Source organism: Nelumbo lutea, chromosome 3 (genome assembly GCF_056320005.1).
Source record: "Nelumbo lutea isolate HS-2025 chromosome 3, American lotus-T2T, whole genome shotgun sequence".
NCBI classification, from domain to species: Eukaryota; Viridiplantae; Streptophyta; class Magnoliopsida; order Proteales; family Nelumbonaceae; genus Nelumbo; species Nelumbo lutea.
Window position 1 is genome coordinate 106854432 of NC_142686.1, and position 72089 is coordinate 106926520.

At 37.9% G+C, this 72089-nt stretch overlaps 4 protein-coding genes and 1 pseudogene across 5 annotated transcripts; 3 read left to right on the forward strand and 2 right to left on the reverse strand.

Annotated features, from left to right (window-relative positions):
- Positions 1–1162: 1162 nt before the first annotated feature.
- LOC148867427 (zinc finger CCCH domain-containing protein 32-like) lies at positions 1163–23054 on the forward strand. Its single transcript, XM_088980742.1, has 7 exons — positions 1163–1747; positions 1882–2024; positions 2404–2469; positions 2541–2660; positions 2789–3076; positions 3157–3474; positions 21818–23054. The coding sequence occupies exons 1-7, from the start codon at positions 1654–1656 to the stop codon at positions 22202–22204; spliced, it is 1416 nt and encodes a 471-aa protein (XP_088836868.1). The 5' UTR covers positions 1163–1653; the 3' UTR covers positions 22205–23054.
- A 3922-nt stretch (positions 23055–26976) lies between these two features.
- PUCHI (Integrase-type DNA-binding superfamily protein) lies at positions 26977–28739 on the reverse strand. The gene is made up of 2 exons (XM_088974776.1): positions 27281–28739; positions 26977–27113 (listed from the first exon to the last, which is right to left on the reverse strand). Exon 1 carries the CDS (start codon positions 28371–28373, stop codon positions 27312–27314), a length of 1062 nt encoding a protein of 353 aa, XP_088830902.1. The 5' UTR covers positions 28374–28739; the 3' UTR covers positions 26977–27113; positions 27281–27311.
- A 19367-nt stretch (positions 28740–48106) lies between these two features.
- On the forward strand, positions 48107–52669 carry LOC148867429 (BTB/POZ domain-containing protein At1g03010-like). 2 transcript variants are annotated; one of them, XM_088979932.1, is made up of 4 exons: positions 48107–48651; positions 50365–50431; positions 50677–51867; positions 51959–52669. In XM_088979932.1, exons 1-4 carry the CDS (start codon positions 48560–48562, stop codon positions 52496–52498), a joined length of 1890 nt encoding a protein of 629 aa, XP_088836058.1. In that variant the 5' UTR covers positions 48107–48559; the 3' UTR covers positions 52499–52669. The 2 variants fall into 2 exon arrangements, with proteins under 2 accessions (XP_088836058.1, XP_088836059.1); XM_088979933.1 differs by lacking the exon at positions 48107–48651 and adding an exon at positions 49813–50265.
- A 2138-nt stretch (positions 52670–54807) lies between these two features.
- LOC148867430 (uncharacterized) lies at positions 54808–59277 on the reverse strand (annotated as a pseudogene).
- A 5711-nt stretch (positions 59278–64988) lies between these two features.
- Positions 64989–66688, forward strand: LOC148867431 (pectinesterase PPME1-like). The gene is made up of 4 exons (XM_088977917.1): positions 64989–65551; positions 65678–65890; positions 66004–66236; positions 66361–66688. Exons 1-4 carry the CDS (start codon positions 65132–65134, stop codon positions 66521–66523), a joined length of 1029 nt encoding a protein of 342 aa, XP_088834043.1. The 5' UTR covers positions 64989–65131; the 3' UTR covers positions 66524–66688.
- Positions 66689–72089: the final 5401 nt, after the last annotated feature.

A 72089-nucleotide genomic window follows, 5' to 3' on the forward strand; every position in this document is an offset into this window, starting at 1 on the left:
AGGAAGTGCCTACCCAAAATCTAGAAGCATACAAGCAATGCTGGTCGAAAGGATTCTAGAACCAAATTTGGGCATCGTACAGTCACAGACACTTCACATCTGCTGCAGCGCTCTCCTGCAACTCTTTAATACGGTGCTGAAGAGGCCAACTGCCAACGAGTTTGCAATAAATTCAAGACATCATGTCATTTTTTTTTTGAATGCTGACGTGTCTCCATTTCATTGGGAAGTGCAATAGTTTTATGACCATGGTTGCAATATATGGATTCACCCATTTTGATGGTTCTCCAAACAAACCTCTTTATAATTTATAAGGGTCTAGAATCTGAATGGAGTCAATGGACATGGATCAACCGTTTAGTGGGATTGAATCAAAATCTCATTTCATTTCCCAGTGGAATGATATCTCCCATTTGAGAAAATGACCATTTTCTTCTCTTTTTTGAGAATGAAATCTCATTTCAGCTCATTCTGATTCTGAAATTGATCTATGTTTGAATCAAACAGATTATATGGAAATATTTTGATTCTGATTCCAATTCCGAGTACAAACGAAATGGATCCTAAACTTTCCATCATGGTACATGGTATCAACATGTATTATATGTTATGTATCAATTTCCAGGGTGATCATAAATGTTAAATATAGAAGTTTAGAGGATTTTATAGATGATTTTAGATGCTTGATACTGAAAAAGATTTAGTGTTGTGTATGAATACTATGAACCCTGTCTCTTCAAAATTTGGAGTTCAACTTCGATGCATTCACTAATATTGACTACTTTAAATCCCAATCAATCATGTTACTGTTTAATTTACATTTCACAAAACTATACTTTTGCGTATAACAAAAGATATCATATTCAACCAATCACGTTTTGAATGCATATCATAGATTTTGCCTTAATTTTAAATAAAATCAAAGCATTTTGGACAATATTAATGGGAGACCCATATTCCTGGTTTTCCTCCATTGAAGCTGTGTACCTTGGTAGTCAGATAATTATTAAGTCTTAAGAATGCAAATGTTCTAAGGTGAAAGTCAGGTAGAACAAGAAGAGGAGAGTGCAGAACTAACATATTAGTGTGTAAAGACAGTGTGGTGTTTGTAATGTAATGGATGGAGAAGGACAAATTTGTCCTATTGAGTTCAAAAATGTAAGGGCATGGGAGTTATTCCAAACAAAACGAGTGTCGGTTGCGTACTGTGAATTGCTCCAGAGTCCAGACCCCCCCCCCCCCCCTTTATTTCAAAGCTTTTCTGCGAAATTACTATACCAGGTGCTTTTGCAGCGAGGAAAAGGAAAATAAAAAAACTATACCAGGTGCTTATTTAATGCAATCTTTTCCTTGCGTTTGGCGGGTATAGAAACGAACTGACGAAAAGAGCCCCAAATAGAGATCAAACGCTTTGAAAACGGGAGGAGAGAGAGAGCAGAACCGAACCAGAGATACAAGGCAGAGGACTAGAGGAGGCATGCAAGAAGCAATTATCTCATTGCTCATGTTCCTCTCTCTCTGACCAAATCGGTTGGGCATTGCAGAGCTTTGTTGAATATTCCAGCGGCGTCAAGAAGAGAGGGCTGCTCGCCTGTCCCCCATTTTTTCCTCCCTGTAAATTTTGTAAGGTATACTTATACACCGTCTGTACCAATGGAGATGTACGGTCGGAGCCCAGCACTGGAAGGGTCGCAATCGGATCCGCCGGTGGGCTGGAACTCTCCGGGAGCTGAAACGGGGCTCGAAGGTCAGTCGTTTGTCGTGGCATTTGGGTTTCGTTTTCTTTTCGGTTGAATTTCGCGTTTAGCGATATCAGTTATTAGGGTTCACAGAATGTAGGGGGTTTCTCAATTGGTTTTGGCCTTGATTTTGCAAATGCAGAACCCATGTGGCAATTTGGATTGGGCAGCAGGGATTCGTACCCGGAGCGGCCCAACGAGCCCGACTGTGTCTACTTCATGCGTACTGGGTTCTGTGGTTATGGTGCCAGATGCCGTTTCAATCATCCCCGCGATCGCAGTGCGGTAACCTTTTAATCACTTTTGATTTGGTTTGAATTCTTACAAACTTAGGGCTTAAAGGAAGGCTTTTTGATGTCAATTATCGGTTTTGTCGGTCAAACTCAGTTTGATCTTATAATGTGTGCACTTTTGAGTACTCTTGTGCTTAGATTCGACATTGATTTTTAATAATTGGAGCTCTTTGTTGTCCTTAGATTGCTGGTAAAGTTGTGGGAAGATCATCTCTCTTCTTCCCCCTCCCCTTCCCCTTCTCCTTTCTTCTTCTTCTTCTTCTTCTTCTTCTTCTTCTTCTTCTCCTCCTCCTCCTCCTCGAATTAGGAAACAAGATCTATGTACTGGAAATTGAGCAATTCTCAATTAATTTATGCTATAACACTGCTAGGTTCTGGGATCTGCAAGGCCCGGAGCAGGGGAGTATCCAGAGCGAGTGGGCCAACCTGTATGCCAGGTACTTTTCTGTCTGGTTTGTTGTTCTATTGTGGTACAAATTCAAACGAGTAATTGTCTTTTTCCATGCAGTATTTTTTGAAGACCGGCACTTGCAAATTTGGTGCCTCCTGCAAGTATCACCATCCAAGACATGGAGGTGGATCGGCAATCCCTGTTTCACTAAATTATCATGGATATCCATTGCGACCGGTTTGAACTGCTTCAATTTTAAACCTTTTTCGGTTTTATGTTTTACTCACAATCATGTTTTACATTTATTGAATTGATTCTGAGACATTCGTAGTTAGATTACTCCAAAATGAGATTAACTGCAACAGGGGGAGAAAGAATGCGCCTACTATGTGAAAACGGGGCATTGCAAGTTTGGTGTGACCTGTAAATTTCATCATCCACAACCAGCTGGTGTGTCAGTGCCAGCTCCTGCACCACAGTTTTATCCAACGGTGCAGTCTCCTTCGGTTCCTTCTCAACAATATGGGGGAATGTCAGCGAGTTGGCAAGTTGCGAGGTCTCCACTCTTACCTGGTTCATATGTACAAGGTACTTATGGTCCTGTGCTGCTTTCCCCAGGGGTGGTTCCGATTCCGGGTTGGAGCCCTTATCCTGTATGTCTACAAAAAACTCCTTTCTGTTGATTTGGAAATTTGTCAAACATTATCTACGTTTCTTATTAGTCCACCTGCAGGCACCTGTTAGCCCAGTTGCATCTCCTGGTGCTCAGCCCACCGTTGGAGGGGGTCCTATTTATGGCGTAACACAACTATCACCTTCTACACCTGCATATGCAGGTCCTTATCCACCCTTACCTTCTTCTGCTGGTCCTTCAGGCAGCAGTCAGAAGGAACATGTATATCCAGAGAGACCTGGCCAACCTGAATGCCAGTACTACATGAGGACGGGGGAATGCAAGTTTGGATCCTCGTGTAAATATCATCACCCCCTAGAATGGATTGCACCAAAAACAAATTGTGTCCTCAGTCCAATGGGCCTCCCTTTGCGTCCGGTATGTGTTCCTTTTGATCTTCATCTTATTCATTTCTTTAATGCAATGCTAGAATTGTTGATGTACTTGGCATTGAAAGGAAGTTTCAATAAAAATGTACAATTGTTTTCTTTCTTAGCAAAAGTAATGCTTACACAGAAAAAGCTTTGGAATGTTACTTTGATATTGCACTGCTACATGGTTTTAATTCTTATATTCCTGATCCCGTTTTCATAGTTAAAAAATATTTATCACCAAAATGCAGCAACTGCAAACTGATTTTTTTTTTGTATTTTTTTTTCTAAGTTTCATTTGCATTTCTGTACTAGAATATCCATGTGATAAATGGCCTCGTCCCTTGAAAGGAATTGGTTTTTTATTTTTCTTTGGGGGCTTTTATCTATATCATTTGTTTTGTTTTCAACGTTGAGAACTTGATGAGCTTCTTATGCAAACACTCTAAATGCAGAGTTTTTGGTTAAGTAGTCTGCAGCATACAGACTTAAAGAACAACAATTGAAAGTTTCCATTTGCAGCTGAAGTGAGTTAAATGGAGGATTGATGAGCTTCTTATGCAAACACTCTAAATTGAAAGTTTCCATAGGCAACTATTGCCTTTGTTTTATAAAAGAGGATTGATGCCTATGAGATGATATTGCTGATAAAAAAAAGCCTATGAGATGGTATTGAATTTGTGCATCAATAGTGTGGGTTCTAGGAAAAAGTTGTGATGAAGACTGGAAGTTCTTTTTGAAAGGTTCTTTCTAGAGTTTGATAGTTATATATGGATGTTCAACCCAAGAGGAAGTTTCTTGGTTAAATCCTTATTATCTAGTCCATCTCCATCCTAGTTCTTATTCTGTCTGATATTTCTTTTATTCTATCTTTGGTTAGAAAATAAGAGAGAAATAAAGTTGAGAGAAATTCCTATGGAATATCCTGTCTTTGGTTTGGTAGAAAATAAGAGAGATTGAGAGAAATAGAAAGTTGAGGAAAAGTTTTTTCTTTTTTTGGTAAGTAAGTTGAGGGAAAGTTCTTAACAAAATTTGTAAAATTCCTTAAGAATTTTTGCTGAACTTTCTATTTCTCTCTTGTTTTCTATCAAACCAAGCATAGCCTCAAAATGTGGAAACTTCAGGGGCAAATGCGGAAAGCTTGGGGCAAAATTCAGAGAAAGAAGATATGAAAAAATTGTTTAGTAAAATAAGTTGTCTGCCACACCTGCTTACCAGGTCTAGGCAGGTAGTTGGGTACAAACTCAACAAAAAAACCGGCCTATCAACTTACAACAGAAACACACTTCATCTTCATATGTATCATCATTAACATCTAAGCCTTCTCCCAACTATATGGGATCAGCTACATGAATCTGGTTCGCCATTTCATTCTGCTTAGTGCCATATCCGTTGTTAAATTATGAGTAGCTTAAATATTTTCTTACTACAGCCCATGTTTTTCTGGTCATATGTATGTGTGTATGCATGTATTTATATCCACCTTTATATTCTTCATGTGCTTTTTGCCCATTGTTTGGCTCTTTTGAAGCTTTTTGTGTTGGATTTCATTTTCTTGATAGAAGATTTTTTTTTTGAATGAGGTAAGTACATTTATTAGGAAAAAGAAAGACAGATTATATATAGAAGAAAATCATAACCTCAAAGATTATGTTAATGGTAGGAAAGAGTCTCAAATATGCACTACTCCTTGATAAGAAATGGGCTAAAAGGAAGGTAAAGTCCTAAGATGATGGGCCTCACAGTCCATGCTGCAGCAAACACACAAGCAAGGTTTAAAATGTCGATGTCGATGGAAATGTCGCTTACCAAAATATAGGACATATGTCGGAAATGTTGAGGGTAAATATTGTAAAAATTAGAGACGTTGTGGAAATATTATGAAATATGTGGAAATATGCAATGATATTTTGTAAAGTGATAAAAGAAGCATTAAAACATATTTCTAGACTATTATCTTATTCCCAACCATTATATAAAGCTAAGAAACTAAGATCAATAACAAATTAGTAAATGACGATTTACTGATTTATTATGCATTTTGATGTTTTTACAAGGTTATCTGATATTTTTTTTTCTTATTTTTAATTCTGATTTATTATAAATTCTAATATATTTATTTCACACTAGTAAATAGAAATACATTTATTCTGATTTTTTAAATATTAAAGTTATAATAATTATGTTTTACTATAAATTTAATAAACTGTTTCTCCTTTTTGTAGTATTAAGATTATGATAAATTCTGATTTCTTATAAAACTTAATGAATTTATTATGATTTTTAATACTAAAATTATAATAAATTATGATTTAGTATAAAATTTAATAAATTTATTCTGATTTTTATATTAAATGTAGAATATGATTTATTATAAAATTTAATAAACATTTTCTGATTTTAATAAATATTTTAAAAATACTAACTAGTTAATATTTTATTACTTGAAAAATATTTTAAGTTTTATATTATAAAGTAATTAATTTATTCTTTTGTTTTTATATTTTGTTAATTCTTTTTTGTAAATATTTTATTTGAAATATTAAATATAAATTATTAATGGAATAATTTATATTAATATACTGTATTATAATAATATAATATAATATACTAATATATTATATTATTAATGTACATTAGTCGGCATCTTGTCGACATAATAGGAAAAATGGTATTTTTTTTTGTTATTTGGACCGATTTGGTCAGCATTTCCAAAATATAGGAAATGTTGACTGAAATAATGTAATTTTTATATTACCATCCATTTTCATGTCGGTGAGCCTCAACATCAACATATGTTAGGTGACATTAGTGACATTTTGTGACATTTGAAACCATGATAGCAACAATACCCCTTTTGGTTCTGAGCATGCCCAAGAAACACACATTTCTTGGCCTTAGGATCCAATGTCTTGCGATGAGGGCCAAGAATGTGAACAAAGGAAACACAACCAAAAACCCTCAGAGGTATATGAAATATCTCACAATCTGGAAAAAGAAGACTAAATGGCACCTTAAACCACAAAGTCCATGAAGGAACACAGTTAATCAAATGCACGGCTGTAAGAACTACATCTCTCAAGAACTACACAGGAACTTAAGCACACACCATAAGACTCCTTGCCACTTCCACAATGTGTTTGTTTTTCCTCTCAGCAACTCCATTCTGTTGCGATGTATATGCACAATTACTCTGATGAACTACACCATGTTCTACGAGATATGTGGTCAGGTCCTTCTCAAAGTACCTCTGGCATTATCTGATCTAAAAACCTTAGTTCTCACTCCAAATTGTGTTAGAACCATCTGGTGGAACTGTCGTACCAAGTTAGGAACCTCATCACGTGATCTCATCAAATATATCCAAGAATATCGTGTATAATCATCCACAAACAAGAGAAAGTAACGGAATCCTCCCATGGAAGAGATATGATATGGCCCCCATGCATCAGTGTGAACAATATTAAAAGCAGAAGTACTTTTATTACTTGGTTTAAAAGACTGTCTACAATGCTTTCCTAACTGACAACTCTCGCACTCCAAAGTAGATAATTGAACAGACTCAAACATCTTTGGGAAAAGACATTTCAAAGAACTAAAAGAAAGATGTCCCAAGCGATTCAAAGCATAATCTGATTCACTGACTCTGACTCACTACTACGCTACTGCTAACATGATGGCCCTGATGTCTCGGAATTTCATCCAAAAGGTAGACTCCATTCGCCTCACAACCACTCCCAATCATCTTCTTTGACTCCTGATCTTGCAAAACACAATTACCAGGAAGAAAGGTCATGAAATAATTCAAAATTTTTGTCAAAGAACTAACAAACAGTAGATTGAGGGACATGTTAAACAAAAGACATAATTATATCATTGGTCACTCTAATTGTCCCATTCCCAGCAATGGGCATATGTGAACCATTTGCTGTAGAGACTCTATCTCCACCAGGGCACAACCGATAGGAATTGAAAAGGGTAGGAGCATTAGTCATGTGCTCAGATGCTCCTGAGTCTATAATCCAGGGAGGTCCCTCTTTACCTGAAGTGGATGCAAGATTTGCAATTGCATATGAACTACCTGTATGTGCAAAGGAAGTGGTGTAGTTGGCTCTTGCATTCTGCTCTCCATCTGGAAGGTTAGAGCTAGGTGAATCTTTTTTACTCATAAGCTGTCCAAACCTCTCCAATTTTGTTATCACTGCTGCTACTGTAATGGATTCCTAATCGGTTTGGGAAAGAGGGGTCGAAGAATCTCGTGTAGTGGTTACATTTGCATTTCCCTTCTTGTTCTTTATCCGAGAAAGCATAAGATTTGGATGAAGCTTCCAATAATCACACACCAAGTCCTTCTTGTCTTCCCTTCTAGTCTCACTACTCCCCCTATCTCAATTCAGCTTAGGTTTTGTTATACCAACCATAGCCGACTAGTCAATCGCAGGCTATCTCAGCATCACATTCCTCCTACTCTCCTCTCCAGAGATAAAGGCATGTGCCTGAGAGAGTGTCACACCCTCCTTAGAAAGAATATGCTGCCTAGCAATGTCAAATTCAGGGTTCAACCCTACCAAGAACTTAAAAACCCTATTCCTCTCTACCAGTCTATGATAAGTTGCTGCATTATTTGCACTTTCCCATACCACAATTTCCAAGTGATCTATTTCCTGTCATAGGGTTTTCAGCATGGAGAAATATATAGCAAGAGGTTTTTCTCCCTGTTTCATATTTATCACCTGATTTCTTAACTGATAGGCTCTGGCTTCATTTTGCTTTTGAGAGTAGGTTTCAGTCACTCCATCCCAAATCTCCTTAGCAGTATTAGCCCATAGGAAATTTTTTTGCAATGTGAGGTAACATAGAATTACACAACCAAGACATTCCCATGTAATTCTCCTGCACCCATCGGGAAGAGTTTGTATCAGGTTTCTTCTCCTCCCAGTGAGATACCCTAATTTTTCACAGACACCAATAGCCATCTTAGCTGATTGTGCCCACTCCAAATAATTTGTACCATCAAGTTTTACTATAATAATGATCCCAGACCAAAAAATATCACTACTACCTCCAACACCTAGTCCCACAGTACCAGTAGATTTCATCTCGGTATTCCAATTCTCCATCTTATTTCAAACAGTTCAATAGTAAGAAAAATTAGATTGGAGACCTTTAAAAAATAGTTTAATATCACACACACAGGAACCAACCTTTCTGGAAGAAGAAAGCCCTAGCTGGAGAGAAATCTCTCTCCTCCCCACGCCTCCCAAACATGGTTCAAAGTATCGATACGATATGCCCCGTATCGAGCGTATTGTATCGTATCTTTTGAAAACGATACGGCCTGAAACGCCTGTTTCCAAGTGTTTCGGACCCCCAATTTTTTTAATAATAAAAAGCATGCTAAAGGCTTCCCAAAAAACCAAAATAAAAAAAAAAAACTAAAAAAAAAAGAGTTTCGGCTGTTTCTAAGTGCCGATACGATACAACCGAAACTCATATCGTATCGATACTTTGAACCTTGGTCCCAACAGAGAGAAGAGTGAATCGATCACTCCAGGAGGCTCAGAAAATTCTAGAAACCAAACTGCCCTCTTCAGAAAATCAAAAGAAACTAACAATACCTGGGCGCCCAAGATCAGATAAAAAACAAAGAGTCCAACTTTTTTGGGACTCTTCCCCGTACTCCATTTCTTCCTAATTTTGATGCCAAACAGTAGATCACCTTCCTGATGACTCGATCAGCCCTTTGCTATTTCATGCAGTCGATTGATCTAGGGCTGCATGAGAATGCTTCAAGAAACCCTAGCCGGTGCTCTGATACCAAGTAGAAATCTGCTGAATTAAAAAATATGAAAGAAAAGTTATTTCTTGAAGAGAGAAGGAAGAGAGAAGGAGAGGAAGAGAAGAAGAGAAGTTGAAAAGAAAAAGAGCAATTATCTGGCTGCCCCCTTCACTTATTATTTATACTAAAAGTAATAGAACAGTACAAAGACACATATGCCCTTATAGGGTGGCAAAACATAAAACAACATATATAACACTCAAAAACATAATAAAATTTGGACTCACATAATTACTGTGGTCCCCACCTCCTATCTAACAACTAACATAAAACATCTACTCAGAAAAACATCATAAAACTGATTAATCTTCAACACCGTGACTAATATTAAAGCTTCCCCACATTATGGGCTTATAATAGGCATGTGGCCAGGGCTTTGAAGCTGAGTTTTTTCACATGAATGCTAGGAAAAATGAATGTGTTCTGATCTAAACAATATTGCCACCTGGAAGATTCCTATGTTTAAAGAACTCAACTATTCAACTATCAGAGGTTGCAAACTGTATGTTAGAAATCAGATTTTCTGGAGTGGTGAATTCAAGTAATGGTGGGATAACATGATTGTAAAACTGGAGCCTCTGGGTTAGGTAGCAGTATTGGCCTAGTTAATAAAATTTTGCTGTTAACTATCCAAAATAAGTGCTCATAAAAAGAAAAAAAAAGAAAAATCAACCATTATATACATACAATGTGACATATTCTTCAGACCAATGATGGGTCCCATCAAAGAGTGGACCTAATCCAAAAATCAGCATAATCAGTTGACTCTCTCTCTCTCTCTCCTCTTTTGAAGAAAGTCAAGTATTGTATTGATGTGACCATATCAAGCCAAAAAAAGGCATTCATAGATATTCAACTACGTAGCCTCAAAAATATAGTGAGAAAACTGTACAAAAATATGCAGAAACCCCCACCCTACACCAAACAGAAAGCAAGTTCTGGTGTACGTAGCTAAAGGAGAGAAAAAGCAAGTTATGGTGGAGCAAATCGAGGATTTGGACTTGAAGGAAGAGAGAGGCCCCTTTGGAGAGGAAGAAAGGAAGTTGAGATGGGTTTTAAGGAGGCAGATGGAGGACATCGTGATTAAGGAGGAAATCGGTTGGAGGCAAAATCTAGGTGTACGTGGCTAAAGGAGGGAGACAGAAACACAAGGTTTTTCCATTCAGTGGCAAACGGAAGGAGAAAGAAGAATTACATCTCTAATTTGGAAGTTGATGGAGTAGTTTTATCTCACCTGGTTGAAATTGCAAAGGCCCTAGTAAGCCACTTCAAATCTATTTTTAGAAGGCATATGAATGAGAGAGTGTGGTTGGAGGGTTTGGATAGGCCGACTCTAAGTGTAGAGAAGAGAGAGTGGTTAGAAAAAAGGTTCGATATGGAGGAGGTAAAGGAAGCAGTATTCTCTATGGATAGGACAAAAGCTCCGGGTCCAGATGGGTTCACAATGGCCTTTTACCAGGATTGCTGGGATATTTTGGAGAATGATCTTACATCGGTTTTTGAGGAGTTCCACTGGAGGGGTGTAATAAACCCGGGCTTGAACTCAACTTTCATTGCCTTAGTCCCAAAGAAGAAAGATGCTTCTTAACCAAAAGATTTTAGACCTATTAGTTTGGTGACTAGCTTGTACAAAATCATTGCAAATGTGCTGTCTCTCAGGATAAAGAAGGTGCTCCCCTCTATTATTGCACCCAACCAAAGTGCTTTTGTGGAGGGAAGACAAATCACCGATCAGATTCTCATTGCAAATGAGAGCTTGGAGAGCCTTAGAGAGTCAAAGAAGAAGGGAGTGGTTTGCAAATTGGATTTGGAGAAGGCTTTTGACTTGGTTGATTGGTCTTTCTTGATGGAGGTGTTGAGGAGTTTTGGTTTTGGTGACAGGTGGTGCAAGTGGATCTGGGGCTGTGTTAGGAGTTGCCATTATTCTATCCTGGTGAACGGGACTGTGGTTGACTTCTTTCTGGCGTTGAGAGGTCTAAGACAAGGAGATCCTCTTTCTCCTTTTCTTTTCACCCTTATTGTTGATGTGTTTGGGCGATTGATCCATAGAGCAGACTCAAGGAATTTGATAAGAGAGTGGAGAGTAGGAAGGGAGGAGGTTCCCTTAACTCTTCTACAGTTTGCAGATGATACTATCATTTTCTGTGAAGGAGGGAACCTCAGTTGGATCCGGAATCTAAAGTTGACAATACAACTTTTTGAGCAGATATCTAACCTCAAGGTAAACTTTGACAAGAGTTGTGTGGCGGGAGTGAATGTGAACGAAAGAGACCTAAGGGAATTTGTAGATGAGCTAGGTTGTGCTATTACGGACTGGCCCCTGACTTATTTGGGCCTCCCTTTAGGAGATAATCCTAAGAGTGTTTGCTTTTGGGCTCCGGTAGTGGAGAGGTTTGAGAAGAGGCTAGCGGCCTGGAAGAGGAATTATCTTTCTTTAGGTGGAAGAGTCTCTCTCATTAGATCTACCCTAGTTAACCTTCCTATTTACTTTCTGTCAGTGTTTAAGATCCTCTCAAAGGTTTCAAATCTTTTGGAAAAATTAATAAGGAACTTTCTCTAGGAGCCTGAAGAGGAGAAGAGAGATCATAGGGTGAGTTGGGAGGTGGTCTCTAGGTGCAAAAAACTAGGAGGTCTTGGGATTGGTAATTTCAAGAAAAGGAACATGGCTCTTCTGGGGAAGTGGTTGTGGAGGTTTTCTTTGGAAATGGATAAATTATGGACTAAGATTGTGGCTAGCATTCATGGGCTGGAATACAATGGCTGGGATCCTGGAATCTTGGCAAGGGCTTCAGCTACTTCTCCTTGGAAATTCATCCACAATCTGCTTCTAGTTTTCTCCCCTTGGATCAGGTATGGTCTAAACTCTGGTAACCGAATAAATTTATGGGAACATCTTTGGGTCGGAGATTTTCCTCTAAAAGACAAGTTTCCTTCCTTGTATGCTCTTTCAGACTTGAAAAATGAATCCATTTCTTCTTTCTTAGTCCCTTCAGCTTCCTCTTCGGGCTTTGGTTGGAACCTTGGCCTGCGTAGGGCAATTAGGGATACGGACTTGGATAGCTTGGTAGATCTGCTAGCCTCCCTTGAGGGTGTCTTCCTAAACCCTGCTAAGGAAGACACCAGATTTTGGACCCTTTCTAACTCTAGTACCTTTTCTTGTGCTTCTTTCTTTGAAACCTTAACTCAGTCTCCTACCCCCCTGGGGTTGTCCTTTCCAGTTAAGGAAATTTGGAGCAGACCTATTCCTCCTCGGGTGGGGTTTTTTTTGTTGGGAAATTTTCCTGGAAAGAATCAACACTTTAGACTTACTCCAAAGAAAGAGACCCAACTATTGTCTACTTCCTAATAGATGTGCTCTTTGTAAAGCTGATGGGGAATCTGGCTACCACCTTATGGTCTCTTGTAAGGTTGCTAAAACTGTTTGGGAGTGGGTTTTCTCCCGTTTTGGGTGTTCTTGGTATCCTCCGAAGACTGTCCAAGGTTTGTTTTCTCCTTTTTTCAGTTGGCCTAAGAAGCGAGGGAAGACTATGTGGAGGTGTATCAGGGCAGCGGTTTGCTGGTCTTTGTGGGAAGAAAGAAACTCATGCATATTTTCTGACAAGGAAAAAACACTGGAAGATTTGTTAGATTGAATCCTTTTAAGAGTGGTCCACTGGCTAAAATCTTTGGAGTTGTTTTCAGATTGTCCTATGGATGACTTGCTAAGAAACTGGAAAGAGATTGCTTCCACTGCTAGATGCAAGACGACTCTTTGTTCGTTCTGGTCCCCTCCCCCCTCGGGCTTTATAAAGCTGAATTTTGATGGCAGCAGTGCAAGGAATCCAGGGCCCTCTGGGATTGGAGGAGTCTTCAGGAATGAGGAAGGGATTGTTACCGCTTTATTCTCTAGCCCTATTGGAGAAGGTGACTCTCTTAGGGCTGAGATCCTTGCAGCGCTTGAAGGAATTCGAAGAGCAAAAGATTTAATTTTTAGCCGTTTGATTCTGGAAGGTGACTCGAAGGTGGTGGTTAATTGGTTGAAGACAGAGGACAGTGGTTTGTGGAACTTTAACAATGAGAAAAAAACAGTTCTTATGGCTGGGTAGGGATATTGAGATTCAGTACAGCTGGGTGAAGAGGAGTGCCAACTCATTAGCGGATGGGTTGGCCAAGCAAGGAGTGAATAGGGAGGCTGTTTTTTGGGCTAGTTTTTAATTTTCTTTGCATTCCCTTTGTTTTCTGTTTTTGGGAGATAAGTTATTTTATCTCCCTTTGTATTCTTTTCCCTCTCTTCTCTTAATTTAATGAAGTTGATGTTATTGATAAAAAAAAATGGTAACAGAGAGTTTATTGTTGCTATTGCTTTCATTGGCACCTCCTTTTGGGTCTAGTTGCCTTCCAAAATTTGAGCATTTCTCATAGTACCTAGGTCCAAACGAGTGAAAGCAACGTAGGACTCCATTGGAGAAGGGGCTTAGCTATCCCATACAGGAGACATTTGTGTGTACAGGAGGATAGCACCTTGTGCGAGAAATAGCAGATTGTTGAAGAGTTTAGCTACTTGAAGGACCTTATGATGAAAGCTTAATATATATATATATATATATATGTAAAGCAGAATTTCATTAAATAATTAATAAGAAAATTACACTAGAGAGGAGAGGTAACCTTTCTTAACTCTCCTCACTGAAAAACAAATTACATATTACAATTGTGCCCAAAACATTTGATTCCTTACTACCCGTTGTTTCGCTAGAACATCAGCAAAAACGTTGGCAGTTCTTTTAACCCAACGAACCTTCATCTCCATATTTTGAGTTAGCCACTTGAATTTCTTCTCACCGCTGAATATCCAGAAACCACTCCCCTCCTTTTGCTGCCAGTCCACTATCAGTTTTGAATAACCTTCTATAATCAGCCTTTTCACATTCATATCCTTTGTCTTTTGCACTCCTTCCATCACAGCCAGAATCTCAGCTCTTCATGGGTCTCCTACACTAATTGGACCTGAGAAAGCTTGGGATATATCCCGCAGCCATGTCCTTGCATCACTAGATCCTCAGACAGGGGTAGCTTTTATAAGTTCAATCATGTCATCTACTTCCTGGTCTTGAAGGTTTATCTTGAATCTGGAAGTCCACAGTCCACACTGTTTCATTTCCATATGCCTTGCCTTGAGGGGCGTGGCACAAAGGCGGCTCGTAGAATTAGGAATGTAATGTCACATTAGCTACTTGATGCAATTGAGAAAAAAAAAGAGATTGTGGGTTTTATATGTTTGAAAATGTTTTATATGTTTGATTTCATTTTTAAATTCTCATTTGAATATGCTTTACATATTATATTTATGTATTTTAATTTTAGATAATAGGTTTTTTAAAACATTTATTTTAAAACTTAAGTTTATATTTTTATTACTATTATGTTTTATAATTTTTTGATTTTTTTTGAATTTTTATCTTTTTTTTTAATTGTGTGCCTTGCCTCAAAAAGGCGTGTGCATTGCCTTGCGCCTTGCGCCTCAGGCGCAAAATGGCCCTTGTGCCTTTTTTGCGCCTTGCGCTTTTATAACACTGTACCAGCCAAATCTTTGCTTCAAAAACACGATTTTTTGATAAAATACCAGGCAGAATTTTGGGTCAATTAAACTTCAAAGTGGGACCTGTTAGATGTTTTGTCCTAATGATGTCAAGTAGTGTGAGCTTCTGTACATGACCTAGTCTTTTGTTTCCCCACATGGAAGGACAATGTGGCTGATCCAGAATGTTTGCTGAGTTGTCTCTTTTGAGTTGGCACGTTCAATGCTCCCCTGTTCACAATCCACATAAACCCATGTTCATCTTTAACTGACCTTTTCTGTCACTATTAGGCATCCATTGCTTCTGTTTCCAAATCTAAAACTTGCTAACATAAAGGGGTTTATTTCAGACATGCAGCTTGGTCTTCAAATCTGACATTTCTCACATGACTAGAGGTGTTATGAATTATGATGAATATGTTCTTTATGCTTGAGATAACTTTTCCACATAGAAAATTCCTAGGTCGTTTATTACTTGACTCGACTAGCAAAACCATTCCCATATACACATATATATGCATATTCTCAAATTTAGAATATCACAAAGGTCCTGTTCCTTGGTCTTGAAAAATTTTGGAATGACTTTATTGCAGAGCTTTGAACATATTTTAAATGGGTCCTGAGAGTCTGATGATTGTAAATGGGGTGGCAGATGTATTAGAGAAACAAGGGTCAACAGATCAGATTGTGTCCCCCAAGAAGGTCATGATGTATGTAAATGAATGGGGTGACCGGCTTGGGAATGGCCAAGTATGGGGCACTAGGCACTCAAATCATATCAATAAATTCAAATAATTACTGATTTAAAAAATTGGAAAGCCATTGATGCGCTCACATTTAGAATACCACAAACATTCTATTCCTTGGTCTTGAAAGTTTTTGTGCTGGATTATCCAGATTATAATGTGTATGGGGAATATAGGTATTTTAAAAGGAAAGATTATATTTAGGAACTTTAATGTAATATCATCCCTATTGGGTTTCTGTCTATTGTTTCTTCTACTGAAATTCTTGTTTATTTTTCCTGTCGTCTTCCACCAACTTAAATCTGCTTAGTTTGGTGTTTTGGGTTTCTGTCTATGGTTAACTAGTGGTTTGTCTTCTTTCTTCTGTTTCTGTTATTGATTTGTATTTGAACGGTTTTTTATATTATAATGCCACTACAAATTTCAGTCTGTCCTCTGATTTGTTCTTGTTATGAGGTCTGGTTGTTTGTGCTGTTTTTTTTTTTTTTTTTCCTATTATTTGTTAGCCTTGTGTTTGTTGGCAATAGAAATAGCACAGAAGATGGAAGCCACTTTTGAAGAAACATTGGCTTCTCATATCCACTTCATTGGGAATGAAAACACTGTTGGACCAATCAATGAACCTTACCAAGATTTGACAGAAAAGACACCACCCAGTCAGCTACTGCTATTCTTCAGATTAAAGATGATTCCTTTCTATGCTATATGCTGTTGGATAGGCTACCAGAGAAATATTTCAACCACCTTTCCACTTTTGGAAACTCCAATTATTGATGAAATACATGCCATACCCAGAGAAAACCCATTAACATGGGGTGGGATTGAAAACATTTACAAGAGGTCACATCATGATGGGAAGTAGATATTGCAATAGCGATCCAACCTCCAATAACTGAACTAAAGTGTTTCATAAAAAATGCTAAAAGACACTCTGTGAAGCAGATAGAATGAACATGGATGAAGGTGTTGAGATGGATGGGAGCCATGACTAAGAAGTATTCAGTGAAACTTTTCTTATCAGTCACATGCTAAAAGACCAGCTACTCTGCTTTTCAATGCCATAACAATAGTGGGCGGTAAAACATTACATGGGCATATGTAACCTTGACTGATGTAATCAGGTCAAGCCGTCAAGGTTTACTCTTGATTTCTGTATGTAGAAGAGGAATAACAACACGAGTTGTATGGGGTGTCTCTATATATCTGAGAATGACCCCGCCCCAAATGGACAAAAGTATTGTTAAGCCTGAGTTATGCATTATGCATGATTACAAGAAAGGGCCCTTCTAGGGTACTGAATGAGAAATATACGAAGTACAGGAATCAAAAGATAAACACAAAAGAAATGACAATTTAACATGTAAAACACCTATCAACATGGTCTCTCTTCAATCTTTTTACAGCATAATCAAATGCAGTGAAGAAACTGTAAAAAACTGACAACCAGCATATAGCTACCCAAAGCCCGATACTAGTGCTTTTACCTCTCTGATAAGAAATCAGAAATGTCCAGAGCCTTTCTCCATTGAATATATCCAGCCAGTAGTCCAGCCACTAGGCTGTGAACTTATATGACTAACTAAACCATTCCAACCAGACAAGGAAGCCAGAACAAGACCTTGAATAAGTGCCAGCAATTTGGTTTTAAGAGAAGGGGTTGTTACTTAGTGTAATGGTAAGATCTCAGGCTGGCAAGTGTGAGAATGCAGGTTCGAGCTTGAGGGCGGCCACTTTGTGTGAAAAAATGCCAAAGATTAGGACCTTACCCAGTCAACCCCTCCCAAGATTAGTGTTTTAAAAGTGCAAGGCGTAAAAAAAGCACAAGGGCTAATTTGTGCCTGAGGTGCAAGGTGAGGCACACACCTTTTTAAGCAAGACACAAAATTACAAAAAGAAAGGCTAAAAAATAAAGAAAGTCAGAAAATTCAAAAAAATGCAAAAAATATTAAACAAATTTAATAAAAAATATGAACTTAAATTTTAAAATAAATGTTTTAAAAACCTATGGAAGGACAATGTGGCTGATCCAGAATGTTTGCTGAGTTGTCTCTTTTGAGTTGGCACGTTCAATGCTCCCCTGTTCACAATCCACATAAACCCATGTTCATCTTTAACTGACCTTTTCTGTCACTATTAGGCATCCATTGCTTCTGTTTCCAAATCTAAAACTTGCTAACATAAAGGGGTTTATTTCAGACATGCAGCTTGGTCTTCAAATCTGACATTTCTCACATGACTAGAGGTGTTATGAATTATGATGAATATGTTCTTTATGCTTGAGATAACTTTTCCACATAGAAAATTCCTAGGTCGTTTATTACTTGACTCGACTAGCAAAACCATTCCCATATACACATATATATGCATATTCTCAAATTTAGAATATCACAAAGGTCCTGTTCCTTGGTCTTGAAAAATTTTGGAATGACTTTATTGCAGAGCTTTGAACATATTTTAAATGGGTCCTGAGAGTCTGATGATTGTAAATGGGGTGGCAGATGTATTAGAGAAACAAGGGTCAACAGATCAGATTGTGTCCCCCAAGAAGGTCATGATGTATGTAAATGAATGGGGTGACCGGCTTGGGAATGGCCAAGTATGGGGCACTAGGCACTCAAATCATATCAATAAATTCAAATAATTACTGATTTAAAAAATTGGAAAGCCATTGATGCGCTCACATTTAGAATACCACAAACATTCTATTCCTTGGTCTTGAAAGTTTTTGTGCTGGATTATCCAGATTATAATGTGTATGGGGAATATAGGTATTTTAAAAGGAAAGATTATATTTAGGAACTTTAATGTAATATCATCCCTATTGGGTTTCTGTCTATTGTTTCTTCTACTGAAATTCTTGTTTATTTTTCCTGTCGTCTTCCACCAACTTAAATCTGCTTAGTTTGGTGTTTTGGGTTTCTGTCTATGGTTAACTAGTGGTTTGTCTTCTTTCTTCTGTTTCTGTTATTGATTTGTATTTGAACGGTTTTTTATATTATAATGCCACTACAAATTTCAGTCTGTCCTCTGATTTGTTCTTGTTATGAGGTCTGGTTGTTTGTGCTGTTTTTTTTTTTTTTTTTTCCTATTATTTGTTAGCCTTGTGTTTGTTGGCAATAGAAATAGCACAGAAGATGGAAGCCACTTTTGAAGAAACATTGGCTTCTCATATCCACTTCATTGGGAATGAAAACACTGTTGGACCAATCAATGAACCTTACCAAGATTTGACAGAAAAGACACCACCCAGTCAGCTACTGCTATTCTTCAGATTAAAGATGATTCCTTTCTATGCTATATGCTGTTGGATAGGCTACCAGAGAAATATTTCAACCACCTTTCCACTTTTGGAAACTCCAATTATTGATGAAATACATGCCATACCCAGAGAAAACCCATTAACATGGGGTGGGATTGAAAACATTTACAAGAGGTCACATCATGATGGGAAGTAGATATTGCAATAGCGATCCAACCTCCAATAACTGAACTAAAGTGTTTCATAAAAAATGCTAAAAGACACTCTGTGAAGCAGATAGAATGAACATGGATGAAGGTGTTGAGATGGATGGGAGCCATGACTAAGAAGTATTCAGTGAAACTTTTCTTATCAGTCACATGCTAAAAGACCAGCTACTCTGCTTTTCAATGCCATAACAATAGTGGGCGGTAAAACATTACATGGGCATATGTAACCTTGACTGATGTAATCAGGTCAAGCCGTCAAGGTTTACTCTTGATTTCTGTATGTAGAAGAGGAATAACAACACGAGTTGTATGGGGTGTCTCTATATATCTGAGAATGACCCCGCCCCAAATGGACAAAAGTATTGTTAAGCCTGAGTTATGCATTATGCATGATTACAAGAAAGGGCCCTTCTAGGGTACTGAATGAGAAATATACGAAGTACAGGAATCAAAAGATAAACACAAAAGAAATGACAATTTAACATGTAAAACACCTATCAACATGGTCTCTCTTCAATCTTTTTACAGCATAATCAAATGCAGTGAAGAAACTGTAAAAAACTGACAACCAGCATATAGCTACCCAAAGCCCGATACTAGTGCTTTTACCTCTCTGATAAGAAATCAGAAATGTCCAGAGCCTTTCTCCATTGAATATATCCAGCCAGTAGTCCAGCCACTAGGCTGTGAACTTATATGACTAACTAAACCATTCCAACCAGACAAGGAAGCCAGAACAAGACCTTGAATAAGTGCCAGCAATTTGGTTTTAAGAGAAGGGGTTGTTACTTAGTGTAATGGTAAGATCTCAGGCTGGCAAGTGTGAGAATGCAGGTTCGAGCTTGAGGGCGGCCACTTTGTGTGAAAAAATGCCAAAGATTAGGACCTTACCCAGTCAACCCCTCCCAAGATTAGTGTTTTAAAAGTGCAAGGCGTAAAAAAAGCACAAGGGCTAATTTGTGCCTGAGGTGCAAGGTGAGGCACACACCTTTTTAAGCAAGACACAAAATTACAAAAAGAAAGGCTAAAAAATAAAGAAAGTCAGAAAATTCAAAAAAATGCAAAAAATATTAAACAAATTTAATAAAAAATATGAACTTAAATTTTAAAATAAATGTTTTAAAAACCTATTATCTAAAATTAAAATACATAAACATAATATGTAAAGCATATTCAAATGAAAATTTAAAAATAAAAGCAAACATATAAAGCATTTCCAAGCATGTAAAACCCACAATCTTTTTTTTTTTCTTAATTGCATTGCTTCAAGTAGTTAATGTGATGTAAAACATATTGCATTTTTGATTCTATGAGTCGCCTTTGTACCACACCCCTCGAGGCAAGCCCGAACAAGTCTGTGTTAGGATCTGAAATTCTTATTTCTCACATAAAAAAATAATGATTTTACAACTTTCATTGCCTTTTAAGAAGATACTTTATTGCATCACTGAAGCTCCGAGAACCCCCTATTTGCTAATGTTCATTCATTGTAATAAAATATCTTCTTAAAAGGCAATGAAAGTCATAAAATCATTATTTTTTACGTGAGAAATAAGAATTTCATACCCTAACATAGACTTGTTCGGGCTTGCCTCGAGAGATGTGGTTGGGGTCCGGGGGTGGAGCCCCTGGCCCAGCTGTTAGACTAAAAAAAAAGCAAAAAGCGCAAAACTTTAAAAAGGTGCATACCTGGGCTGAGGCGCAAGACACATCAGGCGCATGCCCAGGTGCACCAGGCGTGCGCCTTTTGAAAGGGGTGCACCTAGGACATGGGCAAGGCACATACCCCAAAATGCACCTCAGGCGTGCCTTTTAAATCACTGCCCAAGACCCCAGATAGCTGAGACCAATATTGGGTAATGGGCTTTAGTTTGGTTCTAAGAGAGTTTTCATCTTTTTCTGGACCTGAAAAACTGAGCAGAATAATTTAATGATTTCTAAAAATACTTCCCACCCCTGATGACATTTGATTGCTTAAAAATTGTCAATCAAGGTTGATTTTTATTATTCCTCTTTCCAGGACACTTGAAGCAAGAGAGGTATGTGTTCTGTGCTGCACAAAACCAGCAACTGCTTGCCAACCTGCTATATGAAATCCATAGGGATAGCACTGATTCCTCTAATGCAGAGATCCAGTGTGCCACCCCTAAATTCAATGTAACAATGACCTTAATGGGTATTTGTGATGTCCAGTGGCATGGGTTGAGATAGCTTGGTCATTCACAAGAAAGACCAGTCGTGGCACAATGAATTTAAATTTCTTGGTGGAAGTTGTCTCTGGTATACTGGAATAGAGAGAGACGTGCTCTCTGATGTACTGAAATTATAGAATCTAATTGCTACTTACATGAAAATCTTTCACTTATGTGTTATTTCCGTTGCCTTGTGCCCTTACACTGTGTCTTCCATCATGATGCAATTCGTGTTTTTTAATTGTTGGAAATAACTGAGGCATGCACTTTTTCTTTTGGATTCTTATCATCCTTGTCTTTTTTTTTTTTGTTGTTTCCTGGATTTGGATAATCCTTTTACTTGTGTCTTTAAGTGTTCTATCTTCACATCTATGCATGAACTGCTTCTTTAGCGCAACCTGGGATTCTTGTTCTTTTATCTGGTTGTTTAAACTTTTATTCTTGTTAGTCTCATTTTTTTTTCCATTTTAGTAAATGTTGTGATCTTTTGTATTTAAAGATTGATTGCTGTCAGTATACTGAACCTGAGCTTCTTACTTGATTAACAGGGTGCTCAGCCTTGCACTTTCTATACGCAACATGGAGTATGCAAGTTTGGACCTACATGCAAATTTGATCATCCGATGGGGAGTCTCAGTTACAGCCCATCTGCATCTTCTCTTGCAGATATGCCAGTTGCTCCTTACCCAGTTGGGTCTTCACTAGCTACTCTTGCCCCATCTTCTTCCTCCTCGGAACTAAGGCCCGAATTCATTTCAGGATCAAAAGATTCCTTCTCAACCAGAATGCCAACTTCTGAGAACACTTCCAGTGGCTCAATTGGTTCAATTTTCTCAAGGGGTGAATCTGTCCCTCATTCTACTGTCCAACTGTCTAGTCAGAATTCTGCTTCTACTGGCACAGGACATGGCAGTGAGGTTCATGGTTCAAGCTGATCAAGCTAAATCCCAATTCTCATTATTCCTCTTCTGGGTCAAATTTCATGAGCCTCACTACGTTCATTGTTCTTGAACCCCAGGGACCATTATACATTCAGCACTTTCTGGATATAAGCTTCAATTGTCAGTCACCAAGTTCCCATCAACAACCCAGTCGATAGTCCACATTAAGTCTCATCAACCTTGTGTCCATATGATCTTTGTATTGGCCAAAATGCGCATTATGTGATCTTTATATGGCCAACTTTTCATCTTGAATAAGCTATTACCATTGCTGAAAGGTATAGCATTCCTATATAACAATTCTAATAACCATGACAAGAAGCTCCTTTGATCAAGAAAAACTCGCATCCCTCCTATAATCGAGTCCATTGTGTTTATTTATGCTCTGTCCTTTTCGAAGCGGAAAGGACAAGTCCAACTTTGTTTTGTCTTTCTTTTAACAATATGTTTATCCTTTTCTTTATTTTTCATTTTCTTCTGGTCTGTTGAATTTGGGAACTAAGCATTCTGTTTGGTGGTTCTAAGCTTAATGCCAAAGCTTAGAAAGGGATTGAAAGGTGATCTTGCTCCCCTTCCCCTTTTTGTCCAGGGGTTTATTTTGAAAAGTAACTTTAGAGAGTCAAGATGCGTCTCAGTTCTGCAACATGAGACAAATTACATGGGTATGTGCTGAGACTTGCATTGCTTGACAAGGGCTTGTATATTTAAGTACTACAAGAAAATGTGGAAGCCCTTTGACATTTCAGAAACTTACTCCTTAATTCTTCTCCACCAATGTAGTATGGTTTTAAGCAACTTTTCATAGCATTATCAATGCCAAAACTACAAATTTTTCTCTTGTAAATTTTAATAATAATCTATTACCACATCCGGAGTATTGGTCAGATGGACCCACCTATTGGGACAATTGGCGGACCCACTTGAAACGGTACAAATTTTCCCAAATGTGGTATATTTTTGCAGTTGCACTACATACAAGAGAACAAATTCTGCTGTATTTTTCAGCGGCTGTTGCTGAAATTTTTTTTTTTAGGTTCCGACTTCCATGTGTCTATACAACCTGGGGTAGCCCATCCCCCAAACCCATATGTCCATACACCCAAACCCTGGTGAAGGCGGGATTCGATCCCAAGTCTCCACTACAACCAGCCAGAGACCTTGCCGAGCCAGCTGGAGTTGGTACCTGTATATTCTGTGACCTGAATTGTGTAGTTGAGTAGCTCCTTGATAATGTCCTATGATGGTTGATTAGTGTGGCTACGCACAATTCCTTGTATTGTGTCAGATTTCCTCGCATTGTCATTATTCTCAGTTGTGCATTCAGATAAAAATCTGTGGGGTGGGGGAATCTGAAAATTCTGCCAAAAAAAGTTACAATTCATTTTGTGGAGAAAAAAGATCAGCTTAATTTCTGGGCCCGCAACGTGGTTATCTAAAATAGAGATTTGTTGTGGTTAAGAAAAATGGAAATGATTTAATTCAATGAAGTTCTATTTTAGGTATTAGTTCCATGAAATTGTTAAAATATACTTACTAAAATGACAACTCTTGGAAATTTCGTTTATTTTCGATCCTTGGCCTGAAATGATTTTCTTTTATGTAATATAATTCCATCTGAATCCTTGTTTTTTCTTTTTGAAACTCCTATGATTTTTATTAATACTTTTCTTGTTTTGTATTTATGCTATATAATTTATTAATTTTGATAAATATAGAAAATTTGCACCGAATACATGATGAAGTCAAGATGCTTTGGAAAAAGATTCTTTCGTTTTTAAAAGTTAAAACCATGGATGGATGTGTGTGATCCATAAACTAAACAGATTATTTTTATTTTATTTTTTGAAGTCAAACAGTCAAACCGACTACAAACTTTTGAGACGAAACAGACACTCTATTATGATGAACCGGTTAGAAATTGTGAGATTGATGTTAAGTGCTAAGAGAAACAAAACCAATAATTTGGTTAGAGGGAAAGATCTTTAACAAAAAGAAGAGATTAAATGCCGGGGGGGGGTCTTGAAAGTTAAAAACTACGGTTTTGGAATTTGAAAAGAGACAGCAATGGCAAATTTGAGCAAGGTTTAGCTGAAGGAGATGGCTGTTCAGCCGGCTGTGGAACCAATTACAAGGTTCCACGCCAGTAATAAAATACCTCATAAATAGGTCTTTATCCCAAACACTTAAAAGCAGATTAACCAGCTCAGTTAGGGGTGCAAGTTGGGAGGGGTGGGCTGGGTTTAATCTCAACCCAGGCCGAACCCTAAGAATTGGGCCTAAAGCCCGAGCCTGATGTCAAGCTCGAATTTTCCAACCCTTTTCCAGCTCACATGAAGTTTGATGCACTGGGGCCCAACGAGCCCAACCCAACCCAAGGACAGAAAGCCTGAATTTTTTGGGCCGAGGCCCAGAACCCGGACAAAAACCCAAGCCCAGCCTATGTAAAATTTCAGGCTAGGTCAGTCAAGGCTCGGGTTGAGCCCGGCCAAGTTGCACCCCCTAGCAGCAGTCCTGTTTCATCTCCGTTATGGGAACTAGATTGCGATGGGATCTCCTGCAAGTAAAAACTCTGCACACTCTGCAAGCATAGGGTTATCCAACTGCACATTAGGAACAACTTCCCTGTAAATTTTGAGGTACATGTACATGAGATATTCCAATTGTCTGGCTGGATGCTGTGTGCATTGAGTTCTTGCTTGCAGGAGCTCCGGGCTCAACCGCATTCGATCATTAGGAGTGTGAACCTTCGCTGGTCAAGTTTCCTTGAGGTTTCTGAAGCAGGCCAACTTGATCAAACGAGCAGTGACCAGGCTGCCAACTCTTCACACCCACAGCATTGGTGCGCCAGTTTGCAATCTCCTTGGGAATCTCTACTGCTGTGGTTGGAGGTGTTGTTGAACTAATAAAACTTTTGTTGGAATAAACCTCCCAGGGACATTAATACACTCTTTGCTAGCAAGGACCAAAATTTCGCAAACTATCGACAGATCACCCAAACAGGGCTTTTGGGGTTTTGACCAATTTCAGGGGCACACAGGCCTAAGACCAACTCCAGACTAATTGTTGAAAAAAAAGTGTGGTCGAAACTCAAAACATCCAATGTGCACCATCTGATGTATCAGGGTGCATCCATGGTAGCAAGATCGGTTTCAGTGCTCGCAAACACCATACTCAGCCACTTACAATGTGCATTGGGAATATCTCCCATGAATGAAAAACATACAAGTAGGGAAATATTCTCAAATACGTGACTGAGACTGCAAGTGGCTGAGTACAGTGTGAGCACCATTTTGTGAGGACTGAATCCGAGTTCCATGGTAGCCTGTCTTACTTTCTTTTGTACCTGACCTAACTCTTGTCTCTACTCTACCCCCTGATTTTCTTGTCCACCCTTTGGAAGCGGATGTGGGCTCGAATACAAATTCCTTCGAGTTCAAGTGCAGATGATCCAAAGCTATTCTTTGAAGGAGGGAAGAATGGGCCTGATAGTTCGAACATGCAAAGCCCATCAAATTATCAAGGCCCACTTGACGATGACTGTCAAATGACCTTGTGGATGGATGGGGTCAATAAGAAAAGATATCATGGTCCGAGGAAACGTGAAGGCTTCAATGCTTTTCAGACCGTACTTTGGCTTTTGAGGTCATCTAACCGTGTAGCTGTAGGGTTCTGTTTCCTGCTTTCAATTACACTACTATCTTCCGCTGAAAGTGGAGTGGGCTCTTGAGAGGAATGACCTGAAATGACAATAAAATCCTCGTAACGTTCCTTGTGATCATTTTCATCAGACGGTCAGGACCAACTAACTGTTGTCATTTGGAATCACTTAAGATCCGTTTGGTTCACAGTCCGAATCGGAATCGGAATCGTCTATTTCTTTCACTTGTTTGGTTTAATTTAGAATCTGAATCGAAATCAGAATAGCCTGGAATGGATTTTCATTCCCAGGGGAGGGGAGGCATTCTCTCCTAGGGGGGAATGGAAATGGGATTCCGATTCCGCTCAATCAAACAGTTGGACTGAGAACGGACCATTCCGACTCCGATTCCAGATCCCTATTCCTACAAACCAAACAAACCAAACGGACCCTTAGAATTAGAGCCACTTAGATGGACCATGCATCGCCAATGTCATCAGGCCCACCCAATATAAATGGGAAGATAAGCCCAGCCCAGCCCATCCTAGTCGTGTGAACCCTAGACCCCGCTGTAAACCCTTATCAATCCACCGTCACCCTCTTTGGATGGTTAAAAATCTGAATCAGTTGCAAAGGGCACAAGCCCATAAATTATGATCTCACCATTGGTTCTCCTCCTATGGTCCTATTCTAAATTTGATATGACCTGACAATCGTGTCTATCACATTCTTTTGAAACATCAAAACATCAGTGGGTGAGGTCATTCTGATCTCTCTACCTGTGTTCCATCCATTAATGGTGGATGATGGGTCCACCTTTTCTGCATGCATATATGGCACAGGTTGATGGATCATCAGTAAGATCTCTACTACTGAAAATCCTCTATTATGATTTGTGTATAGCTATGAGAAGCTTAAATAAAAGCTTGTTGCTTCATGATCATCTCCAAAGCAATGACTACATTAAGCAAAAGAGATTGATACATAAAATTACTGATCGAAACAAGAGAAAGAAAAAGGTTAATAATAAATACATGCAAAATGTATCAGCTCATCATTATATAGAAAATAAGCCTGTTTGAGAAGCACAAAACCATCTGGCTTTCTTCCATTTTCAGAAATCCTTTGTATGGCTTGGGTTCTGAGAAAATCACAAGAACAAGAATCCAGAAAAGTGGGTCAGTAGTCATAGCTAGCTAACATGATTTGCTTTTGTGAAGGTTGCCAAATGGAGCCTTCGTTCTTGCCAGAAAAACTTTATTGGACCTGAAAGAAGAATCGAAACTAGAAAAGATTAGTTCCAAAACATTCTCTCTTTTTCTCTCAACTTTTTGAGTTTTGGACGTCTACAACTCTACAGTGTAATTACAGTAGCAGAATAGTTGCAGAGAAAGGCAAAAAGATAATGACAAACTACGGTGCTTTATGCTTACTTCAAGCTTCAAGAAGAGCTCCGAGTAGTCCTCAAAAGAGTGAGTATCCCAAGTCTATTACATCACTGAAAGGAGGAAGTGGAGTGTGGTAGATTTCTGAATGAGAAGTAGGCTGAGACATGAACCCGTTTCCAGTATTCTCCATGAAAGGACTCAGAGTTCCCATGCACCCATCTTCCAGCATTAGAGGTTTGTTGTCGATGGCAGTAGCAAGCCCACAGGAAGATAGATCAAACAACTGGTCATCAGCCCAGAAGCCTTCATTAAGCCCGTCCATGTAAGGAAAATTCCCAGAGCTCAAAACATTTGCTGACCCACCAAATGTATCAACAGGAGCTCCATTGTTGCTGTTGTTGTAGTGAGACTGAACCTCTGGAGGAGAGCCGCCGAAAACTGAGTTGGTCGAACAGAAGGTCTGAGCGTCCGAACAACCAGTGAAACCACTCTTTTTAGAGCTCAAATCTGTGGTCTTTGAAGGAGGTCTCAAGCAACTCTCAGGGATGATGCTCCCCAAGTAGCCTGAGCCCGAGTCAGCAGAGAAGAAGAAGTTATCATCCAACGCAGATTCATTTGAAGCCGAAGTAGTGTTACACGTGTCCTGATTGGATTGAATGGGAGCCTCATTCGGGTTGAGCTGATATGCGCAGCTCTGTTCAATGGTGGGTTGTTTGGTCTGAGACTGAGGGCTGGTCAGGAGCTGGAGCTGAGATTGTGGTAAGAAGGCTTGAGCATCAAAAGGTGTGAGAAGAGAATGAAAGGTAGTGTTGCCGGAGTAGATGAAGTTGGTTCTAGCTTGGGTGCCTTTCATTGAAAGGGCAGCCCTGTCATACGCAAGAGCTGCTTCATGAGCAGTGTCGAAGGTCCCCAGCCAGTGCCTCTCCTTGGTTGTCGGGTCTCTGATCTCAGCGGCGTATCGCCCCCACGGCCGGCGCCTCACGCCCAGAAACCGCCCAGGCTCCGCCTGCTTCCGACGGCCTCTCCTCTCGCCTGGTTGGGAGGGAGATGTGTTAGACTGGATTAGAGTAAAACCCATTTGAGCCAACCCGGTTTCTTCCACTTTGAAGGGTTTATCAGAAGTTTTGGTGGTGAACATTGCAGGAAGTAAGGGGGGAGACGTGGTTCGTGGTTGAGTGAGTTAGGAAGCAGCAAAGAATGAGAGAGAGGGACAGACGAATGCCAGAGGGATGTGGGTGAGACTTGAGTGAGTTGAGACTTGAGAGGCGATAAAAGAATGAGAGGGAGGGACAGAGGAATGTCAGGAGACTAGAGACAGAAAGGGAGAATGGAAGCTGAAGAAGTGAGGTTCTTGGTTTGGGTGAATGTGTGAAAGAGTGGGGGTGACTCTTAAAGCCTGTGATTTGATTGTGGAGAGAAGGAGAAAGGGTGTTTGTTGCCTTGCAGATGTCATTCATTTCTAAATGGAATTCTTTCATTTTTTTTCACCCACTTTTAATCAATTTTCTTTTATCCTCATGTCCTTCAATTAATGAGAAGAGAACAAAGAATGGGTTAATTCGAAGATACTCTGTCACATGGTTACTTAACTACTATTTTTTTTAATACTTTGCAATGGTTTGTAGCTGCTTTTTTCTCCCAAATTTCCGAAATGATTGTAGTCTCCCTCTCTCTCTCTCTGTTCATTCACTTTTTTCTGAACATAGCTACAGAGGTTCAGATTCTAGTAAACGTCAACTAAGTGGCTGGATAGAGCAACCAACAAGTTCTACCAAGGAAAAGGAAATTTGTAAATAAAAAAGAATGAGAGAATAACAACATAACTTGGATGTTTTGGCCATGGGGAGTCTCGAAAATTTGAATTCGAACAGAAGTTGGCTGTTGTTATCTGAAATGTTTAGATGGGGTGCATGTGTTTTCCGTATTCTATGCAAAGCAAATCTATCAAATTCCTTGGGAATTCTTGTCTGCTTCAATATTTTCAAACGGAGCAGTTAGATGGTCTCTAGCTGAATAGAAAAAGACTAACTGAACCAAGATATTGGCTTAAACAGTTGTGTCTTGTAATATGGGAGCAACCCCACAACGAAAATCCTATTACAGGAGGGTAATGCAATAGGGGCCCTGTAAGTCAAAATTGGAACCGTGTTATGTTTGTCTCTTCTGCTGCCATGAAACCCCAAAACCCCAAGTGGGTATATCTCCTTCCCCCTCGAAGCCCATATGCCACATGGTCTTAGCTCATACATGCTAGGACCTTAGGCTTAGCAGTTGACCACAGCTTGAATGTTTCTCTCTTCTATTTGGGTAAATGAGTTTAATTTTCATGTATTTGTGCTTAACTTTACAAGGTCTTGATCTGTTTGGGCCTACTTGTTTTGATCACATTCAAGCCATATCAAGCAAATTTTTGTGAAATATAAAGAGAAAGTGGGTATATATATCTCCTCCTCAAAATCCATTACAATAAGCCATATCTCACAGCTATATATATACATGCTAGTACCATAGCAGTTGACCACAGCTTGAATGTCTTTCTCTCTCTCTCTCTTTAAATGGGTTTACTTTTCATGCATTTGTGCTAAATTTTACAAGGTCTTGATCTGTTTGGGGCTACTAGTTTGATCACATTCAAGCCATATCAAGCAAATTTTGTGAAATCTAAAGAAGAAAAAGAAGGGTTTAAAGAAGAGAAAGTGGGTATATCTCCCCCTCAAAACCCATTATAAGGCACATTGCCATAGCTTTATACATGCTAGGACCATAGCAGTTGACCACAGTTTGTTTGTATTTTGGGTAAATGGGTTTTGTATGTATTTTATGCTAAAATTTACAAGGTCTTAATCTATTTGGACCTAGCGGTTTGATCACATTCATGCCATATCAAGCAAATTTTATGAAATATAAACGAGAGAGAGAGAGAGAGGGGTCTATAGAACCAAGAAAAGGCTGTGGCTGAGTCAAAAGGACAACCAAAAGTCTAAAGAACACATCTAAAGCATAATGTATTAAGTTACACGCACACACACAATAACAACAACAACAGCAATTAGTGGACATACAATAAACTATTTGATTAGTAAATCCAACAGGAAACTTGTGAGTGAATACTCTTTGTTTAGCCCTAATTATTTATAATTTGGCTTCGGGAACAACAAAAAAGCAGCAAACATCAAATTTGGTCAACTTCATTACTTGTTTTTTTGTGGCATTTCTCAGGTCTAAATTGCACCCACTTATCACAACCCTAGTCTTTTTTAATTGAAAACTGTACTAACAAAAATGATGAGTAAATAAATAAATGTTTTGGATACAAAGAAATCGTAGAGCCAAATCAAGGCAGACTGACAGAGAGGATCAATAGTGTTCACTAGACTGAGTCACATTATTATATATTTATGACAAGTAAGAGAGAAGGTTGGTTGATTGGGTAGTTTGTTTATCAAGCATTCACTAGATGGAGCTCGAAGTAAGTCTTTAAACAAGTATATAGATGATATGGGGTTGATTATGTGATCAATTTAGTGATGGGTCCCCTATTTGATGGACGGTTTAGATTGGATGGATTCCTCTTACTTGGTCCATTAGAAAACCAACTTCTTAAAATAAATAAAAGAAAACATTAAATGGACTAAACTAATTATAGTTTATTTGCAGAATGACATGGACATGGAATCTATGACTCAAGTTTTTGACTCCTCCACTCAGCTTGTATGATTGAATTCCATCTGCTTCCTGCTTAAATAAATAAATAAATAAATAAATTTGCATTACTTTAATTATTTGAGAAAACAAGTATAGCTTGTTCCAATCAACTTGAAGAGGCATGAGAAGTTGGCGTACTCTCAATGGCATTGAGTTGGTGATGTGAGATTTATGTTTGTTTCCTTGAATAGGGTGTCTGAGGAGATGGCGGAGACTGTCTTAAAAGCAACTTAGGTGACTTACCACTTAGGACAGAACCTATGGAGGAGGAGTCAAGTCCGTCTCAAAAGCTGTGAAGAACAAGCTGGGTCGACGTGTGGTACGAAAGGAGAAGGAAATGAGGATAAGGAGTGGTGGGTCTTCTTCTGTGGGCTCTATCAACTCTCAACTCATAGTTTTCCTCAATCTCTCTAGCTTTACTCTTTGAGTTGGAGTTGGAGTTTGTTTGGGTCATATTGGAATTCTGCACATTCTCCAAACAAAAACACTTGCTTTTGTCTAGAGTTAAAGGTCGCCCGGGATTTGGGGGAAACGATCATGTCTGTCTTAGAAGGAAGACTTTGACGAGAGAGAGAGATGCCAACCTTTTCTCAATGGAATAGAGGTTATAATTAAGAAATAAAAATTGAGGAGTGCTATTTGCTAATATACAATAAGTTTTGCAGCTCATGGACCGGCAAAAAGTCGACCCAACCCGAAAAAATGGGTCAGGGTCCCCTATGCAGTGACCCGATGTAGAAGGGAGCCTGACCCGACCCAAAGAGGTCTTGGGTCAGATTACATCGGGTTGGGCTACGAGTCACCTATTTTCAAACCATGTTGATCCAAAGGATCGGATCATTCAAATTATTTGAATCGAACAAATAAATCCACATTTTTAATAAAAAAATCATTTACTTGATAAAAAACTAACTCATCCAGACAGTTGATCAACACTTAGCCTTTGCCAATCCAATTCGAAATGATTTCAAAATGCTCAACCAGACTCGAACCCCACCTGACCCGACCCGATTGCCAGGTCGTGTGGGCCCACAAATTTAGGACCCAACCATAATTGGGTCCAATTCTGGTGTATGGATTTTGAACTTGAATACCTGATAAACATTGAAGTGCATTATTGTCTTTATACATGTAATGGAAATTAGAATTTTTTGTTGTTTGATAGGAGTAGTTTTTTTTTTTTTCCAATTTTCACATACCCAATTGATCTCAATCATTTTATGGGTCTAGGTCTCTAAAAAAACCTCTAGTGTCACATCCGGCCCAATTCCAACATGACCCGGAACCAATGCAAGTTAATAGGGTTTGAGCCTGTATGGAAGCGAGCGGACCATACATCCACGAGTCCACCTCACCACTCCTGACCCATGGTTATGGTCAGATCATCAGAGAGCTGGGATGGAGCCCTCCCCAAAGATCTGGCGAAGTGGTTGATGTCCAATCCGGCCAAGTAGTGGGTAGGTAGGTGACCTACCGAGTATGAATTTGAATATATATATATATATATATTCAATGTTTTAAAACATGGCCCGGAGATTGTATCCGGTGGATGGATCATCAATTCAATCATTTGGGTTAATGGATAAACTTGTGATAGCGCAATAATAATAATAATAATAATAATAATAATAATAAAATAAAAAGTGAAAAATTATTGGTTCTATTTGATTGGAAGAAATGTGTCCAATCAAATGCATTTTTCAGTTGAAAATTAAGATTTACAAATTTAGGGGTTTAGGATTTAGGATTTAGCATTTATGTTCAGTTTGGGAAAGAATACAAATATAAGTATGTAATGTAAAACCTTGTATTTTGTCTATATTTGCATAATACAAATTTGTATTTATAGTTTTTCCAAACTGAGTCATTGAAATTTTATATAAAAACCAAGAGGTGGTCGGGCGATTTCGTACGACCATGGTAGGAGTGAATATTGTGCTCTATGAAAATCTAACAATTCGATGAACAGGTCAAATGGAACAGATTTTTTTTTTCCTAATAAAATGATAAGTCATAGGTAAATTGAAATCAAAAAGATAAATTATAGATTGCTACCTTGTACTTTGGGGTGGTGGCATTTAGGCCTCCAAACTTTCATTTGCAACAAAGACTCCTGAAAATTTTAAGGACCTCCTAGGAAGTCCTTGTATTGCACCCTAACTTTATGAGGTCGTGCTACCCCCTATCTTGTGTAGCATCTCCGGGTTCTATAACAAAAAAAATCAGATTCAAATACTTTGCCCCGTTCTGTTAGCCAAGGATCAAAATTTCATCATGTATCTGCTTGTATTGGAGCATTTCCGATATGCCCCTACAGGGAGTGTTTTGGGTTGGCAAATGGTTCATAGGGTAGATCGGCCTTAAACTGGCCTCTTTGAATCAGTTTCGAAAAAAATAAAAAAAAAACACATAAAAAATAGTACCGATAGTGTATTGGCCTGTATCGATATTTTGAACCTTGCTGTTAGCACTCTGTCCGTTAACTTTGAAAAAGATTTCTTTTGACCGTATGTACTCGTAAAATATTTTTAAATCCCCAAACTACCCTTTCATTATTTTGTGGGACTGCTTTGAAGATTCTGGTATGTATTTGTATGAATCCTTTAAATTATGTTTGTTTGTTTTTTTCTTCTTTTGATAATGTGCTTTGTCCTTTCCATTTTTGCCCTTTTAAAACGCCGTTCTTGTGTTGTGTTCATAGGAATCTTAAAAGGGCATTTTAGCAGATTTACCTTTTCTATCAACCCAACTGCCGTAGAGAGGGGGGAAAGTGTTGGTATCTGAACAAGGGTGGAAACTTGAAAACTATAGAATCTTCTAGACTATCGGAGTAAAACTAAAACAACCTAAACACTCCTACAAACAATCCATGCATCAAGGCTCAACCTAACTCCCTCTCAAGCAGATGAACTGTTTAATGTAATTGGATGGATTGGGGGACGGGGAATGTTATGTTTGTGGTGTCAAATCCACATGGGGGGTTGTAGAATGTAGAGGAAGCAGGAAAAGTTGTCCTCTTGATCCTTGCCTAACCGACAGTTAGCTTGTTTTCCATACAACAAGATCATGTGGAAAAGGAAAGCTTCAATGTCAAGTACTAACCCATGTTTTGAGCTACAAATGTTTTTCTCTCTTGACCTTTGAGCCAAAGGCCAGACCCTTTGAACTTGTCAGGCCGTGTACTACGGTATTAGTGCTTGCAGTTTGCAGCAGGCCAAATGACCCGGACGTCGGAGCCGGAGGGCTGGCCAGGATTACTGCCATATCGGCCAGCAAGATTTGGACCCTCTGCCATCCACATTTCTCAACCCTGGTGGCTGTTGCCTGTTGGTTTTCATTCCAAAACCCTTTTGTAAGCTACTTCGGATCTGCTACTCACAAGCTGTTCTTACATCCTTACCCACCAAGGTTTTAAAAATCGGATTGGCCATGGAACCGTTTTAGGGATTGATTCGTGGGTTGAATGATATGACCTCACCAAATCAAGGTTTTTATTTGCCCAGAAATAGAACCGGTTGCCTGATTGGTTTTTGGGTCAACCGGCCCGACTGTCTAATGTGATCTGGTTTTCAAAACCATGCTACCTATAAAGTATCACCACCATGTATTGGGAACATCTTCCCATGAATAAATATAAGAAAGATATTCTCAATGTACAACTATAATATCTCGTGAGTAGAGATTTGAGAATAACTTGTGGCTAGCAGATCAGAGCCCTTCGTAATGTGGTTGTTTGTTGGAGCCACGGCCTAGCTCAGCCAAGTAGATGACCTAAACTGTAGGTAAACCACAGGCATGGATGCATACTAGGGTGAATGGCAGCTGAGATGGCTGCAGGAGTAGAAGAGAATAGATGCATTCCCCTATATTTTCAGGTCAAAATTAAAGGTTTCTGCTGCGCGAGTTCACATCTGCGTCCCACAACGTCCTATAACACATCTCTGCTGTGTATTGGAAACATTGATATATTCTCAATACACGACAGGGATGTATTGTGGGACATTGTGGGGCTCAAATGTAAACTCATCCAAGACATCATCTACTGATGATCAAAGTGGTCAACCAAGATAGGGGTGTAAGTGAGCCGAGCTATTTGAGCATGGATTGTTAAATACTCCAACTCGAGTCGCAGATAATTAAGTGCAAATTAAATTCAAGCAAGCCGAATAATTAGTCAAGCTATTTGAGCTTGGGTTGTTTTGCAGATTCGTGGAGACGTATTACCCCTGGCTTGCGTAGTACATTTTCGTTTCCATAAAAAAAAAAAAAAAAGTCGAGTTCAAACTATGTAATATTCAATTTGAGTGATTTGCAAGCCTAACTAAATATATTATAATTGAGTCGAGTTGGGTGGAAACTCAAAACTCAAAACTCAACCTCGCTCGAATTGAGTTTTGAATTTCAACTTTTGAGTCGAGTCGAACTTGAATAGCCCAATACTCAACTTGACTCATTCGATCGGCTCGGATACACCCCTAAACCAAGGTTGTGTTTACATTTGTGCTTTTAAAGCTAGGGTTTGTACTTTGTAGGCAAAAATATTTTTGACTTTGTTGTTATAATCTATAAAATAAACTTTACCAAAACTATGAAAACATTTATTAGGACATATTTGTTTCTCACAAGTCACAACCCAAAATCCAAAATCGAAAAGCTTATAAAAAGGGAGAGAGTGACTTGCTTGTTACAATAACTGAAATAAATGGTTTAGTCCTACCGGTTGAAGAGATTTATTTTTATTTTTATTTTTGTGAAAACGGCTGAAGAGATCAGTCACATCAAATCTGACCCGATTATTTTTTCTTTTTTCATACCGAAGTACCATGGCTATGGTAAAAAGAAGCTGGGCTAGGATAGGGGTGTCAATCGGATTTGGTCCAATCCGATTCAGTTCAATGTGAATCCATTACAAATGAGTCAGGTCTAATACAATCCAATAAGTATTTTGGATCGGTCCAATTCAATATTTAGATCGTCCAATCTGCTCAAATTCGTTTTAATTTAAATTGATTTCTACCTAAACCTGGTCCATTGACACAATGACACCTATATTCTTATCTTATATCAATGGATCGGATATTGATTTAATCCAACTGAATCTAATATAAATTTATTACGGGCAGATCAGGTCCACTCCAATCTAATAAATATTTTGGACCGAATTGGTTCAATCCAATATGTTTTGTTGGTCCATCCAATCCGTCCAAATTGATTTTGGACTGGACGGCGGTCCATTAACACCCTTAGGATAGGAATAAAGGAAGGTTCCTTGATATGTTTTTTTTTTTTAATTCTTAATTGAGTTATTCTAAAATTTTGACTCCCATGTATCTAAATTAAATCCGAGTAGGAGCATATAAAACCATAATATGATTGGGAGTTCATACCAGCTACACATTAGGTACATCTCTTATACTTGTGTATTATTATTATTCATGAGAAGATGTTACCAATACATAGTGGGATATATTGTGAGATTATATATTACTGTGGTTTCAATGGAGCCATGGATTTGTTTCAATTGCCTTGCTCTTTAACGTGAGAGCCTCGGTCTCAACAATTCATTCCTCAATAAGGAAGTCTTTTTTTTTTTTTTTGAATTTGGTAGGTGGGGCCTCGTAATTGTTCAGCCCGAATGTTTGATAACAATTGAAAAATGCTGAATTGAATGACTTATTATTTTTGTCTTTTAGTGAACAAATAAAAAATAATGGCTGAAGATGAAGTTAATTAATAATTACCATATTTTCGAACCTTTTATTATTTTATCCACTAAAAGACAAAACTTTAAGTCATTCAATTCAGCCACTTCAGCTGTTATTATTTGGCCATTTAAGGATATGATCAAAGCATTGGTATCGGGTATTATACTGAACAACTTGGATACAAATATGCTTTGAAAACGCATGAATATGGACGAAAAATATGAAAACACTTGGATATACTAGGGAAACAAATAAAAATTTCATAAATACATTAATTTAAGGTCAAATAACCATAAATAATGTATAAATACATAGAAAATGTATATTTTAATGATGTATATGAAAAAGTATTTTATAATTAATATAATAGGATGCATAAATATCATATAATTTTATTGATAATGTATCAATCAAGAGTCGGAAATGCAATATATATATATCTGATATATATTTACTATATATATTTCAGATATATATTTATGGAAATATATATATATATATATCTTTATTTCAGAAATATACATATTATATATAAAATTTATGATATATAAAATATCAGTTTTAATCCATCAAATCATTTTTAATTTCTAGGCATCCAGTCTTTGCTTTCTAAGACTTGAATCCTTTACTGTTCACACCGAAAGAATCATTGACAAAACCGACCCAAGCCGATTCAAACCGACCAAGTCAGTATTACTTAGTACTGGGTCGGTTTCAGTTTCATTTCTAGGTAAATTGACTAGGCCGGGTCGGTTGGAAAACCGCTAGTAAATCGACCCAACTTGACCCGTGAACAACCCTAGTGTGATGTATCATTTGTATCGTATTGATATGTATACCACACAACTCTGCTTGTGTTGGTATGTGTGACACTTTTTAGGTGTTTGGCATCAATGTTGTTTCCTCAGAAATATGTTGTTGGTAGTCATTTTCTTTTTCTTAAAAACATTTTCTCATACTACATATTGAAAATCGGGAAATATGTGGTTTGAGATTTGCCCTTTTCTGGTGTTTTCCTTTTTTTTTTCTAATGTTGCTCGCAATAATATGCTGACATGGCATTGAAAGATGCCTACGTGGTAGCAACAACAATGGTAACAAATAGAAAATTTGAGAAAAAGTTTTATGAGAAAACATCATGCTTATGCAACACTATTTTCTAATAAAACCCCTCTAAAAAAATGACATTGATTCCAAACAACACTTTTATAGCCTTGGTTTCCATTTTTGACCCTATCTCATAAAATGAGAGACCGAGGTATTTCTATACCCAATAGAATGAACAATGCTATGATACATTAGTGTAACCCTAATTCTTTTTGGTTGTATTTGGATGTGATGTAATTCAAGAACCAATGTAGACTTTACATTGTTTCGGTTTTGTATGCATTTGGAAAGATATACTCCGTTTCAGTTTTGCATGCATTTGGATGGAGTGTGATTTTAGGTTGATAATTGATGTAAAATCTCATCAACTCTAAAGTTTAACATCGATAATGGATGTAAAAACTACATTGATTTTATCATGTAAAACGTTACACTCTTCCACCCACCACTATTTTCAAAAAGCAATGATCACTTTTTGATTCAATAAGGCAATGATGTTTTACACTAATTCCAAACGCAGCCTTAATATCATATGAAATGAACAATATTTTCAAACACTACCATTTGCCTAGAAAATGAGAGAAGCCAAGTTCTTCAGGAATTTTATTTTACAAACTTTAGTCAATAATAGGGCTGCAAACGGATCAAATTGAATTTGATAAAAAATTTGACCGATTTGAATTGGATAAGTTCGTAGGTTTCTAGCATTATGGTTCAAATTTGAATTCAATTGTCTTATCGGATACCTGATTTGAATCCGATTGAATTGGGTTGTATTAAGAAAGTACTTAATGATATAATATAAAAATATATTATATTCTTATTTATATTTTATAATTAATGAATTGAATCCAAGCTTATTATTTGGATTTAATTGAGGGTAAATCCGAATTCGATGTCTTAACTTAATGGATCCGATGTCCCAATTCGATTCAATTTATTAAATTCAAAAAATATATTCAAATCCAACTCTTACTAGATCGAATTCGGATTCAAATCGGATCAAATCGGACTTATTTGAATCCTGCTCAATAGCTCTTCCTCCGCTTTATATTTCTCTTAATTTCCGTCAAATCAAACCTAATTTAACCGGAGAAAAATATGAAAATAGGGAAAATGGTCGTATATCATCATTATAGTTCAATCCGACCCAACACCAAACCGGATTCCTCTCGCCCCTTCACCAACGACGCTGATCTCAACCAATCAGAGCCCGCCACCTTACCTCGTATCGATCACCTAACCCACTAGGCAGAATTATGAGGCCACCATCTACGTAACACGTGCGTACTGTTGCCACGTATTTAACCTCATATCACGCGGGACCCACTCCTCTGACGTGTCACGCGCTGGACGGTTGTCACTCATTTTCGTCCGGAAACATCACTTCACGCCTTCTTCTCCCCAATCTCTTCCTCTGTACGAGCTACGATTGCTCCGTAATGCTTACATCAGCAACTAGGTGACGTGTCGGAATCCCTAGCTGTGGACGTGGCTGACGTGGATCGGAAATAAAAGTTTTTGGTTTTTTTTCCTTGGGTTGTACCTACTACGTGTCTAATATCTGGACGTGAAATGCGGAACACGAGATATGGATACGAGGTTGAACGTACGATGGAGGGGAAGGTGTACGGTGGGTGGAGGTGGCCCCTCAGTTGGTAAACAGTGAAACTGAATCTGCGAGAAAGGTAGTCAAAGATACGGACTCCTGGTGCCGATTGGACGGCTGAGAGAGACCCGTTCCGTCTCTGGTTGAGGAATGTCCATCTTTTCCGTCCGAAGATTATATACACTAATGGCAATTTTTATGATAACGGGAGAACTCTGTTCAATCAGACACATCCGTCAATTTTGATGAATACCATCTCATTGCTCAACACTTTTATAGTTGAATTATGACTTTAATAATAATAATAATAATAAATATACTGTACCATAATACAAAATTTTTAGGGTATAATGAACAGTATTCTCTTTAATAAAGGATTGTTCCAATATAAAACTGAGGGTCCATTTGATTTATTGGAATAGGGTATGAAATGAGAATGGGAATGGTTGGGCGGAATTGGAATCTCATTCTCATTCCTGTTAGAATAGGGATGTAATTGACTATGTCTTTTTTGGCTTTTATATAGTTATTTTGGAATTTCGACTTTATAAGTTTATAAGATTTTCACTAGGGGTGTAATTGGACTGAATAGCTCGATTCAACTTAAAAACTCGCTATTCGAAGCTAGACACGAGCTCTACTCGAGTTCTGATTTTCTTACTCAAACAGTCAAATTGAGTATTGTGGAACTTGAACATGACTTGATTAACTATTTGAGCTATTCAAACTCAGTTTAAACTCAATTATTTGTGAGTCTAATTCTGAGTATTCAGCGAGTCAAGCTCGAGTTTTCACCAAGCATGTGGGGCCTACTTTACAAAACCAAAAGCCGCTGTATGAAAGCCCTGCCAATTAGGCAATTAGCCATTTAGAGCCCGTTTGGTATGGCTTCTGCGTCAGAGTTGAATTGCATGGATCTCAAACTTTTGCTATGTTATAAGTTCCAAGCCCAAACTTCAAGGCAAAGTACATGGATCTCTTAGTCCTGAGCCAAGCAGCCCAGCTAATCCAAGCCCTAACAACATTTGCCTTGATTCTTTATAAATTAACCCAAACAAACTTTCACATTATTTATTTAAACAGTACCCCCATAAGTCCAAAATGTGATTAAGATCTTATCTGAATCCAATTAAAAATTATTTTGTATATATGATTGTGTAATATAATTGCATATACATTTATATAAAGTTTATAATTAATAAAATTTACATCATTAATAAGTAAGGTTTAGTTAGTCATGTTAAGTGGTATGCCCACATTGACCCGACCCTACTAGATTATGTTGGGTTTAGGGCTGGCAATCTTGACAACAACAGTTTGAACGATTCGGACTCAAACTCCTTAACGCATTTACATCTCATTACAATTCCAAATCACAATGCCACATTTTATTTTGACATTAAAATTGAAACAAAATAGATTTTAATTTTTGTGTTCACATGTAATTTTACACAAAAGCACTTCTACAAAAATAATTTTATAAAGCAATTTTATGAAAAAGACTTTTACGAAAGCATTTTTATAAAAGTATTTTTTTGCAAAAGCATTTTTGTGAAAACACTTTTATGAAAGTAAATTTACAAAAGCACCTTTACACGAAAATACTTTATGAAAGTACTTTTACAAAGACACTTTTATGAAAGCATAAAATCACTTTTATAGAAGTACTTTTATGAAAGCATTTTTACAAAACTACTTTTACACGAAAGCACTTTTATGAAAGTATTTTTACGAAAACACTTTTATAAAAGTTATGCATTTTCTTGTATTTTCTGAATTTTTTACAGTTTTTTGATATTTTTATACATTTTCTGGTATTTTTCTGCATTTCCTATAATGTTTTGGTGCTTTTCTGCGTTGTTTTTGCATTTTCTGCAATGTTTTGGTATTTTTTGCATATTTTCTGATTTTTTTCTACAAAAGTTCTGAATTTTCTGCAATTGTTAGTAGTCTTTGTTTTTTTTTTTGGGTTTTTTATTTTGTATTTTTTGAATCTTTTGCATTTTTTATTATTTCTTGCATTTTCTTCAAATTTCTATCATATTCTGCATTTATCTACAAATTTTGCATTTTCAGGTATACAAGTTGACCTAACTCGTTTTTGTCACGTGGCAGTCTTGAGAGAGATTATTCTCTCAAAAGTTAATATTTTGGGTATACGGGCCATCCTGACTGATTTTTGTATTTATAAGTGAGGGTAGGTGGGTTAGCATGGGTGATGGTAGTTAATGGCCAATATGGGTGGGTCAGGGTGGGTTATGACCCTTTAACATGAATTGATGATGGGCCATGATGGGTTGGTATTCAACCCTTATCTAACCCATCCATTTGCCACCCCTAGCTGGGTCAGCCTTAAGTGGGCTTCAGGTTGGGGAGGGTTGTGGTGGACCCAATGCCAACAACCAGCCTTAAACATAATAGCATTGAATGTAGTACTATAAATGTAGCCTTGGCTGAATCTTCATCACCATCTAAACCTTGTTCCAACTATATGGGGTCGTTTATACGAATCCTATTAATTTTTGCAATTCTTTTCTGTTCAGTTCTATATCCATCATTAAACTATGGATGCTTAAATCATTTCTTATTACTTTTATTTAAGTCTTTTTTGATTTGCCTTTTAACTCTTTTAGCATTGGCCAAATTTAAGGGGTATTGATTGCCCTTTGGATATTCATATTTTACCTTGATTTTAATTTGATGCCATCCATATGTAAGCCATCATTTGTTTTATTTTATGATGCTAGGGTTTCATGATTATTTGGATATTCTTGCGTTGATATTTTCTTATTTAAAATAAATCTTTATTTTATTACAAGTAGAATATTGAGATAATAATATAAAAAAATAAAAAAATGAAGGATCTTTCAAATGCTCTCCTTGACCTATTCTTCCTACTCTGGACAATGCTTTTTTATAGGATTTATTTTATTGTTTTAGGTGTTTATAGTGAAAATTTATTTTGGATTACTTTTTATCAATTAGTACTTTATATGCTTTCTTGTTCAAATTTTTTATTCACATACTTTTACTCTTGCACATGCTCAACTAATTGTGAATGGCTTTCTTTGCTGGTTAAAGAATGAATTCAAGGAATTAGGATTTGTTCCTCACAAAGTGCATCTTACACTGAATTTACAGCACATTTCACCGTGTACTGAAAACATCTTCAACACATAAGTTTGGGAGATGTTTATGATATGTGGCTGAAACATGTTATGAGGTTAGTGTGAGAAGCAGATCCGCCTCGTATTCAAGGCATAACAAAGTAAATTTGTTGGTCTGAAAGAAAATCTTGAAATTGGAAGGAAAAAAAAGTTATTTACTAATTTATAAAAAGTTATTTATCAAAAAAAGCGAGTTAGGGGTTAGACATAATTCTCTTTTCTGCTTTGTTTTTGTTTCTCAGCCATTTTCATTATTAATAAGAAGAAGAGGAGACCTGTGTGACGCATGGGCTGATGTCAAAAGAAGAGTTATGGCCAGTTTTTTTAACTGAATTAGGCCCCGTTTGGTGCATCTTTTTGCACTGTTTGTCAGTTATTTACAAGTCTAGGAAATCATGATTCGGTCTTTTCCCATTTGGTTTGTGGCAGATTAAGCCGCTAAAAAGATGCGAGCAGCCAAAATCTAGTGATTTTCAAGAAGCTTTAAATGGAGCTTTTCCGAGTTTGGATCTCCTGCCCACGAGAACCCTGCCCACATCTACCCACAATACACTACCCCCCGTGAGTTGGGAACATCTCCCCCTGCATAGTACTATGCAGAGGACGAGGTGTTCTCCATGTGTGGCTGTGATAAACGTGGGCAGAAGATCTGGACTCACTCAAATCTTAATGCAAAACTTCAATATATTTTTTGGCTGTCAAAGCTACCAAAAGTTTTTTCTCAAAAAGACTTGCCAAACAGCTCCTTAGTTGTAGATGAGTTTAAATAGCCCCATTTTTTTTTACTTTATATTTATAAAAAAAATAAAAAAACCACAAATTTCTAAAAGGGTAGAGAAACAATTTTATGGACATGAATGCATTTTAGAATATAGTATAGATAACTCTCATTCAACACACTTATTTTTACTTAATATAATGGACATAAAACATTAAAAGCATGTTCATTTTTTTTTATAAAATTTTAATAATTTTTTTAATATATTTATTTATTTTTATTATTTGATATATAACATCATGGTTGATCCGTTTAATTTTATTTTCAAATCAAATGTTACATCAATAAGATTTTATGAGCAACTAAATCCCCTGACCCTGTCCAATCCAGGAGCCCATAAACTCAAACTCCTTGGCCTGTTCCCAACCTTCTTGGGTGTATGCATGCACCAAATTGCTTGCATGGACAGGAGTTGCATGGTTCAAACTTGAAATCAATTTGCACTGGGTCCAAGTCCAACCTTCTTCTCTCAGCGTTCTTACAAAAGGGTAGGTTCAGTGTCTTGCCAGGGGGAAACATCTTTTGGCCCTTGGGCCATGCTGCAGCAATACTGGGTCCAACTCAGGCCCATGTGGGCTTAGGATTGGTCCAGTGGGCTAAAGTGAAATTGCCACATGTCATCGCCTCCCTACCTCCAAGAAATGGTCCCAAGCTGCTCTTCCTATAGAGAAACCAGAAGTAGATCTTACATGTCACGCGCAATCCACATTTTAAAAGTGCTTCTCACTTTTACTATCTTTTAATTTAATGATAATTTAGTTTTAAAAGCGGCTCTCTTTCTCTCTCTCACACACACACAATCAAGATTAGTTGTCTATGGTGGTTTGAACATTTTCAAATTTTTGGTCATCTACAATTTGAAGTGTCAGTGGGTCAAGTTTAGTGCAAGGTTCTAAATATTGAAACGCCCGATATATCGGTAGGGGCGTATCGATACTTTTTTTTTTTCTTTTTCAAATTTGATTCAGGGGGGGGCTGGTTTAAGGTTCCTCCACCCCATGAATCGGTCAAAACCCTGATACACTCTCTGTAGGGGCGTATCGGGGTGCTCCCCGAGGCTAATACGGGCTGATATGTGTTGATTTTTTGAACCTTGTTTGGCCTGATTTGTTTCGACCTTAACTATATTGGTGAACCTGATCCGACCCATTGACTAATAACACTGAAACATTTGTGAATATACCATTTTGTTGAGTATAGGGGCAATATCAGTGGGATGGCGAGGATCAAGTTTAGACTAATCAGAACCCCCACTGCATCCACCAGTCTGGATCAGGTAGGCACATATGATGAACACATTGAGTAAGCATTTAGAATTTTTTTTAACACTTGTTCATTAAAATATCGTCAGCTTACCCTTGAAAATGATTAAAAACAACTTTTGATATACCTATCAGAATATTTATTAAGTGCTCATTGAACGTGCTTACAATACATGCCTTTCTGATATCACAGTTGAATCCTCCATTTGATAGCCAGATTGGATTTGGGTCAGATTCAGGTTGAATGAAAAAATGTATAGAACCTGAAATGGTTCAAAGTCTGATCAACATCCTTCATATGCAAAATTTGTGTATAGAGAGTTTCATTATATTTTTATATTATTTCGTTCTAATATTTTGTCAGGGGATACACTACATCATATGATAGCATTCAAAACATTTAAAATCAACCAACTCTTGATATATCAACTGAGTGGTGTCTCAGTTGGTAGTAAACTGGGTTGTCTCAGAAGAGATACAGATTCAAATCACGCTATCAACTACCACCAACTTTGAATGATATTTATTAGGTTGTTGCTGAAGTGCTGCCCTATGCACAGTTAAAACGACAAATGGAGAGAAAAATAATAATAATTACTAAAATAGAAGAGAAAAAATTGAAAGAATAATTCGGCTAACGTTGACTGGTTAGGAACGAGTACCACTCTGTTTATAACCAAGTGATTGAGTTACAATATGAATTATGGCCCCTATGGGGGCACAGAGGCGTACAATTCAATACCAATAAATATCAGTGACCTTGAAAAGCGACACATGTCATACAATACAGACTGATATGTTGCGAAATTTTAAACCTCTATCCGATCTATTATCATTAATTTTATATCAATTTGTTAATTAATTTAAAAAAGATAAAAAGTGATTCCTACCCTAGATGGCCAACCCCCTAATCTCCCACTTAACCCTGGTAAAGTTACTTTTTTTTTTTTTTTTGATAAACAGAGTAAAACAATCAATGATAATAAAATATAGGAAAGTCAAAAGATAATCAAGTCCCATTTCTCTTCTTATCCCCATCACTCCCCCCTTTTATATATAGTCTCATTTTAAGACATACAGGAAACAAAGAAAAGCAAAACAATGGTGTTATTGAACAAAGCAGCTGTTTTTATTGCTTTAATCTTCTTTTTTCTTGGCTTCTTTGAGTACATTTCAATTTTAATATATTAAGGCACATCATAATCATCAAAAACAGCTAAGTGGAGATGCCCACCTCTGGTTTCTGAAACAAGTATAGATCCACCCCAAAGTTTTTAGTGTATCATGGTTCCTTTGCTAGAAAGAGAAATTATATATATATACTAGTGAGAGCAGACAATGTGACATTGTGCATTACAAAAAGTAAAAAAGCAAAAACTCAGCCAAGCATCATCTGTGTTTCCACAACATAACACAAGGCATCAAATTCTTAAAATAAATGTATCTACTGCTATGCCTAATGCTTATGCATACTTGCCATTTTCATGGGTTCTACTAGGTATATAAAAACTTTTCCAAATGGGCTTAGGTTTGGAATCTTGGCATTGTCAATAGATAAGATAGGCTTTCAATAAGCTTTCTGAATAATTTGCTCAGAATTGGTCTCACAGTTGTCCTTTGTTTAGGCCCCATTTGGCTCTAAGCTCCAGCCTCTGTTGCCCATGTTTCCATCCTGAACAGTACTGTTCAGATTATTTTCCCAGAAGTCAGATTAGCTGCACTTGATGGCTGTGTTAGGGACTGTTTAATTAACGAAGAATAATATCCCGCGTCAGCCATGCATGCAAAGTGAGAGATTGAAGTGATTGTGAGACATATACATTTAGATCGATGATGTGGAATGTTATTATTGGTTAAACAGCCCCTAACACAGCCATCAGGTGCAACTAATTCAGTTGCATTTTCGTGGGGCGTAAGCCCTAGAGTTAGTACTCCTCCCCCCTCCCTCCCCCTGTTCATATTGAATTACATACAGAGAAATGACCTAAAGAAACTTCCCTACATGCATTGTGCATTGTAACAAGCTGGATATTTGACTCACCATCCAATGGATCTTACCAATGATATTTCAAGGTCGAGACGTTGGCCCATCAGCCCTAATTAAGAGACAAACATATTTTCCCCCTCTCTAGTCAATGAATCATTCTCCATGTTTTATGTGATTGTCCAAAAGTCATAAGGTACAAAGTGTTATTCCTTACAACTAAAAGGTTGCAATCCTTGAATTGACTCCCCACCAATTCATATTCGAGTCTGGTCCGACCATTTCCTGGCCCAACCCATCTCTTTCTTTTCTTTCAATGCATAGGGACTTGCTAAGAGGGGTGCAACTTGGGTGAGGTGTTGGGTTGGGTTGAGCATTGGTTAAATTTTGAATAGATCCGACCCCAAAGTGGTTGTAGTTCTTCAAATTCAGCAACTCGATCAACCGCGTCGGTTTGGCTTGTAGCTAAGGAACTTGTGGGATGCACTTTCAGGCATGCAGGTTCCACCAATTTGTTGTATTATCATCCAAAACTGCAGGATATGTACAATATAATGATGAATTATATACTGTCCTTCTCCATAGAATTTGAAGGTGGGGGCCTCACATGTTTTCTCTACACTATAATTGTGACCACTAGCTTTGCTCACCTGCCCTAATGATTTAGCATCAATTCTCCTTCATGTGAAAAGTCCCTTGTTCATCCTTTGGTCCCGCCCATGTTTAATATAGATCAAAGTTCATCCTAATCCCATCTCCTTCACCCAAACAACTTGACAAGAAAAATCTGACACAATGACACCCTTCTCCAAAGGGGTGTGAGTCGAGCCAATTGGTGGGCTAGGGTTCTAAATACCCAAATTTGACTTGAAGATTATCGAGTTGAGTCAAGTTTGAACTTTTTGCTTCGAATAGTTCATGATTATAATTGAACTTACTGCTTCTAATAAAATATTATTTCTTAATATATTTTTATTTATAATATAGATAAATATATTTATAATCAAGTTTTTTAATATATTTTTTATTTATAAAATCGATTATTTATAATTTTTAATAGCAATTTATTTATAATTGGCTCGAGCCACATTGAGCTCGAATAACTCGTAATTATTGACTCAAATTGAGTTCAAGTATGAAACTATAACTCAATCGAACTCAAGTCAATTGTGCTCCAAGATTTTGAGTCAAACTCAAGCTCAAGCCACCCAAAACTCGACTCAATTACCACCCCACTATTAGCAAATTGACTCCCTCTTTCCTACTAGAATTAATATTACCAGACAGCCCAAATCATGGAATGGTCATGGCCGGTCCGACCAATGAAAGAAGGTCTTAGTGATCAAACAGTCTGTCAAAATTATGTGGGTACAAGAGCTTTGGTAAATTAATTGTTAATTAGTATATAGATCGAAAACTTGCTTTGGAGATCATTTTTTTTGGTTATTATATCTTGTAACCCAATCCAAGCCATCATCTTAATAGCCACTTTAATGAACTTTACACATAATATGAAGCTGTTTTAATCCAATCTTTATTTGGGTAGCTTTCGCTAGACATGATTATAGAGACCCTAAAAGCAGTGCAAGCCTTTAGTATTCCTGCAAATCCGAAAAAGAAAATCTAATTAAAAGGCATTGCACCTCACTTTCACCGAAAAGTAGTGCAAGGGGTTGCCACATTTTCTTGACTTCTGCAAATTAAATACATACTTCAAACACAATACAAAATCATCTCTCACCTCTATTCCTTCATGGGTTCTTATAACTTTCAGCTCACTCCAGCTTTAGAGAGAAAGAGAGAGAAAGAGAGAGAAAGAGAGAGAGAGAGAGAGAGAGAGAGAGCCTTTAATTATCCACTCATAACAAACCTCTGTTGTTTGCTCTTCAACTAAATATGGATCAGTTAGTCCTTAAGGGAGAGAGGCAGACTTCTTCTCTGGTGGGAAAGTGGTAAAGATTGTCTAGCTAGTAGGAGTTGTGAGTGTCTGTCTCTGAGTCTGACGAGATGGTTGTTGCTACCGTTGGTGAACTGAAGCCAAGTATTTCAGGAAAGAGACTGTTTCGCCCCAATTCAAGTATTCGTCACGCCACTGAATGGTATTCTAGCTTCTTCTTCTTTGAATTAAACAAATGCTTTGGGTTTGGGTTTTAGAAATTTTGAATTATAATAGTGGTTGTTTTAACTTCTGAGAAACTGATGAAGAACAAGAGAAATCATGATACTAGTACAATAATAAATTGTTCTTTTGTTTAAGATGCTGATAATATGAATATAGAGTGACAGTCATATTGATACTAGTGTACTAATGGAGTTCTTCCAGTACCGTGATAGACATGATCATACAAGTGCAATAACAAAATTTTCTTGCTGCTAGCTAGTTGTTTGATATTTAGCTTCACTGACGCCATGTTTAGATTCTGGGTTGCTGTCTTATTTGTTTTTTTTTTTCTCTGCCAATTTCTATTCCATGCTTAGTAAATCCCTTTTCTTAATTAGGAACTAATTAAAGAAAAAGAGAATCACAAGATCATGTTACATATACACTCAGTCAGTAATGTACTGCTATACTGCAATAGAGATACTACTGTTCATCGGAATTTTTATGTCTTTATTGGTCGGAGAAGTTGAAGTTTCATGGATGTGTTTGATGGGTCACCAACATTTTGGATTTGGGCTTGTTGGAAATTGTACTGAAACAATAATGCATGATTAGTGGTGTTTGTTTGCAATTTGGGCCTTTATTATCAGATGGCCTAATTTCGCCACTTAATTCACCCCAGATGGGTTCATATGATGATATATGATTCCTTTCGGGGACGCAGAAAAAAACATACAAATTAAGGCACTATGATCTAAATAAAAACCTCTTAATTAAACAGACACTGTGATTCTGGGGAGCTGCAAATGTTAAAGCCCAATCCTGGAAGGCCGTGAATCTCTGACTTTCTATGATTATATCAACTTTGTTTTCCCTGAGCACCCACGTTCCTGATCGGCACAGCTAGCTACAAGAAAGACTGACAGTTACGTTCTAACCGAATTCGGATTAGCTGAATGCTTTAGCTGTTTAGCAGGCTGTGGAACCAATGATGAAGTTTATTAACGGACCCCATTTAAATACTGGCGTGGAACCTTATCATTGGTTCCACAGACTTCTGAACAGCTAAAGCGTTGAGCTAAACCTTGCTCACACCAACACGAGACTTGACTCTACAATCCTCACCTCAATCTGCAGTAGACCATTAATTCAGAAATCAGAACACAACAACCATACGTGGGTGTCCTAATAAACCCAAACGAACCCAGATGGCTTCTGTGTCCCATTCCCTTTAATTTCATGTGAATTGCCTCCTCCATGCACTTTCTACCTCCAGAAATTCCAAATTTCGCATCCCTGAATGAAGCTTTCCACCTCCTGTGACTCATATTCTTATCCTTTCTGTACTTATTCCTCTGTGAAAATCATCTCAGGAATGCATTTCTTAAGATTCCTGAACCTTTTCCTATCTGGGGCCATCTATGTAGAATCATAAAATCCTGATTATTGATCACACTTTCCAATATTGTTTTCAATCGACCACCTGAGCAAGCTCCATGCCACTGGCCTGAATCAGTTTCAAGGTTACAGTTTCCAAACGTTGTGCTGCAGTAGTCAGCATATATAGATTTTATAAAGAGTTGTTGAAAATGCTCTTTTCATTAACGAATATGTAGGCTATTATGTCTTTCAGTCATTTCACAGTTTCCTCTTTTTTTTTTTTTTTTGTTGCTGACGACAAATCTAACATTGTTTAATTCTTCTTTTTCAGGCCAATCTTTGATGTTTCTAGTGACCTTATTATTGAAGTAGGAGGATCAAGCTTTCCACTCCACAAGGTGATGAACTGAAAGCTATGTTGTTAGCTAGGAATCTGTAATTCTGATCAGTTATTAATCATTCTTTGTGTTCTAGTTTCTTTCCAAGTTTTGTTCTTTATGGGTGCTGATAAAAACCTTTTTCTTGGAGATAAAACATTAATTCTTGACCCGGGTTTCTGTTGCTTCTGTTTCGAATTCATCCTTAGAAAAATTGTATCGACAGCATCTCATCACAATCTTTTTTCTATTTTTTGTTTTTGCAGTTCCCTCTGGTTTCTCGGAGTGGGAAGATTCGGAAACTGTTGCTGGAAGCGAAGGATTCAAAAGTTTCAAGGATAAATCTGCCATCCATTCCAGGCGGATCGGAGGCATTCGAACTAGCAGCAAAATTCTGCTACGGGGTAAACATAGAAATCACACTGTCAAATGTTGCCATGCTACGCTGTGCAGCTCATTACCTGGAGATGACAGAGGAGTTTTCTGAGAAGAACTTGGAGATGAGAACAGAAATTTATCTGAAGGAGACAGTGTTGTCTGACATCCCAAACTCCATTTCTGTTCTTCACTGCTGTGAAACCCTCCTTCCCGCAGTAGAAGATATCAACCTGGTTAGCAGAATTATCAGTGGAATTGCAACTAATGCCTGTAAAGAGCAGCTGACATCTGGGCTATCAAAACTCGAGCAGAACTTCGCCATCAAACCCATCGTGGACATTGAACCAGAGACCCCATCGGACTGGTGGGGAAAATCAATCACGATTCTGAGCCTGGATTTCTTCCAACGGGTTCTGTCTGCAGTGAAGTCGAAGGGCCTTAAGCAGGACATAATCAGCAGGATCCTGATAAACTACACACATAACTCTCTTCAGAGTGTCGTAGTCAAAGACCCTCAATCGATTAAAGGAAGCTCGTTGGATGCAGAGTTGCAGAAGAAACAAAGAGTGATTGTAGAAGCAATCGTAAGTTTGCTACCAACTCAGTCAAGAAAGAGTTCAGTACCGATAGCCTTCCTTTCCAGTCTGTTGAAAACTGCAATAATGGGGTCGGCTTCTGCAGCTTGCAGAGCTGATTTAGAGAGGCGGATTGGTCTGCAGCTGGATCAAGCTATCCTTGAAGACATCCTTATACCTGCAAACTCACACGGCAACAACTACCATCCACTGTATGATACAGATACGATACTGAGAATCTTCTCCATCTTCCTGAACTTGGATGAGGACGACGAGAACAACTTGAGGGATGAAAGTGAGATGGCTTATGACTTTGACAGTCCTGGATCTCCTAAACAGAGCTCAATCCTTAAGGTGTCAAAGCTCTTGGACAACTATCTAGCAGAAATCGCACTGGATCCAAACTTGATGCCATCGAAGTTCATCGTTCTAGCAGAGCTACTCCCAGATCATGCCCGGATCGTGAATGATGGGTTATACAGATCTGTTGATATCTTCCTCAAGGTAAGGCACTAAGGCCCAGTTTTCATCCTCATGGTTTATGACTTTGTCTGTGACGTTTTCGAGTTTCAGACAGAATTTGTGCTTCTCACAGGTTCATCCCAACATCAAGGAATCTGAACGCTACCGACTGTGTAAAACCATCGATTGTCAAAAGCTATCTCAGGAAGCCTGCAGCCATGCAGCTCAGAATGAAAGACTGCCGGTGCAAATGGCCGTTCAGGTGCTGTACTTCGAGCAGATCAGGCTTCGAAATGCAATGAATGGAGGCCACAATCATTTCTTCTTCGGTTCAATCAACGGCCAATTCCCCCAACGCTCAAGCAGTGGCGCCGGCAGCGGGACGATCTCCCCAAGAGATAACTACGCCTCTGTGAGAAGAGAGAACAGGGAGCTGAGGCTCGAAGTAGCTCGAATGAGAATGAGGCTGACCGACCTGGAGAAAGATCACGTCTCCATGAAACAGGAGCTCGTTCGATCAAACCCAGCAAATAAGATACTTAGATCATTCACCAAAAATCTAAGCAAGCTCAACTTCCTTTTCCGGATAAAAGACGTTAAGCCCATTGGTTCCAAGGCTAATTCAGAAGCTCGGTTTCTCTTTCAGAAGCGAAGGCGCTACTCTGTTTCATGATTTTTATACATAACTGCATGCATACGAATTAATGTATAGCATAAATGTTGTGATTGTGTCTAAAAATCTCAATTTTATAGTTCTACTAAAACTCAATCCTGTGTTCAATGAGATGACATTCTTGATTCTCGACTTTCTTACATCAGAATTACACATTCTTGATTCTCGACTTTCTTACATAAGAATTACACATTCTACCATTGATCAAGAATCTCATGTTCTTTTTTCAAATTTATGTGGAGATCAGGAAAAGTATATTTTCCTGGGTATCACTAGGTGGCTAAATAACTTTCCCATCTAGGGGGAAATTTACAATACTGGTATGAGACAAAAATGTCCCTTTTAATAATGAAATTTTATGACTAAAATGGTCATTGTCTTATTTATATGAGAAATAAAAGAACATGGGTAAATGCACTTACCCTAACTTAATGGATAACAAACATGGCCTAAATCTAATAGCAGTAATCAGATAGCTTGATTGGACTCATTCTCATTCCAGCTAGCTCTACTGTCTGATAAGGTCCTAAATTTAAAATTGGATTTGGTGCTCACAAAATTATGCTTGCAGTGTTCTCACAGCTCTTTCCAGTCATGCATTGGGAACATTTCCCCATAAATAAAAAGATAAATATAGAGATGTTCCCAATGTGTGGCTGAAAATGGTTGTGAGAACAATGTGAGCACTGAATCTCCAAATGTAAGACTGAAAATGGCTGTAAGAATAGTGTGAGCACAATTTTGTGAGCATTGAATCCGCCATCCCTAAATTTATAACCATTAGTCCCCATTGGCTTGTGGACGAAGGGTATAAAAAGTAGGTATAGCCACCGTGCAAGTAAATAGTTGGGATTGCAACCTTTGGACTTAAGGATTTTGCCCCAATTCTTATTGGAATGGGTTCAAACACCAGGGGACCACTGTATGATCAACCCTCTAGCCTAGCTATCTCTCTAATAGCCTTTTAAATTCCAGCATTCAACTACCAAGTTCTCTACATTACCTTATCTCTTCTTTATAGAAGGATGTTTGGAACAATTTGCATATTGGTCACCTTATGGGCAAAGAAGACTTGTAATGCTTTACTAAAGGCTTAGGGGTGGCAAAGATGACTGGTGGAATTGCAGAGATGGCCGGAATGAGCCACAAGATCTGTGAAAGAACAGATGCTCTGAATGCTGCAGGAAACCCAACTATGCTGCTATTGGAAAGGTAGGGCCAATTCAATCCCAGAAAGTATTTAGTTTGAGAGCATATGCTGTATCACTCTAGCACAACCCAACTATGCTGATGATGTCCTACCTATTGCAGTTTGTGCATCTGTTTATCACAATCACATAATGGTTGGGCCACACCCCATGGATGATTTCTTACCCAAAGCTATTCGAATTGGATATTTGACTCCCCATTGTTTTGGGTAGCAATCAATATCTAGAAGGCAGGAATCTTACTTGAAACTTCAGATCTTTCTAATCCAAGGGAACATTTACCTTCTGTTGTGTACCTTGGGCATGATGGTTCCTGTTGATTTTCAATGAAAAAGCTCTAGTACTAGGTCAGTGTTTTTGATACAGGAGAAAAGAAAAAAACAACACAAAAAATAGGAGGTTTATAGACTAGTTAGCAAGGAAAACAAACAAGCAAATAGACCAACAAAGGGAAGCCTGATTAATGGTTAAGTAAATCAACCCCATAAATTATAACCTAACGAATGATTAAGTTCAAACGCTTACTACCATGTAAAACATCCATATCACGTTTGAGTATTTTATACCTAGACAACACAAGAGACAAATCAAAGAACATCAACTTTCAGCCAACCATGTTTATTTAGGTGGGAACCAGCACCATTGTTAATCTTTTAATCCGTGGATTCCTCTGTTTTGGATCAATGCAAGCTATTCCTGACATGATGTTTCTTTAATGTGCAAGGGCTTTGCAATTGGATCGGCTGCTCTCGTCTCTCTTGCATTATTTGGTGCCTTTGTAAGTAGGAATGGCATCACGGCTGTTGATGTGTTGAGCCCAAAAGTTTTCATTAATTGATGGGTGTTATCTCATTCATTTTTGAAAAACAGAAGGATAGCATAAGGCTGAAAAGCAGAAGAATAGCAGAAGGGTCGACAGAACAGAGAGCCGAACAAGCTTACTTCCTTGTATTGATATTATACGGTTATATATACACAGTTATACAAGAATCAAGGGATATGACTAGCTACAATTCTGGAATATAAAAGGAAGATATATACAAGATATTGACCAGGCTTAATATATAAGATATGCAAAACCTTCCCTTTTAACACTCCCCCTCAAGTTGGAGAGTGGATATCCTGCACTCCCAACTTGCGAACCATAGGAGCAAAATTTTCTCTCCCCATAGGTTTGGTTAAGATGTCTGCCGGTTGATGTGCAGAATTTACGTACTTTGTAATGACAGAACCATCTTGGATTTTGTCCCTGATGTATGGCAATCCATCTCGATGTGCCTAGTTCACTCATGAAAAACTGGATTGGCTGCAATGTGCAAAGCCGCCTTGTTGTCACAATATAATATGGCAGGTCCACGATGAATAAGTCCCAAGTCTCTTAACAGAGAACGGAGCCATGTTAACTCACAGCATGCTCCTGTCATTGCACGGTACTCAGCTTCGGCTGAAGAAAGAGACACTGTTTTCTGCCGTTTTGATCTCCAAGATATTGATGAAGGTCCAAAAAAAACATAATAGCCTGTAGTAGACTTTCTAGTAAGTGGGCAACCTGCCCAATCAGAATCACAATAAGCTCGTAGTCTGAAATCACTATTTGAAGAAAAGAACAATCCCTGGCCAGGTGCACCATTCAAATATCGAACAACTCGAAGAGCTGCTTCCATATGAAGTTTCCGTGGTTGATGCATAAACCTGCTCAAGACACGAACTGAATATGTGATGTCTGGCCTTGAAACAGACAAGTATATTAGTTGCCCGACTAATCTTCTATAGCAGCCTGGATCTTTAAGTAAGTCACTCTTATCTGACAACTTCAAACCTTTCTCCATAGGAGTGTCAACTGGTGCCGCACCCAACAACCCAACATCTTTGATAATTTCTAATGCATACTTGCGTTGGGAGATAAAAATTCCATTTTTAAGAGTAGAAATTTCAGTTCCCAAAAAATATTTCAAGTCACCAAGATCTTTAAGGCGGAATCTGCTATGTAAAAATTTCTTAGTCGCAGCAATACTGACAGGATCATTCCCAGTAATCAAAATGTTGTCAACATATATCAAGAGTGCAGTGAAAGACTTGCCTCATTTCCTGGTGAATAAAGAGTAATCGGTTCGGGATCGCACATAACTAGCGGCACTGATAGCATTTGAAAATTTAGAGAACCACAGCCGTGAAGCCTGTTTCAAGCCATATAAGGACTTATGCAACCGACAAACCAAGTGTTCCTCCCCCTGTCTCCGAAGCCCTGGCGGTGGAGACATATAAATTTTCTCATGAAGGTCGCCATGAAGGAAAGCGTTATTGACATCCAGTTGGTGAAGAGATCAACCCCAAACAGCGGTTCAGGCAAGCAAGCAACGAACTGTAATGATCTTAGCAGTGGGGGAGAAAGTGTCATGAAAATCAACACCCTCCAATTGAGTGAATCCTTTGGCCACTAACCACGCCTTGTACCGTTCAATTGAACCATCAGACTTATGCTTGATTTTATAAACCCAACGACAGCCAATTGGTTTCTTACCGGGTGGAAAGAGGGGTGAGAGACCAAGTGCCGTTGGCTTGGAGTGCCTCTAATTCAGATTGCATTGTTGCTCACCATTCAGGATGAGTGACGGCTTCGGAATAGAACTGAGGTTCGGTTGTGTGGCTGATATGGGAGATGAAGGTACGGTTTTCTGGCTTGTATCGATGATAGGAGACATAATTGTAAAGTGGATAGTGGGTGCCTTTGGTTGAACCCGGAAACAAAGAGGATGATGGCTCGGATGAAACATGTGTGACATTAGAACAAACATAATTTTGAAGCTTGACCAGCGGACCAACGTGGCAGCTGGAGCGACGAAGTGGTTCAGGTTATGGTGTTGGTGGATCAGGCGAGAAGAGGAGTGGTTCGGGTGTCGGTAAAGTTGGATGGAGGGAAGATGTTGATGCCGGAGATGGTGCATCAGATGGCAATGATAAGGGACATGGACGATCGGTGAAGATGGCTCAATGTGTTGTTGTGATGGATTGGGGGGAGGAGAGGAAGGGGATGGTTGTTCGGGTTCCAGAGACGAAGTAGGTGAGTGAGATTCGTTTGTGTGGGGAATAGTGTTGTGGAGAGGTGAGTCAAAAGCTGGGTCAACGGTAGGAAATGTAGGAATTGGGCTATAATGATGAAGGTGTATTAAGGGTGGCCTGACTATAAGGAAAAATATGTTCATGGAATTTTACATCTCGGCTAGTGAATACCTTCTTGGTTGATAAATCGCCTTTTGACCAACAGGATATCCAATGAAATTTGAGGGCGTAGCACGGTAATCAAATTTATGTGAGGTATTCACATTAGTAGCATACGCTAAACAGCCAAAAACACAGAGATGGGAAAAGGAATGTGCTTTTGAGTAGAGCAACTCAAAAGGAGTTTTGAAAGAAAGAATTGGAGTAGGTAATTGATTAATTATGTGGACAGCAGTAAGAGCACATTCACCCCAGAAATGGGTAGGGAGTTGAGCTTGAAATCGTAAGGCTCGAGCGACTTGTAAGATGTGATGATGTTTGCGTTCCACAACACCGTTTTGTTGAGGTGTGTAAACACAAGAATGTTGAAAAATGACACCATTATCATTTTGAAATATTTTAATGCGGGTTTTGAATTGAGTGAGAACATGGTTAAAGAAGTGTTTTAAAAGGGATTGTGTTTCATTTTTGTGTCGCATCAAGAAAATCCAAGTGAAACGTGTATAATCATCAACAATGGTAAGAAAAAAATGAGCACCTGAAAGAGAGGGGTGTCGATATCGACCCCAAATGTCACAATGAATAATATCAAAATGTTTGGAAGAAGAAATCACACTTGTACTGAAAGTTAAGCAACTTTGCTTTGCTATATAGGGCAAGCATTATTTGACTAAATGGAAAATCCAGAAAATTCTTACGATGAAAGCCAAGCGAGAGGATGATATGTGGCCTAAGTGTCAATGCCAGAGGTCAGTGGAAGAAGTGGTGAGATTGCAGGTTGGTTGGAAGTTGGTGGATGATGAAGGGTTGGTAAATTTTTTCGTCGCTAGTTCCACTAAATAATATAGCCCGTCACACTGTTTACCCAAATCAATCATCCTCTTTGTATCTAGATCCTGTAAAATATACCAATAAGGGAAAAATGTCACTAAACAATTTAAACCTCTTGTAAGACGACTAACTGACATCAAATCAACTTGGAAAGTAGGCACACATAATACATCATGTAGAGAATAAACAAAATTCAGAGGCAATGATCCTTTGGCAACAATATTAGCCTTTTGTCCGCTAGGCAATAATACAAAAGGCAACGAGCAAGCTTTATTTTTGTGTGAAAACAATTTAGACGATGAAGATATGTGGTCCGTCGCACCGCTATCAATGATCCAATTATGGGAACTGTTCTTAGACAAACCTGGTTTGGTTACAACATTAGCTTGAGGACTAGACCCCTCATTTTTTATGCTAAGAAGCGATAAGAGCTGCAGAAATTGAGCCTCTGATATCCCAACAATTGGTTTTTCTTCCTCTTTAGAATAGCCTTCTGAAACATGATTAGCCGCTGGTTTGCCGAACTGATTTGAGCCTGAAGTATTCTTTGCCTTTGGATGGCCTGGTGGATACCCATGTAGCTGATAACACTTCTGGACCCAATGGCCCTTATCACCACAATATGTGCATTGAGGCCTGCCTCTGCCAAAACCTGAGTGTCGTCTATCAGTATCAGAACGATGCTGGCCATACTCCTGTGATTGCTGGAAATTGACTGATCGGGTTTGGGAACCATAAGGCCGATTAGTCTTCTTTGTTTCTGTCGAATTATGCACAGCCATAGCAGCACTGGATTCTGCGTTGGAATGGGTTGAACTTAGGTGTCGCTGCTTCTCCTCTTGACTGACTAAAAAAGAGGCTTGACAAACAGAAGGAAGCGGATTCATCAGGAGAATCTGCCCGCGAATAGCATTATAAGATTCATTCAAACCCATTAATTGTATTAATTTTTGTTGATCAGCTTGCGCCCTATATGCTATGTCTGAATATGTTGCCAATTCGTTCCACAGGCTCTTCAATTTTGTATAATAAGCAGAAGCAGAGAGCTGTTCTTGTCGAAGGCAAGCAATATCTCGCTGAATCTCAAAGATACGAGGTGCATTATTTTTGAGAGAAACGCTCACGGAGATCTTCCCAAACTTCATGAGCAGAAGAATAATAGATCACACTGTCTGAGATTTCTGGGCTGAGAGTGTTAATAATCCAGGAATGGACCATATCATTGCATCGCGACCAAGTCACATAACCTTCAGGATCAGCTTCTTCTGAAGGAGCCTTGATTGAGCCATTGACAAAACATAGCTTGTTCTTGGAATTCAAGGTCAGTGTCATAGCCCTCTTCCAAGCAGAATAATTGTCTCCATTCAAAGGTTTGGAAACCAAAACCAAACCCGAATGATCTGAATGGTGAAGGAAATAAGGATTGGAGATATCTGTGGGGGTAATAATAATTCCTGGTTTGGATATACCAGAATCGGCATTGATCTTGCCGAGAGTAGGTGTCATATTATCATTGGCCATGAAGACGGAAAAGATGAAGAGATGCTATACGAAGGAATAGAGTGCAACGATGATTGAGTTAGGATCTTAGTCCTGCTCTGATACCATGAAAAACAGAAGGATAGAAGAAGGCTGAAAAGCAGAAGAATAGCAAAAGGGTTGACAGAACAGAGAGCCGAACAAGCTTACTTCCTTGTATTGTTATTATATGGTTATATATATATACAGTTATACAAGAATCAAGGGATATGACTAGCTACAATTCTGGAATATAAAAGGAAGATATATACAAGATATTGACCAGGCTTAATATAGAAGATATGCAGAATCTTCCCTTTTAACAATTTTGTGATTAACTGTTTAATTCAATCTGATATGCAATCTTGGATTAATTGAAAAGCTGATCTAACTTTATAGGGATATTCAATGTTGATCAATTCAGCTGAGAGATGGATTCAGGCATGTTATCTTGGACATTCTACAAGAAGAAACCATACTCAGCTTCCACCAGTTGATGATAGAGATTCCAATTCTAGTATTGGAGCCATTACACAGTTGGGAAGCCAAAACAATAGATGGTGCTGCAGAAATAGATTCTATCGGTTCTAGAAGAGAAGCTGATGCTCCAAGGGCATCAGATGGGGATATTGGAATGTTCCATGCAACTAGACGACAGAGGTTGAATCTAGGTTTCCTGTAAAATTCGGTACAATTAATGTATATTGCTGATACATGGGTAACTGCTAGTTTTTGTTATGAGTTTTGGCTTCAAGCTGTTTTCTCTTTTTCATTTCCCCTCCTCAGTTTGCAATTATCATTGAGTTAATGTAAACAGTGTATTAAAATGTTTGCTGTATACACAGGGGTTGATTTGCTATGGATGACTCTATCATTCAACTTCTCCTTAAAAGAGCTTACCTATGCTATTTGTATGTCAAGTCAATTTGTATATAACCAAGCAGGTCAGGTTATTGGTAAGTTCTATAAATTCATAGTTCCATATACATATGTTTTTCATGATACATATAATTTTGGTGTTTTGAGGCACTTAATTGTTTCAAGTGACAGGCTCAGCTTTTGCAAGTGTTAAGCGGGTGGATTTGTTTGGTGAAAGTTTAATCGACGTCACAGATGCACCAACTCCTATTCCAAGAGAAACAAATACTGTTAATAGCAGTAACACAAAAGATGTTGATCTGTTTGCAGATGCAACTTCATGTAGAAGCGGGGGTGGTCCTTCAAAAACATGGATGATGAAATTTGTATTAGAGATTAATGTATCAATTTGAAACTAAGATGTATATTAATTTTTGATTCAAATGTATTAAATCTTTTGATTGAAAAATATTTTGAATGGAAAAATAGATATTTTAAATTGCATTTATATTATTTTTGTATTTCATTATAATTTAGATGAATGTAAACAAAACAGGTTATTAGAAGCAAAGCATTAATAATTTAAAAAGAAATTATGGATTATATGAACAAAAAATTGACTTAACGGCAATCACAAGCACGCCAAACTTATAGCGGCAGCCGTATCAGTATTTATTAAATGATGCTACACATTTTCAGAAGCATTAAATCAGCTCTCTCGAAGAACAGTGAAGTCAAGCTCACTTCCAATGCTAGTTACATCTTCCAAAGTAAGTTAGTTCCAATGTTAGTCAATTCTTCTCCCAAGGTAAGTTAATGTCAGTCTTCTTCCAATGTAAGTCGGTTCACCTTCAACCGACTCTATCTATTATAAATACCTCCCTCCTGTACTAGTTCGATACATCTGAGAGAAACTACAAAATATGTCTACTAAATTCTTTCTCTCAAACTACTAAGTTCCTTTCTCTCCTTTCTATCATACATTTTTGCTATTTTTTTTTGTTACTATCATCCTCAAACTATCAGTGGTATCAGAGCTTTGTCCGATCAATTTTCTGGGTGTAATTTCTTCTAACCATTATGTGTGCTGACACCAATCGATCTACTCTTTCTCTTCCAATTTTCAAGGGAGAAAACTGTGACTTTTGGTCCATCAAAATGAAGACCTATTTTTAGTCACAAAATCTATGGAAAATTGCTGAGGAAGGTTTCTGCATTGCTGAAGATACTTCTGCTCTCTCAGCAAATCAAAAGAAGATCTATGAAGAGAATCAACAAAAGGATTGTCAAGCATTATTTTGCTTGCAACAAGCAATGACTGAGGAGATATTTCCTCAAATCATGGGCACATCAACTGCAAAAAAGCGTGAAACACACTGTAGGAGGAGTTTCAAGGAACTGTCAAGGTACGCACTGTTAAATTGCAGAAGTATAGAAGGGATTTTGAAAATCTTAAAATGAAGGATAATGGGACTGAAAAAGATTACTATTATAGAATAAAAGAAATAGTAAATCAAATGAGAGCCAACGAGGAGACTATTTTTGACAAGAAAATAGTCGAAAAAATTCTAATATCTTGTACGGAGAGATATGATGCAATAATTTCGGTGATAGAAGAAACAAAGGATCTAAAAACACTATCACCAACTGAATTAATGGGCTCTCTCGAGACATACGAAAATAGGCGTGATAGACAGAATGAAAATTCGATTGAGCCAGCCTTTTAGTCTAAAGTTAATATGTGGTCTCATAAACCAAAAGTTGATGGGAGAAAGTCACAAGAAAAACCAAAAGAAAATAATGACAAGTATTCTTTATGTGGTATTTGTAAGAAGAGAAACCACTTGGAGAAAGATTGCTGGTTTAAAGGAAAACCACAGTGCCAAAATTGTAAAAAATTCGGCCATGTTGAAAAAGCTTGTAGATTGAAGAAAACCCATCAAGCTAATTTTTCAAAAAAGGATACTTGGTATCTTGATAGTGGGTGCAGTAACCACATGACTAAAAATGAAAGCATCTTTCATAGTCTTGATAAAATCAAGAAAAAAGTCAAAATTGGTAATGGCGACTTCATGGAAACAACCGGCAAAGGCACCATTGTTGTTGACACCAAACAAGACAAGAAATACATAAATGATGTACTTTTGGTTCCCAACATTGATCAAAATCTACTTAGTATGGGCCAAATTATTGAAAAAGGTTATTCTTTACATTTTGAGGGAAACTCTTGCACAATCTATGACAAGCAAGACAAGTCCCTTGAAATTGCAAAAACAAAAATGACAGAAAACAGATGTTTTCCCATTCAATGGAGAGATGCAAGTTATATAGCAATGCAAGCACAAGTGGACGAGGCGTGGCTATGGCATAGAAGATTCAGATACTTTAATTTCCATGGATTAAAGATTCTTCAGCAGAAGAACATGATGCATGACCTACCAGCTACCAAGGAGTTCAACAATGTTTGTGAAGGGTGTATGCTCGAAAAACAACATCGACAACCCTTTCCATCCGGCAAGGCTTGGAGAGCCAAAGAGCCACTAGAGTTAATTCATACAAATGTTTGTGGTCCAATGCATACTCCATCAAATATTCAAAATAGGTATTTCATTCTCTTCATTGATGATTATACTAGAATGACATAGGTTTATTTCTTGCGAGAAAAATTGTAGGTTTTTGATGTTTTTAAAAAATTCAAAGCCCGTGTTGAGAAGCAAAGTGGTCATAACATCAAGACCATAAGAAGTCATAGAGGCAAAGAATATACTTCTAATGAATTCAACAAGTTCTATGAAGATGAAGGCTTGGAGCATCAACTCACAATCGGGTATGCTCCAAAACAAAATGGAGTATCTGAAAGAAAAAAACATAACAGTTATGGAGACAGCAAGAGCCATGCTCATGAAAAAGGGTCTTCCCAAAATTTTTTGGGCAGAAGCCGTAAGCACTGCTGTCTATCTGCTCAACAGATGTCCAACTAAAGTTGTGCAAGATAAGACATCAATTAGTAGAAGAGAAGAACTTTTTTTATTTAATAAGTAGAAGACAAAAATATGCTAGTTCTACAACAAGTTCATTTACTGACTTAATTTTTATTTGCAAGCAAATTTTTCTAATTGAAGTGAAGTATCAAATAATTTTGATATTTTAGCATGGTGGAGTAAACACTCAAAAATTATCCTGTTCTCGCAGCCATGGCACGTGACCTACTAACCCTTCTGGTGTCTACAATTCCATCGGAGTTTTGTTTTAGTACAGGTACTAGGGTGATGGATGACAAAATAATTTGCATGAACGATGAGAGCATAAAGATGTGCATCTGTTTCAACGATTGGCTAGATGCAGAAGATAGATTACAAGACAAGGGATGGCATTATACAACATCAGACATTTCACCCGAAGTAGATGATGAAAGTCATGAATGGTGATTCATGAATTTTTCTACTTGTAGAAATTTTCATTTTTTTCAAATTATTGTAAATTTTTTAAATTTTATTTGATATATATATTTTTTAATTTTTTAACAATGTAATTTTGTATTTTCAATTTGTAACCATATTCTATTTTTACATTTTATTAACTTATACCATTTTTATATTTCATTCGTCCAAGTATGCAATGATCCAATCATTGTATTTGTAATTCACTAATTTGTACCATTCAAATTTAAATGAAATAAATTCCTAGAAGAGAAGCTGATGCTCCAAGGGCATCAGATGGGGATATTGGAATGTTCCATGCAACTAGACGGCAAAGGTTGAATCTAGGTTTCCTGTAAAATTCGGTACAATTAATGTATATAGCTGATACATGGGTAACTGCTAGTTTTTGTTATGAGTTTTGGCTTCAAGCTGTTTTCTCTTTTTCATTCCCCTCCTCAGTTTGCAATTATCATTGAGTTAATGCAAACAGTGTATTAAAATGTTTGTTGTATACACAGGGGTTGGTTTGCTATGGATGACTCTATCATTCAGCTTCTCCTTAAAAGAGCTTACCTATGCTATTTGTATGTCAAGTCAATTTGTATATAACCAAGCAAGTCAGGTTATTGGTAAGTTCTATAAATTCATAGTTCCATACACATATGTTTTTCATGATACATATAATTTTGGTGTTTTGAGGCACTTAATTGTTTCAAGTGACAGGCTCAGCTTTTGCAAGTGTTAAGCGGATGGATTTGTTTGGTGAAAGTTTAATCGACGTCACAGATGCACCAACTCCTATTCCAAGAGAAGCAAATATTGTTAATAGCAGTAACACAAAAGATGTTGATCTGTTTGCAGATGCAACTTCATGTAGAAGCGGGGGTGGTCCTTCAAAAACATGGATGATGAAATTTGTATTAGAGATTAATGTATCAATTTGAAACTAAGATGTATATTAATTTTTGATTCAAATGTATTAAATCTTTTGATTGAAAAATATTTTGAATGAAAAATAGATATTTTAAATTGCATTTATATTATTTTTGTATTTCATTAAAATTCAGATGAATGTAATTATGGATTATATGAACAAAAAATTGACTTAACGGCAATCCCAAGCGCGCCAAACTTATAGCGGCAGCCGTATCAGTATTAGTGGCAGCTTATTCTTAAAGCCTAATGGTGGATTCTATTAATTAAACCACATATGAGAAGACCAACACCCGTGTGCAAAGAACAGGTGGTGATGGGTCATTGAGTATACAGAGAAAGTCATTAGCTATAGGTCTACATCAGATCCGAGTTCACACTCATCATGCATCGGAGGACCTATTCCACAAGTTCACTCTCTTCCTCCAGATCCGCATCTCATCGGAAGGAAATTGCTTTTCATTGCACATGTAAAACAGAACCAACAAACAAGAATAGAACGAGGATGAATGCATGGAATTTGCTATTGACTCTCCCTCTCTCTCTCTCTCTCTCTCTCTCTCTCTCTCTCTCTCATTATAAAAAGGACCATGTCCCTCTTCCTCCCACTCACTCGGTGAATTCTTAACAATTAAACAGACAAAATGGCCAAAAGTATGAAAAGCACCACTGGTCGTATTCCGATGAAATATATGATGGTTATGATGATGATTGTCCTTCCCACTTGGGGAGACGCTCTTGATGCTGCTTTGGCTGATGCTGAGAAAAACAAAAAAGTGATCAAGGTTAATGCAGATGGTAGCGGCGATTTCAAGACAATGACAGATGCCATCAACAGTATTCCTGCGGGAAATAAAGATCGCATTGTCCTTTCGATAGGACCCGGGGAGTATGTGGAGAAGATCAAGGTGGATGGAAACAAGCCATTCGTCACCTTCTACGGAGCACCCGGCAGCATGCCCACCTTGTCCTTTCATGGTACGTCCGGCGAGTACGGGACTGTCGATAGTGCTTCTGTAATTGTGTTGTCCGACTACTTTGTGGCTGCCAATATAATCTTCAAGGTTCGATATCTTCTAGTCTTAACTCTTCTATATATTATTGTTATTTAACTTGTTGATGAACAACGAGTGTAGTCTATGCTACATATAATATAGTGTGAAATTAAGTATTCCTTTTAATTTTTCCAGAACACGGCTCCACCACCCAGTGGCCAAGGTAGCGGACAAGGAGGTCAGGCGGTGGCAATGAGAATCTCCGGTGACATGGCGGCATTTTACAATTGCAAATTCATTGGCTTTCAAGACACATTGTTGGATGACAAGGGCAGGCATTACTTCAAGGATTGTTATATTGAAGGCACCGTCGATTTCATCTTCGGCTCCGGAAAATCTCTCTACATGGTATTGTGTGCGTTAGTGTTTAATTGTGTAGGGTTACAATGATTAATTCTCATCACAGTATGGTTAAAGAAAGGCTTTATATTCATCAATGGGTTTCTATTGCATGCTTGCAGAACACCGAGCTACATTCGGTGGCAAAGGATCTTGCAGTGATCACAGCACAAGCGAGAAAATCTGATAGTGAAGATGACGGATACTCTTTCGTTCATTGCACCGTTACAGGAACCGGAGACATATATCTAGGCCGGCCATGGTTTCCCTTCGGAAAGGTTATCTTTGCCAACACCGAATTGTGTGACAAGGTCAATCCTGTAGGCTGGCACGTAGGAGTTGGAGTTGCCACCGAGTATGCAACTAATCATTTAATTGAATCTAACTTCTTGATTCATGACTTCTAAGATATTTCTTAGTGTAACAATAATCTTAATTGTTATCCCATGTTCTAAAATTTTGTTATAATCTTTCTGCAGCAACGTATTCTTCGTAGAGTATCAGAACACGGGACCGGGATCAAACACAGATAAGCGCCCAACATGGGTGAAGACGAAGCTATCTGACGCAGAAGTTCAACCATTCTTGAGCACGAAGTACATTGATGGCGATAATTGGCTTCAACCTCCTCCAACTGTATAAACCAGTCCACTGTCATACCAATACCATTCTATAATTTTGACCTGAACTTTATTTTTTTCTTTATTTCTTCTACCTCCGTTGATCTAGGAGATGTTTTCTTACCTGTGCAAGTGTAAACTCCCTTCCTTTCATTTCTTTTGATGATGAATAATCTTCTTTTTAGTAGTTTTGGAGTTTTATTACCAGACATATAACCAGAGTTATTTGAAGACTCATCTCTACTATTTGTTTTGAATATAGACGAGTTTCACATTTTTACATTACAAAAAAAGGCCCCATGCTTCCAAATCTTCACTGGTAGTCGTTAGTAGGAAAATACGTAAAGAGGTATTTTATTATAAATGAAACACTACTCACTCATTTATATATGCTGAATGATGGAAATTAATGTTTTTTTTTTTTATCAGATAAAGAGTGTCAATGTTAGTAAAAGAGCATTTGATCACCCAAAGACGCACACATACCACGATTGTAAGGAAACCATCCTTTTTCATGGGTTTCAACTCTAGTATATATCTTCCTGGTGGGGAGGTTTGATACTCAATGGTCTAGTTCGGAAACAAGTCATGTTCAAAGAATCTTCAAAGAAAATTACCAAAGCCAAAATAAACAGGAAGAACAATTCTTGGCTGAATACTTAAGAGAAAATCAACTAAAACTCCCTAGATTTGTCCTACCTGTTCTTTATATAGATTTTCTTTATTCCAAAATATCCAATGTCCCCTTAAAAATCCTACAAAATCTATAAGTAGAAACTCATCAAAAGAAAATGATTTAGCAATCATTTTTTATCGCTCAAGATTTCTTCTAGTTTCCATTGAAAAACAGATTTCGGGTTTATGCACTCACTTCAATTCTTTAACTTGTCTTTATAGGGTTGGTCTCCCTACGTCTCTCCTGTTCCAGCTAATTAGTTTCTATTAGTGAAATAACATGAATCTCAGAAGGACTCTATCACTTAGTGTCTCAGTTATCCTCTTATTAGTAGTTCGTTTCCTAATCGTGTTATCTAGTTAGGAATTTGTTCTTTACCAGAAATCTATCTTGTATAATTATAAATATTGATTATAATTATAAATATTGATTACCATCAATGAAAATACAAGGCATTTACCCAAACCTTTATGTAATCTGTCATGGTATCAGAACCACCACAATGGCTTCTTTCTCTTCTTCTACCTCTCCTCCCATTTCATCCTTCTTTAACCTAGAAACCACGTCCTTTGGTCTTCCACTTTAAATGTCTCCCACTGTCTACCCATTAAGCTTACATGTGATAATTATTTGGCCTTGCAAGCACATTTTTTTCCAAATTTTAAAACCCACGAAATAGAAAGCATTGTTGATGGTTCAATACCATGTCTAGCCAAAGAAGTTCTAGACCCAACTGCAACAGTTGCAGCTACAGCCATAGGAACTGTAGATTTGTATTTCAAAGAATGAACTTTTACACTTAAAGATTGTCTTTATGTACCAACTTTTAAAGAAATTTAATTTCTATTTCAAAATTGTGCAATGATGGTTATTTTATTTTGTTTAGTAATATGATTACTATTAAGTTGAATAATAGTTTCTTCGCTTAAAGAGAACTTGAGAATGGTCATTATGTTCTCTATCATTCTTTAGAAACAAACTTAACCGAAACTACGTTAGAAATAATCCCCAAGAAAAGATCACGTCATACGGTTAATCCCACGTGCCTGTAGCATTACCGACTTGGCCACATTAATATAGATCGTATCACAAGGTTGGTAAATGATGGTATTTTGGATTTTCTAACTATAAAAAATCTTCCAAACTATGAACATTGCCTTGAAGGTAAGATGATGAAACAACCAATTATGGGAAAGCCTGAAAGATCTACGGGTACATTTTACCTGATACATACTGATGTATGTGGTCCCATGAATGTTAGGACACATAATCAACATGTTTATTTCATAACATTTGCCGATGATTTCTCTCGTTATGATTACGTGTAACTAATGAGACATAAGTCTGAATCATTTGAAAAGTTCAAAGAGTTCAGACAAGAGGTCAGGAAAAAGTTGGAGAGACAGATTAAGGCCCTTCAATTAGATCGATGAAGCGGATATCTCTCTTACGAATTCAGGGACTACTTAAAGGACAATGGGATTGTATCACAATTAGCTCATCCCGCTATACCACAATTTAACGGTGTATCGAAGAGGAGAAATCTAATTCTATTGGATATGGTCTGTTCACTTCTCGTCTACTCAGAACTACCTATATCCTTTTGGGGTTACGCATTAGAGACTACGACATACATGCCGAACCGGGTTCCAACCAAATATGTTTCTAAGACTCCGTATGAGTTTTGGACCAGTAAGAAACCAAGTGTAAGACACTTGAAGATTTTGGGTTGTCCACCACATGTTAAAAGAACAACTGCTGAAAAATTGGAATCCAAGACCATCCGTTGCCTATTTGTAAGTTGCCCCAAAAGCTCTATAGGTTACTTATTCTATGACCCTAAAAAGAAAAAGGTGTTTTGCAATCAAAATGCCCAACCTAGAAGATCTTGATGAGGAGAGATCAAGAGTTGTGGGTAAATGCCATAAAATCCAAGATGGACTCGATGGAAACCAACAAGGTTTGGACTCTCGTAGACCCACCCCTGGGGTGAAAGCAATTGGTTGCAAATGAATCTACAAGAGAAAGAAGGGCCATGATGGAAAGATTGAGACCTATAAAGCTCATCTTGTAGCGAAAGGGTACACTTAAAAAGAGAGAATCGATTATGAGGAAACCTTTTCACCAGTGGCCATGCTTAAATCCATAAGGATCCTGTTAGCTATAACAACACACTATGACTATGAGATTTGGCAAATGGATGTCAAAACCAAGTTCCTGAATGGGGATCTTACCGAAGATATCTACATGCAGCAACCACTAGGGTTGCATTGTTGTAGGTCAGGAACACATGGTGTGTAAATTCAACCGATCCATCTATGGACTTAAGCAAGCTTCTAGAAGTTGGAACATCCAATTTGTTAGACAGTTTTGTATGCCCTTAGCTTCAATCCGATTTGATGTACTTTTGACATTTAGTGTAAATAAATAAAGTGCATGTTTGATATAATTCTGTCTAAGACCCTAAAACTGGACACTTACAGAGACTAGTGTTAGTTTTAAATGTTCACAGCCGATTGGATAAGTCTGGGGAGATTTATCCTGCCAAGGCTGATATTGGTGTGCCACCAAGTGTTGGGATGGCCTGTCTCGGCCACTAGGGTAAAACCCAAGGCACATGCAGTATGGGATTACTCGAATCCTTGAACCAATGAGATCCTTAGCGGGTGTCAAAACCTAGGTATGTTGGGGACAACAATATCTCTGATGGAAACCTAAACTACTAGTAGTGGATTTCAAACTTGTTTGAGATTTGTTTTGCAATATATATATATTATGTTTTTATGAAAAAGGTTTGCAAAGGGTTGAATTCCTGGGATCGTTTCTTAGCAAAGTGTGCGACATTGTACATTGCAACCAAGGGAGAGGTCCTCTCTTGTCGGGCAGTGTTTGATCATTATGGGTTGAGAGATAAAGTGTAAGACCATTTAGGGCTTATATACCTAATGGGCTAATTCCACTTAAGACCATAGTCCTTGGGCCTTCATAAGGTGGCTAGACCCAATGACCATTTAGTGTAAATGTTGGGCCTACTAAGAGCTCATATTAATAGGCTCAGGGGTTCATTGTGTTCAACAGTGAATTCAGCCTGGCCTTGTAACAGAGGTTAGGCTGAACCCATATGGCTTTTGTGAAGATCAATGTTATGGTCCCATGCCATACAAAAAGAGCCAAGTCAACCAGCAATTAAAAGGGAAGTGAGCCTGATAACTTAATGGGCTTGAAACCCATATCAAACTGGGTTAATGTGGTTAATTAATATGGGCGAATCTAGGTTTATATCTGGAGTTGGATTAGCAAGAGGATAAGATAAGTCTTATCCACTTAAGAGTTCAGATCCAAATAAAGATTTGGTTCAAATAATGCTTTCCCAATAGGATTAGGGAAGCTGATCTTGAAAGGTTATAAATAGAGGGCGAGCTGATTCAGTTTAACACTTTTTCTGCAATCGGTTCTCTCCCTCTATTCTTTCTGCCCTACCCTGTTCCATCTCCAATTCTCAGAATGATCAAGATTAGATCTTGATTCTTATTTTTGCTAGAAAAATCAAATTTGAATTTGTGCTCACCTCCCTTGTGTAATCCTTGCCGAAGGATTGTTGTTCTTGCTGAAGGACTACTTTGGTGATCTTGCTTCATCTCAAGCTGCGCCATCTTCAATGGAGGAAGGATTTGGTAACCTCTTTACGTGTGAACACCTACTTTGGGAGTTACGCTTGTGGATTCTGTATCAGATAACCTCTCTCTCTCTCTCTCTCTTATTTTGGTTTCAAATCTGGTCCAGTTTGTTTCAAGAACGAACATTGAAAAATGCAGTTTCTCTAAAATTGGGAATACGATTCCTAGAGGGAGAAAATTTTTTTTTTAAATTTTGCCTAGCTACCCTACATGGTTCGGCCATCCATATGATGTATCTCCTTCCTTTTATCTAGGTGAATGTGTGCCAATACATAGCTTGCAATACAGAAATATTGAACAACCAACAAGTATTGAGCTCGTTGTTGTTTACCATTGCAACAAATAGGTTGTCTAGCTCTCTCTGCTTGTTGGACTTCTTCTACTTCCCTCAACCCTATTCGTACTACAACTACTCATCTAATGACTCTGATTCCTCTTCTGGTCATGACTAGCTTTCGTTTTGGATGACAATGCATCATAAATTCAAGATGCTCAACCTGGTGTTTTCTTCCTCCTCCCCTCTATCTTCTTCGATTAGACTTGTTTTCTCCCCACAAAAAAAAAACATGGAAAAAAGATTTTTCCCACTATTTTCCTTTCTATAACCAAACAATGAAAAGTGAAAATTTAAACTTTCTTATCCCATCCCATCCCATCCCATGCCACCCAAATCTTCCCACAAACCAAACAAAGCCTTAAGGATACGTCCCTTTACAGGTTTCCATGCGGACATGTTTCAAGGGCAAGACTTGGATCTAACTGGTGTGCTCGAGTGTTCTGCTTAATCGCCTCTAAGGCGCCTCATCACAGTTGGTTGTGAATAGAAGGAATGCCAATCTCCCATAGGTGGGTGTCTCCGACCTCAGGGTCTGTCCTCTATTCGTTATAACAGGAGTTGTGATTCCATGCTCATTGCAAGGTGTTGATAGTGCATTGCGCTCGTATGATATCATTTTATATTCATCGCATGTCTTTGGTGACACTGATTGCTTATCATAGGTACGGAGAGGTGTTTTATGTTCATTGCAGGTTTTGGATGAAGCTTCATGCTCATCGCAAATGTAGGATGGCTTTCTATGCTCATTGCAAGTGTGTGGGCCTTACATTACTTTGATAAAGTGTATTTGTGCCATTTCAGAGGTGTCTCAATTGGGATTTCTCTGTTTTTCTTTCAACATCCCCACTGTAGGTTTGGAGATAGTGAACTGCATGTACTTACATTAACTCCCTGCTTA

What these genes read in the sequence shown, in the direction of transcription:
- LOC148867427 (XM_088980742.1), top strand. Translation starts at nt 1,654, where the DNA reads ATGGAGATGTACGGTCGGAGCCCAGCACTGGAAGGGTCGCAATCGGAT. An exon ending in TGGGCCAACCTGTATGCCAG is followed by an intron (nt 2,470 to 2,540) that starts GTACTTTTCTGT and finishes TTTTCCATGCAG; the next exon opens with TATTTTTTGAAGACCGGCAC. An exon ending in ATGGATATCCATTGCGACCG is followed by an intron (nt 2,661 to 2,788) that starts GTTTGAACTGCT and finishes TAACTGCAACAG; the next exon opens with GGGGAGAAAGAATGCGCCTA.
- PUCHI (XM_088974776.1), bottom strand. Translation starts at nt 28,373, where the DNA reads ATGTTCACCACCAAAACTTCTGATAAACCCTTCAAAGTGGAAGAAACC.
- LOC148867429 (XM_088979932.1), top strand. Translation starts at nt 48,560, where the DNA reads ATGGTTGTTGCTACCGTTGGTGAACTGAAGCCAAGTATTTCAGGAAAG. An exon ending in CAAGCTTTCCACTCCACAAG is followed by an intron (nt 50,432 to 50,676) that starts GTGATGAACTGA and finishes TTGTTTTTGCAG; the next exon opens with TTCCCTCTGGTTTCTCGGAG. An exon ending in CTGTTGATATCTTCCTCAAG is followed by an intron (nt 51,868 to 51,958) that starts GTAAGGCACTAA and finishes TGCTTCTCACAG; the next exon opens with GTTCATCCCAACATCAAGGA.
- LOC148867431 (XM_088977917.1), top strand. Translation starts at nt 65,132, where the DNA reads ATGGCCAAAAGTATGAAAAGCACCACTGGTCGTATTCCGATGAAATAT. An exon ending in CCGGAAAATCTCTCTACATG is followed by an intron (nt 65,891 to 66,003) that starts GTATTGTGTGCG and finishes GCATGCTTGCAG; the next exon opens with AACACCGAGCTACATTCGGT. An exon ending in GGAGTTGGAGTTGCCACCGA is followed by an intron (nt 66,237 to 66,360) that starts GTATGCAACTAA and finishes ATCTTTCTGCAG; the next exon opens with CAACGTATTCTTCGTAGAGT.